Raw genomic sequence first — 72,089 nt, 5'->3', positions numbered from 1 at the left:
CCTTGCTGTGAATATTCCTGAATAATATTTTACTTGGAAGTAATTAATCACGTATATTATGAAACCTTACATCACTATGGTTGGTCATGGCATAATCACTTAATCATTACCAAATAAATAACACTTTGACGGCTGCAGAAATAAGATAGGAATAAGATAGAGAAAAGATTTTATTTTTTTTAAAATAATAATTATTTTTTAAAATTTTCATGAGCGTTATATTACAATAAGCTAGCAAAATAAATAAACAAGATGATAAATAATACATACGTAGAAGGTGGCACCACAACTTCATCCACTGAGTTGTTTCCCTGATTCACATATATAAACCGCACCCTTTTTTGAGATATCGCTCTCAGTGAGTTCTTTGTATGGGATTCCCTCATGAGATTTATTGGTTTTGATTGTTTTGTTGCAATATTATAGCTTTATATATAAAAAAAATGCTGAATATAAAAATATTAAAAATATTTATTTTAAAGATAGTTTTATTGTAAAATTCTTCGAAATTTTATTGATAATGCACAAAGGATTAAAAATGATTGCGAGACACTTTTTCAGAAAAAAATTTACAAAAATACTCTCATTTAATAATTTTTCCATTATAAATTAGAGAAAAAGTATAGCCTTGTGGGGACAGTGTGGTATGCGCATAACATCTAATTACTCCAATGCATGCACTCCTCTATAATGATGAGATTAGATGCGGTGAGCTTAAATTGGGATATTTTGAAGAGTGTATATTATTATTATGTTATTTTAATTTGGCTCACCTAATGATTGAATCAAATATATTTGTGGTTGGTCTAATAATAACTATAGTATGCATTTGTCGAACAAATTAAGTCTGAGACACATACTACATGACCCCATAATGTTTAATTCTGCAATTATTGTAAAGAAAAATTAGAGTGGTACTAATGTAATTCCTAACTGGAAAAGCACTACTTGGGAATACGGCGGGAATAAAATCCATACATAACATCATGGTAGGCCCCACGGAGCCCTGAATTGCGCTTCCAACCACGGCCCTGTGGGCCACCTTGATATTTGTTTTATATCCACTACAGATGCGAACAAGAGGAGATTCAAAATCAAGTGGATCTGACTGGACCACACATTGGGAATTGAACGCCAGCCATTAAAAACTTCTTGGGGCCACAGAAGTTTGGATCAAGCTGATATTTGTACTTTCCCTTCATCCAATTCCATAGGACCTTATTAACAGGTTGGATTACAAATTAAATATCAAGATGGATGTCACTATCAGCTGATCCAGTCGAGTTTTGGATATGCCTCATTTTAAGGCACGTACACTAAAATGATCATGGATGGACAGCGTAGATAAAACCCATACATCAGGGTGGCCCCACAGAGCCCCTGGCTTTCCGGGGCCAGATCCGGTTGGCTTCCGCCTGGCTGCAATCCGCCTGCCAATAACTGAAAACGGATCGTCGTACTGAGTTACTCAGTACGCTCCTATCGTACTGATTAAACTCTGTTGGGCCCACCGTGAATTCATGTGGTTTATCCACGCCGTCCATCCGTTTTTCCATATCATTTTAGGGTTGAGATCAGAATTTTTTCTAAGGCCCCCGGTGATGTTAATTTGTCATCCAAACTGTTCATAAGATTACACAGACATTGATGAAGGGAAAACACAAATATCAGCTTGATCTAATACTTATGTTTCCCCTATGAACTTTTCAACGGTAGACTTCAATTCACACTGTTTCCGGTGGTGTGGTCCACTTGAAATTTGGATATGCTTAATATTTGGTTTAAAGCACTAAATTTATATGATAACACGGATGGACGGAGTTGATATAATTAATGAATGACGGTGGGCCCCACAGAGTTTACTCAGTACGCTTAGCGTAATGAGATACTCGCTACGCAATCCGCTTCCGCAGTAACTGCAATGTAACTTCCTCGCGAGAGTCTTATCTCCGCGTACAAACCGTCCCACGAATGCTACATCTGGTTACATCTCCAAACAGTAGACATGCACGCATCTGAGCCGTGCGTCATGTAGAAAAAGAATTTTAGATCATGTAACCCCAAAAAATGGCCATTCAAACACTAGTTAGACCACACATGAATGAAACAGTGAACGGTCTAAATAATTATCCTTTTTTTTAATGTGTAACCTCATTATGATGGTTTCCAGCTTGAATTTTCGAATAGATGACATAAATTGTGGGACCCACCTGAAGCACGGTTCGGATTTCATGAATACCTGCAAGGTTGCAAGGTTGGCATGTCTAAACTTATAGAGTTCATACGAAGGGTTACGCAGGGTAGCACCCAACTGTTTCTAATGAAACCTGACGGTTGCAAATGGAAAATGTGTGCGTAACTACGCTCGAGCGTGCCTACTGCTTACAACCTTGCCGACTATTTCCATGTGTATAATATCCACACCGTCCATCGGGTGCTATCTTGGTTAATCGCATCAGATGAACATAATTGGACGACATAAATAATAATCAGTGACCCGATACTCAACTAATGGTGGATGTCCAATCCCAACTCTTTCTCACAGTGTGGCCCACCTGAGATTTTAACTGTCCTGATTTTCTGGGGCCATTGTTAAAATGAAGAAACACACAAAATTAACGTAGTGGATCTCATGCATGGTGTCCCACATGTGCTTCAAGGTTAACACGTGGCATGCCCCTAGCTCACACGTGTGGAGTTACGCAAGCGCCCACGTTATAAATAGACGGCAGCAAGCAGCTCTTACTTCATTAAAACAAAACACTTCAAGAAAAGAAAAGAAAAGAAAAGAAGAGAAGAGAAGAAGAACCAATTAGCGTCTGATATTCATGGAATCCCGATTAGCTTCAGAAGGACGGATGGAAGAAGAATGGAAGCTTTCCATCCCCATTGGAATCAAATTCCGGCCAAACGACGTAGAGATGATTGACTATCTCTTTCGAAAAGTATACCGAATGCCGATCTATCCGGGGATTGTTGCCGAAGCTAATGTCTACGACTACGATCCAGCAGATCTTAGAGGTATTATTCAACAGTTTTTAATTTATATTTTTGTGTGGTTTCTAATCGATGGTTGACATAAGACAACGTGTATATATTTTTTTATGTGTCTAGATATCAGCTTTGACCATGGCGATGGTGTATTCTATTTCTTCACCCCTACATACAGAAGATGCCGAGGTGGAAATAGACCTAATCGAAAAGCTGCAGGCAGAGGATATTGGAAAGCGAATGGAAGCGAACAACCAATAAAAGATTCTTGCAACAAGGTGGTAGGAGGCAAGAGAATGCTGGTTTTCTTTTATGATAAACCTTGTGACAAAGATATCAAGAAGTCAAAAACCAAGTGGATAATGTATGAATACAAGCTCCCAACAGATATCAACCCTTTTATACACTACAATGAAGGCATAGAGATGGTATATATTTCTAAAGCTTATAACTCTCTTTCTCAATCGAAATATTTTATTTAATTTTTAATATTAAGAGATGCCTAGTAGCACTATTTTTTTAATTTTTTATTTTTACATACACTCACCCCTTCCCCATACACACACACGCACTCACACCCCGACACACTCTCATGCACTCGGACCACAAGGGGTGCTTGAACCACTGAGGCACGGCAACAGGTGTAGCCTAGTAGCACTTAAAGAGTTCAATTGATTGATCTAGATTGTCCATTAAGTAACAAACATTTCATGGGCTACAATGAAAATATCACGCCAATCGGATGATCTTCACCATTTGATCAGTGACCTCTAATATGGATGGTCAAAAATATTTGTACAAAAATAGGTCTAACCAACAAGTCAATCCATCTAATTGAATGATACTGACTCTTTAATTGTTGGTCACTTTTATCATAATCACTCATTTTACAAGCCATAGGTGAATACATTGGCATCTCTAACCCAAGTGGTTCTTCTTTAAAATCATAAGCAATTCAAAGTGTTTCATTGTATACATCTTTAGAATCATATGCAGTTCATAGGGATCCATGCATCAAATTGACCATTGGACCTATTTATCTCTGTTGCATCTTAGCTATTTATTTTTCCATTCCATTGATTAGATGGTTAGGATCGTTTGGTTGGATTATTTCTTGTACCTGGATTTATCTAGAACGAATGAATAGCCAGGAAGTAGTTTCATTATGTATCTCAAGCCTATACACGCGCTTATCATATAAATCCTACAAATCTAGAATTTCTAAAACCTAAAGTTTTTAAACAGTGTAGCCCACTCAATGGTAATCTTGCATCCAACACATGTGTGCCATATCAGCACGTGTATGCACTTACATGTTGGCATAGCAAACTTCCACATTTGATATTTGCACAAAATGCTAATGTTTATAGTCTGATAGATAACTCTCCCCTTCATATAAATGTCCTTATTTTGTGCAGCTAGATACAATGGTTTTATGTAAGATTTATCGCAAGAAAGAATCTACACTCCATCAAAGACAACAAGAAGGAAAACAACAGCACCAACAAGAACAAGAACAACAGCAACAACAACAAGAGCGGGTACAGGCACCTGCACCATCAATGACAGTACTGCCTCCAAACTCCGAGCTTGACAATGATAATTTCTTTTTATATTGTGAAGAACTTCCGCCCCTTCTGCCACTTTGGGCATAAAAATTTCTTTGTAAACTTAGAAGATGATGATGAGTTTATAAATGAATGAATTTATTTATTTTATTTTATTTTATTTTTTAAGCTAGCAATAGTGTTGATTAAGTGGGTAATGAGAAATGCTAAGGTAATCATGTAATTGTAAATTTAGGAAGCTATTTGTGTCACAAGTGTCAATGTGGGTGAGAGATCCATGCCATCCATTAGGTGGCACTACACCAAAATCACCATTTAGGAACGGTTACTCCTTTGGTGTAAGCCAAGAGTCGGTTACATCAATCTCCTGCTGTCCATTGATGTTGGATGGGAATCTCAAAAATGCATTTGAAAATGGAATTTGAGATGTGTTGGGATTCCCTCTCATCACAATGAACAGTGGGAAATTGGTGTACATTGATCACTAGCCTACACCGTTTTGTCATCAGATCTCAATATATAATGCTGGCAGTTTTGGTGGATTTTAAACACTATGCCTTGTGCAACATTGGGTCATGAGCCCTTTGGTTGTGTGCCCTTTTATTAATGGGTTTACAATATTCTTCAACTCTAGTTGTGTTCCCTTTTATTAATGGGTTTGAAATTTTGTAATCGATTAGGGATTCTTTCTGCTTTGTGATTTTTGGTTTGCTTCTATTGTTGAATGCTCATTACCAACGTCCAGCCAGTCGACAGATCAGATGGGTCATCTGATACATCTCTTGCCATGCATGACACTTGATACGCAGGCACTCATAAATTGTATTTAAGGCTCACATTAATTCAAATTAAACTGAATAGATTGTGGGATTGACCATCACTAAGTCACAGTTCCAAATATTTCTAACCTCTGATTTGCAGGTGCGTTTTTGTTGAAAAAGGATGGTTTGGATATTTTCTATTTTAATTGTCCAATAAATGTCAGTCAATCAGACAATGAGCTAATAAAATAAGTGTAATATTTGGTTGATGACCCTAGAATTTGGACAGTTCAATTTGATTTGATTTTTTATTTTTTTTATGCATTCCATGTATGTTTGGAGAAACGTAGGATTGTCTGTCAGTTGCAGTGCCTTCAACCCCTTTCTGGAATTTCTGAAATTCTTCCTAGCACTGTACATTCCATTTCAGTAGTCAAAATTATTCCCTGAATACCTTAATACATCTCCATTGTTTGAGATGGTAGCAAGAACATACAAATGACAATGGAAAAAAAAACCTAAATATCTAAGGGAGTTGTTTGAAGCTTCTATTGTCTGCTCCACTTATGTTGATACCATTGATGATAGCTTTTCATTGGCGTGGACTGCAGTCCAAGCAGTGTAAGTTACTGATAACTTTTCTGTTTTCCCCAGTTCTTCAGTCAATCTACTCACTCTTTTTCTATTTCTTGCTTCTGCTGGATTTCACATCTGTCCATTTCAATTCCCAACAACAAAATACAACTCTAATAACATTGATACGCTGCAGGGACTGAGACCAATCTATCAGAATCTCTAAAGCTCAAAGATGACACAGTTCAATTTTGTCTCAGTAAGAATGAGGAGATTTCCCGAATTATCGAAGATCAGAACATGCCTTCAGATAGACTCGAAGAAGCAACCATGGGGCATGCATTTCCTCATGAAAAATGAACAGAAATTGCATTCCGATTGAGTGATGTAATATCATTGTTGCAGAAAAACCGGTTAGGTGTATATATTTTCAGGTGGATCCTTTATCTATTTCTTTTGTCAGCAGATGAACTGCTACCTGTAATTGATAAACTTCACCCATTAGATTTAAGGAACTTGGATGGGATTTCTAGCTTCCCACAAGTTTGAAGTATATTGTGTCATGGATTGCAAGTTTCCCCTTTCCAAAATGATTAGTCTGCTTACTAGATAATTATTATTTCAGTTGTAGAGTATCTTGAAGTCCTCTTGTTTCAATGCATACAGTTTCTTTTTCTTTTTTTTCTCCTCCTTTCTTTCTTTCTTTTTCTTTCTGTATGTCCTTTTTTTTTTAAAGTTCATTATTTTCGGTTTAATTTGTGCAGGCTGCATTTAGATCACTTGTTGGTGTGGGTTATCAAACACTACAGAGTTTGCTTTTGGTCTTGCAATAAACTTGGTTTGCAATATACCCATTCAGTGAAAGTCTTGTTAATGAGGACAGTATCTAATTTGAGAAACTGTATCAAGAATAGACCTTGCTTGGATGTGTAATCTATTGTACTAGTCGAGCTTGTCTAGGCCTTAGCTTAGCCCAATGACAATACTGCACATGCATGAAAATTCTGACCACTAATTAAACCACTCATACCTTAAACATTGCATGATTTTATTATTGTTCAGGGCCATCAAGAGTTTGGTGAGTTCTTTGATCTTCCTCTGTCCGAGGCTTACATGTGGATGGTTATCCCACGTTTCTTTCATTCGTTTCAAGAAATGGGAAAAGAAAAGAAAAGAAGAGAGAGAGAGAGAGAGAGAGAGAGAGAGAGAGTTTATAATGTTATTTTGTGGGGTTTATATGGGGTTTTGTGGGCCTGATCTATGGCATCCCTAATGAAACGTTAAATAGAAGTGATTGATGAGGGAGAGAGAAGTTAACAAAAACAAATGCAGCAACTGAACATTTGGTGATAAGCAAATGAAAAAGAAGGAGAAGATTTGAATGCAAACATTACTGCAATAGCTACATCATTTCAGATTATGTTTTGGATTTTAAAGTTACCACCAACAAATAGCACAAACAGACTCTTCCATGTCCATCCTGCAAATCACTTTGGATTATTGCAAAGGCTGGTTCAATTGCAACCTTTGTGAAGCATAAACCAGCAAGTTATTGCAGTTTCAACAATCTTCAGGCTGTAAGAAATGAGTTTCCTTTATATTTGAATTTTGATGTCTCATTCCATACGTAGATTATTGTTAATCAACCATATGCATATGATCTTCACAAAATCCAAGAACTACCCACACTTCTACCAGCATTTCTTTCACTGATCTGATCAATTTGGGAAATGATCTCTTGTTGCTTTGGTTTCACAAACAGGAAATCTAGGGAATATGCTCATTATTATAGTCCCGGCTATCTATAAAGAGAAAGGAAATCCGTTTGGAGCTCAAGATCTCTGCAATAAATATGGACTCGCATACACTTCACTATCTATGGCTGTAAGATGAACTTCTGAAATAGCTTCCTTTGCATTCTTAAGTTTCTGCACTTTCTTCGCATAAAGTAGTGAATTATGCTACTTGCAAAAGCCCCACACATGCCAACGTGGGACACGTGTGAGTCCAGGTGACTCATTAAGCAGGTCTAATGAACAGCTCGGATAATGCATCCATGGTATTAACAGATGGGCGATAGTAAATATTGATCATTTGCTCATGAGGGCGTATCTAATGACTCGAAAGGATATCATAAAAAAGTAATTTTGATTCTTGTTTCTTGCTTATTGAAATGCTTTAGATAGGAACCATCTTTCTATGGTCTTGTTTCTTGTTTCCTGCTTATTGCAATGCTTTAGATTTTGACGTCCGCTGTGTGCTTATTTTAGATCATTCCTAAAAATTTTAATGTTAATGCAACTTTGTACAATCTATTAAAATTTTATAAGTTTTGGAATTGATTTGGCAGGAGATGGCAACAAATTATACATTTGCTGAAGATCAAGATCACATAATTCCTCTACATGGAGTTCATGTGTGGAATTAGGACCATTTGATGCTTTTCATTCAACTGTCAGTTAACTGTCTGCAAATCTGGACAGTTAGGTAATCAAGTCAATGTAAATTTTCACTGTCACAATTTGATTGGTTCTCTATCGTTTTTATTTATGTTTTTTAAATATTATTTACATGTAATTACTAGGACCGTTTGCTTCAATAAATGGTTAAAATCTCATTGCATACATCAACATAATTCTCATTTGCTGCAGCCTGCAGGAACATATGTTCAAGAACTTAAAACTGTTCCTAAATAAAGAAAAATACCGTTCCTAGTTTTCAAAATTAAGAATGGTTTAGAAATGGTCTGAAATTGAAAATTTACAACGGTTTCCAACCGTCCCTAAATTGAAAATTTGCAGCAGTTCTAAACTGTTCCTAATTTTTTGCAACGCCCTATTTAAGAACGGATGAAAACCATTCCTAAACAGTGGGTCTAGTTGTGAACATAACCTAGATAAAATGATGCAGGACATGAAAATTAAATATAATATGCAAGATTTCAGACTTTAGATCATATTAATTTAGAAACAATCACAACAATTCCACATCCCACATGACGTCAAGCATTAAATAAGGAGAATCTATGAGGATCCAAGCCTACACATGTTAGGACTGGATCAATTAAAAATTATATACCAAACAATGCTCAAAAGAGAGTAGAATTATCCACACATGTAAAGGATTATTTTCCAATCTAAGGGATTCACATGTTTCAAATCGGGAAAGCCTAAAGTTTGTAAAAGTGGAATGTAACTTGAGATTTAGGATTATCTAGAGTTAGGGTTAGGGAAATAAGACGATAGAGGAGTGAAATAGGAGAGAGAGACAAACCCGAGATGATCCACACGTGCGGACAGCGGCCAAGTCCAAATGCACATGCATGGGATCTTTCCCACACGTGTGTGTGGCCCACGAACCCAAAAAGAGAAAGCTTGGGTCTGGTCGACCAGGGGTGGGCCACCCACACACCAAATCTCAGGCTAATCGGACGTCCAGTTTGTGCACGGTGCTCCGTCGAAGTTTCAGCCCTCTTACATGGCCTGATTCTTCAAATCTACTGTAGAGGAATGATTGGCTGAAAAGGGGGTGGATTTAATGCTTGGATAGTTGTGGAAGATGATGAGTATTAAGGATAGGAGGTGGGAGTGATTTGGTATGGGTGTGGCTTCGCACCATGGTAGTTAGTTCTTCAAAGAAGGGAGGTTTTCGCACCCAATTAGGTTTCCACAACTCAGGGAATTAGAGAAGCAGGAAAGCGTAGAATTTTATTTATAATCTTCAATGAGAAAAAACCTACAAGGGGTTTCCTATTTATAAGAAAACTCTATATCCCAAAAGTCGTACCATGTGCGCATACTATTACTTAGAAACGAAGTAATAAAAATAATAATTAATCAAAGCAATATAAACTGTTCATGATGTTCCTCAGAATGATAATAAGCAAAACTCAAAGTCCTACATCATCTAGAGTAGTGGGCCACAATCATGGGATCCAATGGTGGGATCCACATGATGATCGGGTCCACTCCAAAGAACCATAGCACAACCATCCAAGTAAGAGGCCCTCAATGGATGTCCTCATCGATCCAGATCAATGGTGGGGCCTTCCTCTTCCTTGCGTACGTGAGTAGAGGGGTGTGCGTGTGCGCGAGATATCCCCATCAACTCTCCCTGGCAGCGAAGATTTCGCTACTGGCGAAACAAAACTCCTAAATCGCTTCAAGATGTCAGGATCAACTTATTGAAGCTCCTCCTCAGTGAGCCACGTACTATCTGAAGCTATGCGTGACTTCCACTTAACCAGGTACTTTTGAAACCCACCGTCCGACGTTGATACTATCTAATGGTCCAAAATATCCTCTATCTCCTCTCTAGGTGTGAGAATGGTAGGTATGGGAGGTAGAGGCTGGGAAGAAGGGTCAGGAAGAGGCCATGGATTAAGGAAAATGTCTAAGAAATCAGGATGGTTAGGTGAAAGCCTGGACAATGTATCAGAGGTCCCCTGAAATGCAACTAGATTCTTCACATTGAATGTGGAACTAATTCTCATGGAAGGTAGAAGATCTACTACATACGCATTGAGATCATTTCATTTTATAATTTTGAATGGTCCAGTGTTACACACGTGTAATTTATGAACAACTCCCTGAGGGTACTGCTCTGGCCTGATACAGACCATCACAGAGTCCCTTACATTGAATTCCTTGAAACGTTTATGTTGGTCTACCGAAAGTTTGTAATGTTCATTACTAGTAGTGATCTTTCGCCTAATTTCTTGATGCAATGAATGAATGTGATGTGTAAAAGACTTTGCAAACTCTGATGGCCTATGGGACAGTGATATGGGGACGAGATAAATAAACTTCCTAGGTTTATAACTAGTAACAACTTCAAAAGGACTTAAACCTGTGGATATATTGACAGAACTATTAAATGTAAACTTAGCTATAGGTAGTGTGGTGTTTCACGTCCTGATGTGCTCCTCTACTAAACATCTGAGGAAACTCCCTAGGCTCCTATTGACCACCTCGGTCTGACCATTGATTTGAGGGTGGTAGGCAGAAGAAAATTGGAGCCCAGTATTCATCATGTGTTATAATGTCTTTTAAAAATAACTCATAAATCGTACGTCATGGTCAGACGCTATGGTTTTTGGTAACCCATAAAGTTTGACGACCTCACTAAAGAACAGCTTGACAACATGAGATGCATCGAAGGTCTTAGAACAAGGAATGAAGTAGGCGATTTTAAAAATATTGTCTACGACAACAAATATGGAATCGTGTTTCCGAATAGTCTTATGGAGCCCAAGCACAAAGTCCATACTGTTGTCCTACTGAGGGATGAATGGAACTGGCAAAAGTGTGTATAGTCCATGCATATTTTACTTTTTCTACTTTGCCAGTTGACAAGTATAACATTGTCCTATAATTTTGACTACGTCTCGCTTAAGGCTTGGCAATAGAACATATCCTCCACTAGGGCAATGGTCTTGTCTCGACCAAAATGACCCGCGACCTCTCCTAAATGTAACTCCCAGACAAGAAAATCGCGAAGGGAGGTGTGCGGTATGCATAAGCAATCACTCTTAAACAAATATCCCTATAAAATTAAGTACGCATAAGCGATCACTTCTAAACAAATATCCCTCTAAAATCAAGTACTCACTACTAGCTCCTGACGGACTTTCTAACAACGACGCATCACAACTCTAAATCTGAGCACTTAGAATAATCCTCTCTGACATGCTCAATGCCTGTGACTTCGACATTCATGGAATTGAGTAATGCGACTCAACGACTCAATGCGTTGGCAAGCTTATTCTCTACACTAGCCTTATGCTTAAGTACAAAAGTGTACTCTTGAAGGAATTCGACCCACTTAGCGTGCCTAGGGTTTAATTTCTTCTGAGAGTTCAGATATCTCAAGGCCTCGTGATCTGAGAACAAGACGAATTCTTGCGGCAATAGATAATTCTCCCAGTGGCTCAGTGATTGCGCTACCGCATATAATTCTTTGTCATAGGTGGAGTATTTTTGCCAGTTTCTCACTAAAAAAGGCGACAGGGTGCCCTTCCTGATTAAGTACTCCTCCTACGCCGACTCCTGACACATCTCATGCGACTTCAAAAGCTTTTGAAAAATTTAAAAGTCGCATGATTGAAGCTTCTATTATCCTGACCTTTACCTCCTTAAAAGCTTTTGAGATTGCCTTCGTCCATTGAAACTCTTTTTTTTTATGCAATCTGTGATGGGAGCCATAATGGAACTAAAACCTCGAATGAACCATCTATAAAAGGTAGCCAAGCCATGAAAGCTGCGCACCTCGTGAATATTGCGGGGTTGAGGCCAATTAACAATGACTTTGACCTTCTCGGGATCCGCCAATACACCCTCAGCTGACACAACAAACTCTAAGAAGATAATACTACTAGACATAAACACACACTTCTTTAAGTTGGTGTATAATTTCTCGGCTCTAAGGATCCCACAAACTTGCCTTAAATGGTTGAGGTGTTGTTCCTTAGTCATGCTATAAATTAAGATATAGTCAAAGTAGATAACCAGGAACTTTCCCATGAAGGGCCTCAACACTTGGGTCATCACACGCATGAAAGTACTTGGGGCGTTAGTCAGCCTAAAAGGCATGACTAGCCACTCATAAAACCCATCCTTCGTTTTGAAGGTTGTCTTCCACTCATCACTAGGGCGTACATAGATTTGGTGATAATCACTTTTGAAGTCGATTTTTGAGAAGCTAGTAGCGTTGGCCATCATATCCAACATGTCATTAAGACGCGGTATGAGAAACCAATACTTGACTGTGATTTTGTTGACCTACTATCAACACATATCCTCCATGTGCCATCCTTCTTAGGTGTAAGAAGGGCGAGTACGGCACACGGGCTCATGCTCTCTCGAATGAAACCCTTTTCTGAAAGCTCATCAATCTATCTTTTCAACTCTGCATGCTTCATTGGGTTCATTCTATAATGAGGGAGGTTTGTTAGAGTCGCCCCAGGGACTAAATCAATAGCATGTTGTATATCCCACATAGGAAGAAGCTCCGGTAGATCCATAGGAAAGACATGACGGAACTCATCCACTACCGAAATGGTTTCAATGGGTAACTCTACACTAGCCTCTGGTGCACTCTCCCTAGCCACAAGGGCGTACACCACCGAGTCCGACTTAGTCTCTCGCTCAAAGTCTTTGGCATTTAGAATATGGAGAGACTTAGACTCGGACTTTGACTCCTTCAATTCTTTCAAGCTGCTCACACCACTCTTTGTGGTTAACTCATTTCCAGTCGTATTCTTGGGTGGAAGTGGATTTAGTTTGACTTTCTTGCCCTCAAACCAGAATATACATACATTTGAATGACCCAATATGGTAACATCTCTGTCATAGAGCCAGGGTCTACCCAAAATAATATGGCCAACATCCATGTGAACAATATCACGCCAAAGTATGTCTTTATATGATCCAAACTGAATAGGAACAAGACAACGATGCGAGATTAGAATGAAAGTTTCATCAACTCAAGATACTCTATAGGGTTGAGGATGAACTTCGAGCTTCAAGACCAAATGACTCACAGTGCCAGTTGATGCCACATTAGCACAACTACCACTATCCACGCTAATCTTGCAACTCTTATCACTATACTTTGTATCGGTATAGAAGATCGTGTTGCAGCGTCAATCGTCGGTATTCTTTTCTTGGGCAAAGGCGCAACGCACAATTGCCAGGGTCACAGACTCTTGCGCTCCCTCTTCCTCATCATTAGGGGCTCTGCTGGCTTATACTCTTCCTCATTACCGTCACTTTCTGGAGGCACTACTTCTACTTACCCATCAATAAGGAGTACCTTGGTACCCTCTTTTGTGCTGCACTAGTGGGCAAAGTGACCAAACTCCCGACATCTAAAACACCTAGTTGCATCACTTCTACACGAGCTAGACCCGACAATTTCTTTACCTTTATTATCCTTGGGATTAGCCTCAGAAGGGTTGGCCTTAGCGCCAAAATCATGAAACTTAAACCACCTTCCCACAGATGCTTTGAGGTATTGATCAACCTCCAACACTACTTGATATAACTGTTTAAGAGTGTTTATGTCCTTGGCGAGCAACTCTCTCCTAATGTCGGAACGAGGGCCCGTCTTAAATCAAGCAAGAGTGAGTATGAGATCTTCATCAACTTCACACTTGATCAAGTACTCTTCGAACTTTTCAATGTATTCTGCCACACTCATGTAACCTTGTCGAAGAGATTGTCATTCCTCAACTAACCTCAAGTGATAAGAGAAAGGGGGGTACTTCTCCTTAAGAGTTTCTTTCATTTCTCCCTAATGAACTATTGGAGGCTCCCTCGACCTTTCTTTCTTTCGCTCAATAGTAGCCCAAAACCTCTTTGCTTGGCTCACAAGTTTTATCTTGGTGAATCGGATCCGATAAGCATCTGACATGTCATACCATTTAAAATAGTGGTCAATATCTACCAGCTAATCTAAAAAAGCTTTAGGGTCCAAGTGGCCATCAAACGTAGGGGCATCTACTCTAACTCCTTTGAAGAGTTACGCATCTGGGTCATAATGATCCCGATGTCCCTCATGGGGTGGGTGGACGGGTGTGCGCCTATGACCGTTTCTTTGGCCACCTTCATTCCTTAGTCTATCTTCTTGACCACCTACTTATGATTGGGCATCTACCTCAATGGTGGTTTCTAGTTGGGTAACGCGCACATTAAACTGATCTAAGTGTTGGTCAATACATTGTTCTAAGCGCTTACCCAAAGACTCAAACTGCCGAGTTAGATCGTTCAAGGATTCTTGCAATTGTTCTATGTTTAATGTAGGGTGCAAACCAAAACCACGACCAGTACGCCTCGGCATACAACCACTCACTCAAAGATCCTCTAATGCAACTATATGCGCCTAAATGGGACTAAATGATCCTATAAAACTCTATATGAGGGAAACTATACAACATTACTAAGTTTCCAACAACATAACTGGCTAAATAGCTTGTTAACAGAAAATTCAGCCATGAAATTTGGGAATTTTCTAACAACAGAAAATTCAACAGTCCATGTTGTGAACGATGAGTCCTAAGTAGCCCTATATGATGAGACTTGATGCAAAATAGATGTGAATAGACTAAATCCTAAACATGTCATGCATTCCCATATGAAAACCCTAAGCTTTGATACTAAATTTGATGTAAGACATGAAAATTAAATATGATATGCAAGATTTCAAGCTTTAGATCATACTAATTTAGAAACAATCACAACAATTCCACATCCTACATAAAGTCAAGCATTCAACAAAGAGGAATTTATGAGGGTCTAAGCCTACACATGTTAGGGCTGGATCAATTAAAAATTATAGACCAAGCAATGCTCAAAGGAGAGTAGATTTATCCACACATGCAAAAGATTATTTCTCAATCCAAGGGGTTCACATGTTTTAAATTAGGAAAACCTATGGTTTGTAAAAGTGGAATAAAACTTGAGATTTAGTATTATCTAGGGTTAGTGTTAGGGAAATAATGCGAGAGATGAGTGAAATAGGGGAGATAGACAAACCCGAGATGATCCACATGTGTGGACAGCGGCCGAGTCCAGACGCACGTGTGTGGGGCCCATGAACCCAAAAAGGGAAAGTTTGGGTCTGGTCGGTCAAGGGTGGGCCACCCACATATCAAATCTTATGCTGATCGGACGTCTGGTCTATGCATAGTACTTCACCGAATTTTCAGCCCTCCTGCAGAGCCTGATTCTGCAAATTTCCTGTAGAGGAATGATTGGATGTAAAAGGGAGTGGATTTGATGATTGGATGACTGTGGGAGATAATGAGTATTGGGGGTAGGAGGTGAGGGCAATTTGGAATGGGTGTGGCTTCGCACCATGGTAGTTAGTCATTCGAAGAAGGGAGGGTTTTGTACCCAATTAAATTTTCATAGCTCAGAGAATTAGAGAAGAAGAAAAACGCAGAATTTTATTTATAATCGTCAATGAGAAAAAACCTACAATGGGTTGCCTATTTATAAGAAAACTCTATACCCCATTGCGGCATGTATGCACACTATTACTTAGAGACGAAGTAACAAAAATAACAATTAATCAAAATAATCTAAACTATTCAAGGTGTTCCTAATAATGATAATAAGCAAAACTCAAAGTCTTAAATCATCTAGGGTAGTGGGCCACGATCATGAGATCCAATGGTGGAATCCACATGATGATTGGGTCTACTCTAAGGAACCATAGCATAGCCCTCTAATTAAGAGGCCTTCCATGGATATTGTCATCGATCTTTTTCTTTTCTTTTCCAGTGGAAACACATGTTTTTTCTGGGGCTAGCTAGCTATATTCTCTCTGCTGCTGGTTCTAGATTTCTTTGATTTAGTTCTTTCTTGTCGATGATTCCATATTAGCTGAGATGGATAGTATTTATTATCATTTATGTCATGTTGATGTCATGATTATCCCATATATATATATATATATATATATATATATATATATATATATATATATATATATATATATATATATATGTATATATATGTGTGTGTGTGTGTGTGTGGTGTATTCAGGCGGGTTAGTTCTTTTATATATATATATATATATATATATATATATATATATATATATATATATATATTATATATATATATATATATATATATATATGGATTACACTATATATATAAAAATGTTCTTTCGTTAGTCCCTCTATAAACATGCTTCTAATAGAAAGTGAGTGGTCCACCAATTGGGTAGTTCATCACCATTGTTTTAAGAAAATTCTTGGCATGAGATTTTTTTATTATTTTTTTCTAGAGATTTTCAGATTTTAACATTTTTCTTCTAATATTATAGAAAAAAACCTCATGAAAATAAAATATTAAAAATATTTATTGTAAATTTAAAAATAATAATTTTAAAATTTTAAAATAAGATAAAAATGAATTATTGTTAAAATAGCGATGAGTTTGTAATAAAAAGTGAAGAAACCAAAATTGTTGAGATTTTGAAAATGTCATGATGTTACGGTGATAATACCAACTGTGGGCGTTTCCATCCCCACCGTCTTGTCATGGGGCCTACTTGAGTAGTTGTGCTTGGGCTCATGTCCTAAAATTAGGAGGTGAAATAAATTGGCTGAGTAGATATATATCTCAAACATCACGGTTGGCACCATAGTGGCTACTACGATATGTGTTTTATCAAATTGTCCATCTGTATTGCCAACTTATTTTAGGGGCATGACCATTGTGCGAGGTGCGGGGCCTACTTAATTTTTTTCTATTTAGTTTGGAGCAATTTAGTTTGGAGTGTGGTGTTAATTTAAATATGGTAACGCATTTGACTTGGATTCGGCATTAGCCAAATGAAGCTTTATAATTTATACCTGGTTAGAAATCATAAAATCGCTTAAAGGTCAATGAAGATTTCTTAACTTAAGTGACTCTCACAATTGGTCTGTGACCATAAATTTTAAGGACCTCGGTGATAGTTGATAGAAATGGAAGTTTAGGCACCATTTTCTACCCGCACTTACGTGCGGCTTGTTTTTAGGGGATTAAGTGAAACTTTAGCAATGTCACATGGCCTTACTTCACAGGATTTTATTATCCCAGGTAGACAAATAAAAAAATAAATAAAATTAGTGTAGATAGGAGAGAATGGTAGCATAAATAAATAAAAGAGTGAGTGTGTTGTTGGTGTTCTTGAAATGCGCGGAGTTAAATGCTAATTAATTTGAGATGTGATGAGTAAAATGGGAGATCAGACACCCTTCCTACCAAAAGGGATAGCCTAATATCTCCAATTCCAGACACCCTTCCTACCAAAAGGGATAGCCTAATATCTCCAATTCCAACTCTATGCTTGAATTCTAACGCTTTTTTTTACAGTTGTCTCTTGACTCGGGCAGAATGTCAGTGCCGTCCAGAATCTCTGAATACTCTGGAACCTCCGATAAGTGCTACACGTGCACTCTGTACACCCAGGAGCCCTCTCTCACATGTTTTTCTCCCTTACGACCTCTTTCTATTGTTTGTTTTTCGCTCCCTGAAATGGTTGTTGTGATGTGGTTTATATAAACGAGATAGATAATCATTGAAGGACCGCCCGTCATTTTATAAGTTGCTCTCGTATATGTTGTCAGGATAAAATGTTAGAGTGCAGGGCTTATGAGAGCATTGCGTCAAAAAATGCATGTTAGTTTTTATCATTTTTTGGCCTGAAGCGATACGTGAATAATTTCATAAATGGTCGCCTATCAATTTTTATCATTTTTGGGCCCCAGTTGCTATGTGAATAATTCCAGGGTTGTTGGAGTTGAAGATTGCTGTGATTGAGATCTGCCCCATGCGACTCATTTTTGTGTCAATCGGATATGGTAGTTATCTTCGAAAGGCATTGGGGAACCTTTTGATTTGATTGGTTTGAATTTTGTCATGGTTGGAGTTTGAGAAATGTGGCCTAATTGAGGCCGTAAGTAGTCAAGGTTTTTGGGTATTCTGATTGATCGACTGTTATTTTCTTTCATCAAGCTTTAAGCACACCAATCTAGTCCATTAATCCTTTTTGGGTTAGGCCCAAGACCCTTTCGATCCTTTTGATTTGATTGGTTTGAATTTTGCCATAGTTGGAGTATGAGAAATGTGGCCTAATTGAGGTTGCATGTAGTCTAAGGTTTTTGGGTATTCTGAATGATCGACTATTATTTTCTTTCATCGAGCTGTAAGCACACCAATCTAGTCCATTAATCCTTTTTGGGTTAGGCCCAAGACCCTTTCTATTTTATCCATCTAGATTTTTAAGGCCTTTTGGTTCGATTGAAGATGGTTTTATCAGAGTGGTGCATGCTTCGAGTGTATGAGAAGTCTTGGCACACTACAATAAATTAGACTTTTTGTGACGACTTTTTTAACAGTGAGTTTAATTTCATCGCAAAAAGTCAAAAATTTACGACAACATTGTAAGTCGTCGCAAAAAATCAACTATTTATGACAACATTTTAAATTGTCGCCAATAATCTACTTTTTTGCAATGAAATTCAATTGTCGTCGCAAAACTTATCGTGAAAATTTGGCGCTTGAATTTTTTCACAGAAAATTATATGGCGGGATAGGCTTTTTGCGACGAGCTTAACCAGTCATCACTAATAGCCACTTTTTATGACAAATCATGTGTTATCGCCAAAAAAAAAAAAAAAAGGATTTTTGACAATGACACAAAAGTTATCACAGACAGTGACTTTAGCAACAATTGATTAAACTCTTTGTCAAAATACAACATTAGACTTTTTACGACGATTTTTTTTTCATAGCCAAAAAGTAGACTATTTTTCACCACAAAGACTTGGATGCAAAGCTGATCAATGCATCTTGCCTTATGTGTTAGCATTTTCTTTATTATGTAACCTTAATCTTCTTCCCTTTCTTATTACTTTACCAAGACTCTTGTTTTGGCTACCTCCAACACCTGCACTCCATGTCTGGCTTCAAAGGTTGGGCTGGTCAGGTTCAGGTTGAGCTCGACTCAAGGTGCACCTAGGGAAAGGCCCAAGGCCTGAACCTAATACGAGCCCTACGGGGGCCTAGCGTAATAGGTGCAAGGGGTGACCTGACACAAGCCTTACATGGGCCTAACATAGTAGGCTCAATCCCGAACGGCTAAAGGCCCAACTCAGCCCGATCCAATTTTTGGATAAAATTCCTACTATTCTTACCTGAATGTTCCTGACTATCCATTGATTAAGAGGGGCACACGCGCAAAAAGAAATGGACACTTGAAGGAATGAAAACAGAGGTCCAAGATGCATAGGTTGTTTTCTAATTGTAGGATATGAGTTCGGATCCTCTGTTTGCCATAGCCGAGATATCCTACTTGATATAAGGGGTCGTTTGGCACCATGGATTTGGGGGGATTTCAAATTCCCCGGTTGTTTGGCAACTTGAAGTAACGGGGGGTTTCAAATCCCCTCAAAGGGGGGGTTTGAAATCCACAATGAGCTTAGATTACACCTAAAATCCTTTCAATAGTTGCAAGTGTAATATGTGTGTCAGCGGACTAATATTCTATTGGGCACATGACCCACTAATGATATCATAAAACAATTAGATTATCAATTGCATCGCTATTAATTACTTTAATATGATGATCAATACCGTCCAAACATTGTCCATGTAAATCAATGGTTAAAAATCATTAATTAATCACTCAGACATGATCTTGTGCTTGTGGCCCATCTGAGACTTGGAATTTCATCATTTTCAGGCAAAGCATATATTTCATTAGGCTTATTACAACCATTGTGTCAAACATTACATATGTCGCTAATTACGGATATTAAAGTTGATTTAGTAATTAAATTCAAACCCATATAAATATATCATGCATAGCTACTTTTGGATTAAAGTTTGATTCCCAATCCAGGGTGCCAAACATAATAGGAGGATTTCGAATCCAGGGGGGTTCCGAATCTAAGGGTTTCAAATCCACACTCCCAAACAGGCCCTAAGTGATTAGGCCATGTCATCATTGACTGCATTTAATGCAGCAGTGCTGACAACATCACTAATGATGTGTACTAATCACATTACAACAAATAAGAAATCCCTAGCAAGCAAAAGATCCAGGGATTCTTGTAAGACATAACACATGTACATGTGCAGTCAAGCAGACCAAGCTAATAGGTCCAAGTCCTTAGAAAGGTGAGTCGGGCTCATCCAGCCACTTAGCCCAATGCCATCATTTATATTCCTCAGCTCCGATTCTCAATGTAATTTAATGTTACTGAGCCTTTATTATCTTTTCAGAATGTTTGATTAAGAGAATTATGGCATAAAATTAAAATTTAAAAAAAAAAGAGTCAGATCCGTGCACACAAAAAACAAGTAGGTAATGAAAGATATGATCATTACATTTTTTACATACTTAGTGGCTGGTAAACAATAGAATAATGTAATCATAGTAGTTAATTGTAAGTGAGCTTACAGTACACACCTAGATCCATGGCTCAACTGGCAGATTGAGTGGAGATACCTGGTTTGAACACTTAAGGTCTTGGTATCGATCCCTAGTGGCGGTGGCTAACATGGAATGTGTGTGTACTAACAAGCTAACCCAAAATAAAAAATAAAAAAAAGTTCAAAACTTTAATTTTAAAAAAAGAAAAGAAAAAAAAGTGAGCTTATGGTACAATCACGGGATGCTGATTAGCCACTCACAGTGAGATCCGTGATGAAGTGACATCACTAAGTTCTGTGGACCTATTCACACCGTCCATCCATTTGGAGAGATCATTTAGGGCATGAGGTAGATCCAAAACTCAAGCGGACCCAACACATAAAATAGTAAGGATTGAACGCCTACCACTAAAAACATCTTGGGGCCACAGAAGTTGTCGAACAAGTTGATATTTCTGTGTTCCATTCGTCCATCTCTGCTTTAACATATGAACAGGTTGGATCTCAAATAAACATCATAGCGGGCCCTAGGAAGGTTTCAACAATGAGCATTATTATCCCGCTGTTTTGTGTTGGGGTCTATATTTTTTTTAAAAGCTTGTCAGTACACCCCACTGTTAGCTCACACATCATTGTGAGCCACCCCTGGGGAGTTGATACTAAGACCTTAGTGTTGAAACGAGGTATCTTTTACTCCATCTACCACTTGAGCCATAGATCAGAGTGTGTTGGGTCTACTTGAATTTTGGATTTGCGTCATTCTTTGTCTCACGCTCTAATATTATATCTCCAAATGAATGGATAGTGTGGATACAATGCACGCATTATGGTGAGGCACACATAACTTTGTGACATCACTTCATAGCCAATCTCCCTATTGAATAGCTAATCCGCGTGCACAATCACAGCTCTAAGTAATTATTACTCATTTTCAATCACCCTTCCTACCATCCTAGAAGGGAGTGGATTAGGTGAGACACGGGACTCACCCAAGACTGTGTGTCCCTTATAGTGGAGCTGATGTATTTATTCTACATCCACATCGTGCATCCATTTTTTAGATCATATTAGGACATTAATAAAAAAAAAATGAAGCACATCCATTATCATGTGCGCCACAACATAGGAAACAGTGGTGATTGACCATTAATGGGCTACAAATGTTTTAGATTAAGCTGACAAATTTTTTTCCCTTCATCGAGGCTTATGTGACCTTATCATTTGATTGGATGGAAAATAAATAGTAGGAAAACATTACATTTGTGTTCAAATGGACCACACCACATGAAACATTTGAATTGAACGTGTACTGTTGAAAAATTCTTGGGGGCCATAGAAGTTTGGATTAATATTATAATTGTGTTTTCGCTTCATCCATATCCTTATGATCTTACGAACAGATTGGATGACAAATAAACATCACTGCAGGGCCTAGAAAAGTTTCAACGGTGGAAATCATTATCCCCACTGTTTCCAGTGGTGTGATCCTCTTGATCTTTGGATATGCTTCAATTTTGGATTCAACTACTTAAATTAGATGTAAAAACGGATGGACGGCGTGGATAAACCACATACATTCGAGGTGGGCCCTACGAAAATTTTGAAGGTGTATAAGTGGTTTAATCACCACTGTTTCATATGGTATGGTCCACCTGATAATTGGATTTTTTTAAGGATAATACCCTAAAATGATATGGAAAAATCATGAACGGCAGATATGGAATAGATACATCTAGGTGGGCCCTACGGTAAGGGCCGCATCGGCTTGCGGTCTCACCTAATCCGCTCCGCTCCTAGAATGTAGGGAGCTATTTGATACTCCAATAAAGTATGACCCTTGATACTCAGGCACTTAGAAATTTTATACGTGTAATATATTATTTCAAATTAAACTATAACATCCCAAAATCAGATTAGTTAAGCAATTGGAACCACTCATCCGTGGAAACTTGTCCGTTGAAATGAGATCATGGATATTTCATTTTAACCATCCAGTAACGGTCCACCTAACCGTAGTGAGACAGACAAATGTACTTTCTTGTTCACTTTACATCTAAACTGGGACCCACAATTTTGAACAGTTAAGTTTCTCTTGTGTCCTACGTGTGCGATCTCTTAAGTGCCTGCGTATCATCCACTACATAGCGCCAGAGCATTGAAGTTTTTAAAAACCCATTCAAATCCCTCTTTCCCGCCATCTCTCTCATTTTCTGCCTCTTTCCTTTATTCCGACAAACACCACCATCACACTTCACACCAGCAGAAGAAGAAAAAAGAGGAAATATACCGAAATTACCCTTTCAAGTACATGCTCTAACCCTAATTCCTATGGCGTTTTCTTCGTTAACGCTCTCCCGCTGCAATTCCAAGGACCATCTATATCCAACTGCCGGGATATCCGAAGCCCCAGAAGATTCGGACGGTTGGCATTTCATCCAGGATCGCTGCCTGCAATCCCCAATTACCAGCGCCAGAAAGAATCGGAAGAGGTTGGTCCGAGGCGCAGGATTGGGAAGACTCAAGAAGGGGGAATTGGCATTGGAGGATCATGTGAGGACTTGGATGGAGAAGAAGGTGGTGTCGGGAGTCCCGGAAGGAGAATGCCGGCTTCCATTTCTTTCTAACGACCCAAGAATGGTAATGCTCGTTTTTCTTGATCAATCGGTTCGATCGGCCCAGAAAACTGTACATGTGGGAATCCACCATTTAGAGAGCGAACGGTTCATATCGCGGCCCACACCTTCCATTGGCGACATTCCTAAGATCTCTGAAACGTGTTATCCTAGCCATCTAACTTGGCGGCCCTGTTGAATGTGGGCTGTTATGTTTGTACAATCTCAACCCATGAACCAGATGGATGGGATAATCTGATAAGAGTGCTGTGGGCCCATTATGGGGCCTGCTTGATGAAATTCTTAGCTTTCTGATTGGTGGGACCCGTTTATACCATTGCTGGGTCAATGAAATTGCTTCTTTCGGTCAAGAATCACGTGAAGCTTCTTAAGAGTCTGTAAATTGGGTGTTTCTTTGTGCCGTTTTCTTCGCCAAATCTTTTCTGATTATGAAAGTGTATATATTTGTGCGATGAATGATTTGTCATGTCAGCATTGTAGTTTGGATGTGTAGATTTGTACCTTGGTTGGTTGAATTATTTGTCAGCATTGTATTTTAATTCATTTGGAATAATTCTAGTGTTTTCATAAGAGTAAGGCTGGCAAACTCTACATGTGGGACCTACCTTTTGGTGATCCAAACAGGTTAGATGGTGGGCTACATTGTGAATGGTAGTTGCCCCAATATCTCCCCAATCTTATGATACTGTCTGACCAGGGCCTGTACAATGTGGGCCACTGGATTCGACTACTCGTTTAATCAGACCCATCCTGGTCCACCCAATGACGGGGGCCCACAGAACGCATTACACTGATTGAACACCATATAATTCTCTCCTAAGATTCTTACATAATAGGCATTTCTTTACGTGATTTTGTTCTCTCATTATTTTCTTGCTTTTCCAGGAGATTGGTGTTTCTCATTCTGGGTGTGTATGCCTTCTTACATAGTAGGCACCATTTCTTAATATTAAGAACTCTAAAATATTTATTTAATTGTTAGAATATCTAAACTAGCTTATGGAAAGTGATCCTATGCCTCTGGAGGCATGGAAATTGTGTGCCTCCATATTCTGTAAACAATGTGTTACACATGCATGATGATGCAAAACTGTGCATCCTGTATCCGCCATTGATTGGCCACTCACTTATTGGACTATTCCAACCACCTAAGAAATGCACTTTCTCCCACTGAATGTGTGAGGTTGCTGATTTTGGTCTTTTAGTGTCAATTTGTGCGCCACCAATTGAAGGGTTAGGACTTAGGATCATTCACAGCATCATGTTTGGTCTATGGTCCATTCATTAAGGGGCCTACTGAATAACACCTTTGATCTTGTCCATGCATGCCACATGTGCAGCAGCACATGGAGATGCCTACCATGCCTTCAAACACACTGGATAAGATCACCTAGCTTATGTATTGATTTTGTAGAAACTTAGATATCTAGAATTGAAATGGTTTACAAGAACTATAAATAATAGAGCTCAATGAGTTAAAAGATAGTCTTAGTGGAACCATGGAAGTAGTAGTTGGTTGTAGGAACAGACAGTTGGATCAGAATTGGCACAAAAGAGGGGTCAAGTCACTGAAAACTTGGGTCAGTTGTTGCTAATGTTTATATGGAGAATCGCAAATGAGGTTCTCGACTAACAAAGATCTAATCCACTACACCAAAAGCGTTTTTCTTGAAACTCGTTTGACTTGTACAAGAATAGATGCCTGGGTTACGATGGGTTGATCGGTTGACAACCCACCCAAAGAAATGGGTTGGGGTCCAATTTTGATTTTAAAACATTGTTTAGGACCATTAGGATGATTGGAAGTAGGAGCTGGAATCAGATTCTAGATAAGTGGCATCCTGACTAAAAGGCGCCTGCGACTGACTAGCCATTAATCTGCTCCTTGGCTAAAGTATGACCTCCTAAGTTCTTCTCATGAAGAACATGATGAAAGGATCAATTGTACATTTTCCGGCTGTTGCCCTTATTCATGTTGGAACTTTTGTAGTTGTAAGTATTATTTTTACTGCAGTTCACTTTTCTAAAGTAATTGCTATGTGAATATCTTCATAGCAGACATGTTTACGGGCCAAAATTTTGGTCTTCATTCTTGTTTCAATGCTTGACTGCTTGTATAATACTTGTTCCTTGATATGTAGGTGTCTATGCTTTTTGAATGATTTCTACTGGAATTGTCTTCCATCTATTTCAGGTTGAATGTCGCTTGTGCAGTAAATTTATCTACTCCGGGGAAGGAGTCTTTTGCTATTCTCGTTGTTGTCGAGCAGCCTATCACATAAAATGCGCTAAGGAAAGACTTGGATTTTCTAGCTGTCGAAGTTTTAAGTGCCCTCAACATGTAACACGCTTCCAATCTTGGTTCTTGTTCCTGCGTACCTTTTTGTGTTTCTCAGAATACTGTCTCTTATAAGTATCAATTGGAGACCTATCACTCTATAGAAAGACAATACTGCAATTAGTTGTAACTTGTAATCAAGGGGCAAAATGCATCTTAAGGAAAGCCAGGGAGACATGCATCTTAGGATTCATGAATTTTAAAGGCAATATGGATGCTAAGACTGATGCTAAAATTGTTTCAAATTAAATTGATGCTAACACTAATTTTCTGTACATACTCCAATTTGGTCAAATCAAATTGTTTCAGTCACTTCAACGTGAACCATCCTTCCATTTGCTTTGAATTGATCCAAGTGAATCTGATTCACTAGTAATTCAGTGAATTATGAATTGCAAAACAATCTCAAATGAAATCAGACAATGGATGTGGCAACTATGGGCAAAACTGTAGAATGAAGTGAAGGTGTATTTCTGTCAATACACTTAGCATGGAAGGCATGGTTCTCTCACCACAAATGGATGCATTCGGCAAATTAATCATGAACCAGCCACCGCAAATGCTTACTTGCTCTGCAGCTTGAGCAGGGTAAACTAACTAAATGCAACATATTTATGGTCTTGAATCTCTTGATCGCTTGTCCTTCTTGTTTGTATGGAGGTATATCTGATTTTATATTGATTTTCCTGAGTTTATTTGGAGAGTTGAGCCATGAGTTATGTAATACCAGGCATGGGCTAGGCAAAATCAATATTTTGAAATGGCCCAGCCCGGGGTAGCACCAGTTCAAAATCCAGGCCCTGCCCATCACCAGGACTATCTTTAATAATCTTTTGATCAGAAGGCGATTTAATTACAGAAAATATGCTTTGGAATGTTTCCACAAATAACAATAGGGAAATGATTCTTTGAGATTCCAATCATGAGATACCTTCATAGATGTCTGTAGTTGTTGGATTCAGCACAGCCCCAACACAATCTTGGCTGTCATCTTTTTAGATGGGTGTGCCTTTTCCTAAATGCGCCAATCAGGGGGCAACTGGAGTTTTATGTGATTGTTGTGTACCACTCAAATTGAAAGGAAATTTTTATAGGATAGCTATAAGACCAGCCATGCTTTATTGGACAGATTGTTGGGCAGTTAAGGAACAATACGTTCATCAGATGTGTAGCGGAAATGGCCAAATGGGGATGTTGAGATGGATGAGTGGCAAGACAAGTATAGAATAAAAAATAAATGCATTCAAGGGAACTTAGTAGCAGTGCCAATAGGTAATAAGGTGAGTGAAAGTAGACTTTGATGGTTTGGTCATGTGCAATAGAGACCAAGAACCGTGCTGATTAGGAGTGAGTTGGTACAAGTTGAAGGCTCCGAGGTAGGAAGAAAAGACTTGATGACCTATGATCTAACTGGAGGTTTGGCCCTTGATAAAGTGGAAAAGTGGAATAGGATTCATGTAGCCAACCCCAATTTGTTGGGATAAGGCTTAGATGATGATGATGATGATGATGTGGCATCTAGAAAGGTATCCTGTACTATCATTGCTAGTACTTCTATTTGTTACATAATGTTGTATATAAAGGTTGCTTGGTCATTTGTTGTATACAAGGGTAGTCTAGTTATTGCTAATGTATTTTATATTTGTATAAATCCCATATTGTTATTGCTTCTTTCAATGAACTTATAAACGATTTATTTTTATTTTTAATTATTTTTATTATTATTTTTTTGTCTCAACAATTCCTTGCTAGTTTCATTTTTCTTGTATTTATAGTATTTGTTCCTTCCCTCTAGTTGTAGAACTTATGTTACATTTCCTACATAGTTATGAAACTTGTGGTCCTTGCAATGAAATGTGCTTTATCTCCCAGTGAAATGTTCTTATCAGAGTATATGTTTGGTTGGACTGGGTCTCGAGGGCTCATTTTTGCAACATGATTCTGCAAATAGGCTTGCTTCATTTGCAATAAAAGGGGACATTGGCGTTGCATCAGATGTACGATAGCAGCACATTCTAAATGTGCACCTTGGCCAGATAATATTATCTATCCCATCAATCAACCACGACAAGCTGTTTGTTGGAAGCATCCCACCGATTGGCGGTTGGAAAAGAAGGTCAATTTCTGCTTTATTCGTAACTGTTTCTAGCTACTATCTTTCTCATTGGAGGTTCTGGAGTCTCTTGATGTGCCGTTTGCTACTGCATGATACACAACCATCTTTTGAAGTCAAGACACCTTATCCTCCCTGTTTTGTTGAAATATCTTATTCCTATTACATAAGTTAATATATTAACTTCATCTTAATCAGCAAATTTGTACATTGTCTTGTTTCCACTTAAGGCTGAGAAGATGGGTTAGTGCTAAAACATAAGTAAGATATTTGGGACCTTCATACACATCGAACCTCTGAATTTATGGTCGAAAAGCAGGAAGGTGGCAATAAGCATCCTGTTTAATGCAGGTTCCATTTTCTTTGCCACCCCAAATGCAAATCACATCTTGTTGGCACAGCTGTCCCACCAATCTTGATTTGGTGGCACATCCAAACACTCCTAACATAATGGTCAGAGATACATAAGCATGCTTGAGTAATGGTTACACGACATTAGGACTAACAGCTACCTGATATTATCCTTCTGATGTTGTGATCTTAATTGGAGATTGTATTTCTTGTCAAAATATGCTGCATCACAACTGAGAAATTAATGTGCATATTTTCTTGTTGAAACTGTAATGATTACTTCTACATGATTGCTACCCTGTCCAAAAACTGCTTCATATATTGATCCGAGAGATGTAAACATGCTTGAGGAATGGTTGCCAATCCTTTCCGACTAACAAAGATATGATATTATTCATTTGACATTGTGATCTTAATTAGAGATTTATCTATTTTAGGTCAAAATATTCAGCAATACCTGAGAAATTTAATGTGTATTTTCATAAAAAAATAAGAAAAAGAAAGAAAAGAAAATGCGGCAAACCTGAGAAATTTAATGTGCATATTTTCATGCTACAACTTTGGGGATTAGTTTTACATGAGATTGCTACATGTTGAATGTATTTATCTTGCTTACACTATCGAAATTAAGTCCTATTATTTTGCGGAATTGTGTGCCTAATAGGAGCTTTATACAGCCCTTTTCAAGCTTTTGCAGGTAGAGTACGGGTGGCAATAGGTTGGGTTTGGGTCAGACCGGGGTTAACCTGAGGCCAACCAATTTACTAATCTGTCCAAGAATTCCAACCTGATACTAACCCACAACCAATTACCCTGTGGCCGAACCGACACATTTAATATTCATCAAGCCCAATCCTGACCCGACCTGATCCATTTAATTGTAACCAGGTCAGCTTGACTGACCCAATCCAAGCTGTCATGATCACAGGTTTAAGAATGTAATAAGGGGCCAAAGGTATGCCCATCCTTGCTCAATTAGTGGATACATACATCATGTTTATCTATACTTATCATCTATTAATTTGTTCATCTGACCACCCAACCCATTGGTGAGCTATATGGGTGGGTTGGGTAGGGCTTGGCCCGTCCCTGACCCATTTACTTACACGGGCCACATTTTCTAATGCAATCCTGACCGACTACGAATTAGGTTGGCCCAAGCATGCCTCAGCAGCAGGTCACACCAATTGACCTTTGTGCCAACCCTACCCATTTCCACCGCTAGTGTAGAGAGAAAGTCCAAGCATATCAGTACTAACATTATTTGATTTAATCCTAAAATCCAATTATTATTTCATTAGTACTGGTGAAAGATAAATTTTTAGGTGAAATATCCAATAATGCTGGACCAAGCTAAATGGTGTGTTCAACTCGGCAAGCAACGGAGGTGCATCGACCTTCCTCTTATCCACATGGTCTATCAGGGGGAATTTGTCTTGAATAGTTCTGGCCCGTAAATCTTCACTGTTGAGATATCTTACTCATGCAATTGGACTCCTTAATCCTTACCATTGACAGTGAAAAGTTGGCGAAACCAACCCATTTCTGGCCACCAGTTGGACCTTTAAGATCATCTGATGGAGGAGACGCTTGGTGCATGAGACATCCATAATGAGGCCAAGCAGATCATTTGGTTGGATCAATCATCATATAATATGTTAGTCATCAGAAGTTTGATGTAGTTACCAGGGATAATGAAGCAAAAATGGCATATTACGGCAGCTGTTATTGTCTGATTCATGATAATTGCTTCTGTTGATTTCTTTTTTCTTCATACTAGTAAGGCTTACAAAGTAAGACAACCAGGGATTGAACCCTGGATTACTCACACACACTGCAGTCTCTATTAGCTCTACTAACAAGCTAGAGATGATTGCTATTGTTGATTTAATGATTAAAAACCCTGTTGGGGTTGAAGACATTTAATACTTCATTAAATGATATAATAGGCATATCCAGTATTCAAACTCAAAGATGTGTAAGGTACTTCTGAAGGTTAGTCTGTTCCTGAAGCATAACATCTTGCCTTCTGGCTGTTCTGGTGTTCAATCATCAACCAAGAAGATGTAAACATTGGAATAAGGAGCACTGTCATAATGATCTAGCTTCTTTTGGTGCAGCGCATGCATTCACTTTGCTTATTCTCTTTTCCTTGCCCTGTTCTTTATTCTAGAAAAAATCTCATTTGCAGTTTTCATGCTAACAGTGCTCAGGTATCATCATCCAAAATATCCCGGAAGAGAAGATTGCTGCAAAACAATTTTCAATTTACATGAACTTTGCATGTTTCTATTTTGTTTGTTTTAGGGTTCAGTTACTTCATTCTTATTTTTTTAATCAATTAGGCTGGTTGGTGGTACTGACATCTCTTATTGGATGAGCAGCATGCAGTTGCCACGAGTGACATCGAGGTCAGAACCTTCAAGATTTTCTTGCCATGCATTTCACACAAATGTATTAAGTCAATGATACATACATGCATATGAATGTATACATGTATCATTGATTTAATACCATTCCATCCTTATAAGCACTTGCAAATGGGCATTCTTTATGACTCTTTAATGTTAAATACATCATTTTTTTGTGTGTTTTATTTATTTATTTATCATTATCATCATCATCATCATCATTATTATTATTATTATTGTTATTATTTTCAAAATTCTTCAACGGTTTATCCCTATTGCTACTATTTGACAATGCAAGTTGTGATGACAACTAAAATTTTAGTATGAATAAAACATTTCGTGCTCAAAGTGACATATTAGCAGTCATGAATGGAGAACTATCATCCTTGTGCCAACGAATTTAAATGAAGTCCAATCATTGACTTGACCTTCCACTTGTTCCGTATCACTATTGGCAGGCTGTGATGCAAAAATTACAGCAACTGGACGATCCTAACCATCCAATCAATAGCATGCAGAATTGACAGTCATGATTGAGCAAAGAAAAAATAGATCCGATCATAATCTTCAACGCCTATGTGATCGGCCCCACCGTGGTTTGCTTATGATGTAGAGCAGCACTTTGGTCAGATGATGTTAACCATAGAAAAGAGGGGGTTGTCAATCATCCAAGCTGTGTGATTTTTGCATCATGGTCTACCAATAGTAGCATGTAATGAGTGGATGTCCAATCATTAATCGGGACTGTCTCACGTGCCATTTAAAAGCTTTGGGCACGATCACAATGCTTGGGCATTTTATATTTTTCCTATATATGCATATATGTTCATACACGTGTATCATTGATTTACGTCAGAGGAAAGAAGTTGGGAAGAAAAGAAACTGAAAGAGACAATTGAATGTTCAGCCAATCTCTCTTCATATATTTAGTGAATGGCAAATTTACATAAACTACCCGTAGGGGTGTTTGTTTTTTCAAATCCATCTGTAAATGCTGGTAAATAGATAATGATTATTTACATTTGCAATTACAGCAGCTTTGCCCATGTGACGTTGACAGGCACCTTTTTTAACGTAACTTGAGGTAGAAAATATAAAAATTGTGGGTCCCACCATGATGTATGTGACTTATCCACGCCGTCCATCCCTTTCGCCAGCTCATTCTAGGGCATGAGCCCAAAAATGAGTCAGATCCAAAGCTCCGTGGGAATTGAATGCTTACCGCTGAAAACTTCTTGAAAGCCCCAGAAGTTTTGGATCAAGCCGATATTTGTTTTCCCTTTATCCATGTCTCTGTGACCTTATGAACAGCTTAGATGACAAACGAACATTAATGTGGGCCCTAGGAAGGAAAGGGATTTCAATGGTGGATGTCTTTTGGACCACTGTTTCATGGGGTGTGGTCCATTTGAGCTCTGGATCTGCTTCATTTTCTGGCTCATGCTCTAAAATGTTCTGGTTAAACAGATGGACGGTGTAGATAAGTCCATACATCATAGTGGGGCCCATAAATTTTGGGCAGCCCTTTGTGGACCAATTTTCAAGGAGGAAGTACTTGTGGATTTCCATCTTTCGCCAAATATAGGTTAGAAGTAATGATGTCTTATTTGCATGTATTTTCCAAGGAATTTGAGAATCAAACACCCCCTTAGAGAAAAGAGTAAAAAAGGAACAAAAATAAAAGAGAACTAATAGAAGGGAAATAAGAGGCCCACGGTCCAAGGCCCATGGCCTAGAGGGATATGGTCCAATTATGTCAACAAATACCATTCTCATGCTTATAGGGGTTTGCAGACTGGCAATTTTATGACCCTCTAATGTTAAATACTTCTCTTATTATTTTAGCAAAACACTTCAAGGATTTTATCCCTGCTACTACTATTTGACAATGCAAGTTACGAACACAGTTAAAATTTGAATAGAAGTTAAACATTTCATACTGAATGTTGCAAATTAATAAGTTGAATTTTCATTTTCTAATACTGCAGGAAGTATTCTGCCGCTTGCCTCTCCCTTACATTGATGAGGAATTTAAGATTGACTTCATCTGGAAGGACATTATGGAGAATGAAATGGAGCCAACTCCATACATAGATATCAGGCGTAGTATCCTACACATTTGATCTTTATAAAAGTTTTGAAGACAACTGTGATTACTCAATAGGACCATATATTGAAGTTCCAGGCTTGCAAGCTGGGTGAAACTGTCAACAGAGTGCTGCATTATGGTTTTGGTCTATGATTTCTGCTACTTTCATTACACGGCACAGTGCTTAACTGAAAAAAAAGATGTGTACCTTGTCAAGAAGCAACTTGATGATGCTGATACCAATGTTGGTTGCACAAAATGCAGTACCATGTCAATGTGTGCAGAGGATTGCATATGCAGGTACCATTATGCAAGTATTGCTTGATTTATTACTGCGTGCTATGCCATCTTTACCATCATATTTTGACTCCTAAAGTTTCTTCAATTTCTGGGTTGATTTGTTCAGTTCCATAGACAACTCACTGATTTTATAAAAGATAAACCAATCAAATTCTCTTATGTCTTTTAAAATCAGATTTCAATAATGTGCTATGTTCGGCCAGATTTTCATTGCCTCAACTTGTGGAGAATAATCAATGGCCTGCTTGCAGCAATGTTCTAAAACCTGGATCGGACCTCAACCAGTTTTCTTGGGCTGGTTGGTTCAATCGCAGGTGCAAATTGTCAGAACCATTCCAAAATCTACGTCAGTAAAATTAACTAAATAAAACAGAGTCAACAAATGAAATACATCTTTCATAGTGGTTAGGGTGCCTGTTTTTGAAGTAGAGGTCATGGTTCAAACTCTACTAGGTGCAGTTGCCTTTTTTATTTTATTTTAAATATTACTATATTAGTTTATCTAGGTTTCTAGCGAGCTATATCGTCTTAATGGACAGTTTTAGTCCAAATCGGTCTGGAATCTAATCGTCCTCTCATCTCGGGTTTTAAAACATTGGTGTGTAGTGTACAATCTCCAATAAAATGAGAAGGGATAGAAGTAGGGTTCTCAACTGGTCAGAATTGGGTTGGGTGCTGGTGTACCATGTACCCTCATCCAAACCTGACTGAGGGAATCAGATTTGATCTTGTTGGTAGGGGTGGCAATGTGCTAGGCAGCCTGACCTTGTACAGGAGGGCCCCTAAACTTGGCCTGAGGGCTGATCCAGGGTTGAAATCTAAGCCTAGTGTTCAGGCCGGGCACGGCCCGGGCCAATGAAGTATGGCCCAGTCAATCACCAAATGCGCCACCATTATACAAAAGGAATGGACGGTTTAGAGACACTTGTGAGTGGTTCCAACATATGTGTATTTTAAAGATTGTTGTTGGATTCAGGTCATGTTTCAATGATCCAAACCATTTGTATGATGAGACTCATTGTAGATGGAGGACACCTAGAAAAATAGATCTTAGATTCGACTGTTTCAAGCCTTTGATAATTTATCTTTTCTCCATGCAAGGCCAACCTTGGCCCAGCTATGCCCTGAAGTGTTTCTGCTAGGGCTAGGGCTAGGGCTTAGGGGACTAGGGCCGAGCTAGGGCCAACCTCAGCCCAACCCATTTACACCCCTACCTAATGAGGACCCCACCATCGATCTGGCTCGATGACGACATCCAGAGAGGGCCTCCTAACTAGAAGTCAAGTTTTGGTTCAGAAAAGTGGCCCGATTGTCAAGAAAAGCCCACCATGGGATCTCATGATCGTGGCCCACTCATCAGATTGGTTTTATATTTTAGGTTTTGCTTATTGTTATTATTTAGAACATCGTGAACGCTTTAGATTTCCTCGTTTGATTTTTATTTTAGTTTACTTAATCGCCAAGTAATAGGTGTCGCACATGGTGCGAGTTTTTGGGTATAGGGTTCTCCCTATAAATAGGCACCCCTTGTAGTTCTTTTCATTCATTGAAGTTAATAAAAAATTCCTGCTTTATTTTTCTGCTCTCTTCGTGAGTTGTGGAAGAATTCAAAAGTGGGTGCGAAGCCCTCTCTTTTCGAAGGGCTAACTACTGTGGTGCGAAGTTACATCGATCCCAATTCACCCCCATCTTCCATCATCTTTTTTTCCATCTTCCCCCACCATCCGTACTTCGAATTTGTCCTTTTGTTGCATCAGATTTCTTCATTACAGCAGGTTTCCAGATTTCGGCCCGCAGGCGAGCTGAAACTTCGGCGGAGCACCACGCACAAACCGTACATCGGATCGAGCTGAGATTTGGGAGTTTTGGAGTCCATCCCTGGCCGACCAGGGCCAAGGTGGCCTTTTTCTGAATAGTGGGCCCCACACACGTGCGGCCGGGATCACACGCACGTCCGTCTGGGCCATTGTTGTTGTCCACACGCGGGATCATCTTTTGGCTCAGGTTTTTATCCTCTTTTATCCTCTCATAGCCATTTTTCATGAATCCTAACCCTAGATTACATGATCCCTAATTGATTTGCCTCTTTTTATCACCTTAGGGTTCCTTGAATTGAAATTAGGGAATCCCTTGGATTAGGGACTAATTTTTATGCATGAGTAGTTGATTTTATTTCCCTTTGACATCGTTTGGTTTATAATTTTTATTGGTCCAGTCCTAGCCTGTGTCGGCTTGGACCCGCATAGATTCCCCTTTAATTGAATGTTTGGATTTTCATGTGGGATGTGGAATTTGTGTGATTGTTTCTAAATTGGTGTGATCTAAGCCTGAAATCTAGCATATCATATTTAATTTTCCATGTCCTGCATCAAATTTGGTATCAGAGCCTAGGGTTCTTGTAGGGAAATTCACCACATATTTAGGGTTTAGTTTGTTTGAGTCCTTCATGCATTCAGTCCATCATATATAGCTGAATTTTAGTAACAGTGTGTAGTCTCCTTCATATAGAGTCTCGTAGGGTCATTTAGTTTTTAGACGCATATAGTTGTCATAGAAGGTCTTTAGGTTGAGCAAGTCAGTGTATGCCCACACGTACGGGTCGCGGTTTCGGTTTGCACCCTACACTAAACATGGAACAATTGCAAGAGTCACTAAACAAGATATCTCAAACGTTGGAGTCTATGATTAAGCGCTTGGAAATGGACCAATGCTGTGAACAGCTTGATGTACGCATTACCCGACTAAAGACCATCGCTAGGACAAACCCCACCATTGGGGTAGATGTCCAATCTCAAGCAGGTGGCCTGGAGGATACACCAATGAATGGAGTTGGTCAAGGAATCAATTATGGGTGTGCACCCAGACACCCAACCCATGAGAGATATAAAGACCACTATTTTGAGGGGTACAACATGTGTGGCCTTGTGGCTGGAGAGAGTGTACCAGCGGCTAGTGTAGAGTTACCCACTGAGGCCATTCCGGTAATCGATGAGTTACGTGATATCTTTCCTGATGATCTACCGGATGAGTCCCCTAGGAAGGATATAGAGCACACCAGAATATGGGACATCGTAATACCTACAACCGAGTTCACGTTGAATAAGTTTGTCGATAGGTCCACAGGTCTAAGTCCTTGTGAAGTCGTTACTGATTATAAACCTAGGAAACTTATTGATCTTGTCCTTATGTCACTGTCCCATAGGCCGTCAGAGTCTGCAGAGTCTTTTACGCATCACATTCATTCATGGCATCAAGAAATCAGGCAGAAGATCATGACTAATAATGAACATTACACATTTTATACAGACCAGTATAAATGTTTCAAAGGATTCAATATTGGGGACTCTGTGATGGTCTGCATCAGGCCCGAGCGGCATCCTTCGAGGGCCGTTCGTAAGTTACACGCGTGTAGTGCTGGACCCGTCAAAATTATAAAATGAAACGGTCTCAATGTGTATGAGATAGATCTTCCACCTTTCATGGGAATTAGTTTCACATCCGATGTGGAGGATTTAGTTACTTTTTAGAGGACCACTGATACTTTGTCCAGCCCTTCGCCCACCCATCCTGATTCCTCATATTTATCCCTTGAACCATGACCCCTTTTCAACCCATTTTCCCGGCCTCTACCTCCCATATCTATCCTTCCCAACCCATTTTTTCAGCCTCTACGTCCCATACCTACCCGTCCCAACCCATGTTCCCAGCCTCTACCTCCCATACCTACCCATCCCGACCCATCTTCTCAGCCTCTACCTCCCATACCTATCCTTCCCGACTCATTTTCTCAGCCTCTATCTCTCATACCTAACCTTCACACACCCAACAAAGAAATAGAGGATATCCAGGACCATCAGATAGTTTCAACGTCGGACGGCGGGTTTCAGAAGTACGTGGTTAAATGGAAGTCACGCCCAGCTTTAGGCAGCATGTGGCTCACTGAGAAGGAGCTTCAGAGACTTGATCCTGACACCCTGAAGCGGTTCAGGAGTTTTATTTCTCCAGTGGTGAAATCTTTGCAGCCGGGGAGAATTGATGGGGACATCACGTGCACACGCGCACTCACGCCGCCCCCCCTACGCACGTACGTACGCAGAAGGAGGACCCCACCATCGATCTGGCTCGATGACGACATCCAGAGAGGGCCTCCTAACTAGAAGTCAAGTTTTGGTTCAGAAAAGTGGCCCGATTGTCAAGAAAAGCCCACCATGGGATCTCATGATCGTGGCCCACTCATCAGATTGGTTTTATATTTTAGGTTTTGCTTATTGTTATTATTTAGAACATCGTGAACGCTTTAGATTTCCTCGTTTGATTTTTATTTTAGTTTACTTAATCGCCAAGTAATAGGTGTCGCACATGGTGCGAGTTTTTGGGTATAGGGTTCTCCCTATAAATAGGCACCCCTTGTAGTTCTTTTCATTCAATTGAAGTTAATAAAAAAATTTCTGCTTTATTTTTCTGCTCTCTTCGTGAGTTGTGGAAGAATTCAAAAGTGGGTGCGAAGCCCTCCCTTTTCGAAGGGCTAACTACCGTGGTGCGAAGCCACATCGATCCCCATTCATCCCCATCTTCCATCACCTTTTTTTCCATCTTCCCTCACCATCCGTACTTCGAATTTGTCCTTTTGTTGCATCAGATTTCTTCATTACAGCAAGTTTCCAGATTTCGGCCCGCAGGCGAGCTGAAACTTCGGCGGAGCACCACGCACAAACCGTACATCGGATCGAGCTGAGATTTGGGAGTTTTGGAGTCCATCCCTGGCCGACCAGGGCTAAGGTGGCCTTTTTCTGAATAGTGGGCCCCACACACATGCGGCCGGGATCACACGCACGTCCGTCTGGGCCATTGTTGCTGTCCACACGCGGGATCATCTTTTGGCTCAGGTTTTTATCCTCTTTTATCCTCTCATAGCCATTTTTCATGAATCCTAACCCTAGATTACATGATCCCTAATTGATTTGCCTCTTTTTATCACCTTAGGGTTCCTTGAATTGAAATTAGGGAATCCCTTGGATTAGGGACTGATTTTTATGCATGAGTAGTTGATTTTATTTCCCTTTGACATCGTTTGGTTTATAATTTTTATTGGTCCAGTCCTAGCCTGTGTCGGCTTGGACCCGCATAGATTCCCCTTTAATTGAATGTTTGGATTTTCATGTGGGATGTGGAATTTGTGTGATTGTTTCTAAATTGGTGTGATCTAAGCCTGAAATCTAGCATATCATATTTAATTTTCCATGTCCTGCATCACTAGGGCTTGGGCTTAGGGGACTAGGGCCGAGCTAGGGCCAACCTCAGCCCAACCCATTTACACCCCTACCTAATTGGGCACTGGATCTAATAAAATGAGATTCGGGTATCCCATCAGGTCCTATTGGGCCTGGTTTCAAGCTCAAATTAGGATTTGGACTGGGGTTTGGATTTGGAATTGACTCATATTGGGGTCTGGATATGGATTTGAGGGCGTACCAAAAACATGTCTATTGTATGGTTTTAAATAAATAAACATGATTAAAGAAATGATATAACTAAAAAAAATCATATATTAGGGTACCTGAGTCGGGCCCTGACCATACATTATTTCTGATAGGTTCCGAATCCATGGAGCCAAAACTGACCTGATTATTTATCTGGACCAAAATCTATATCTAGATCCGATTAAATTGGGTCAGATACTTCAGGTATCCACAGATTTGGGCACCCATTGAAGTTTTCCAAAAGCTGGAGTGAAAGAAAATGTTTTGAGGTAAATGTGGGTTAAGGAGAATTGAGAAGAGGCGAGAACATTTTAGATCAAGAGAATGAAGGTGTTTTACGGGACCTCCCATAGATCATGGGAGAATTGAGTGAGGGAAGAGGATGGAATTGGATTGGATTTTTTTTTTTTTTCCTTTATTTTTTTAACTTGCCTTACTAATTTTCTCATCATGGTTTTATTGTCATACATGAATTGCCCAATAGAATGTTCAAAGAGTAATAGGATAATTATTTAAATTGGATTTATAATGTACTAGGCACACCCATTTTCTTATCATGGTTTTACTATCATAAATGACTTGTCAAATAGAATGTTAAGGAAACTTTGACATCAATATCAATTTTCTGCTCTATCATTAGTGACTTATCAAATGGATTGTTAGGGAAAGCTTGACATCAATATCAATTTTCTGCTCAAATACGAAGAAATTCATTTTATTGTCATGTTTGATGATTGGTTATTTGGTAGTACAACATTTACGGTGAAATCAAAAGTATTGAACTTCCTTTACACAGATTCACAAACACTAGAGAAGCTATGGGCATCTTTCATTCATAGTAATTAATTTTGGATGTTGGTGGAAGATACTTGTAAGTGTTGCCTCTCTTGTGATTATATCACAGAATTTTCTCTAAATATCTTTCTTCCTATGTTATGATTCAAATTTATAATCATGTGCATTTGTTTATGTTTTCAATTCATTTATTCATGTAGATGTGCAATTTTTAAGTCCAGTATGAGAAAATACTTAATGCTAACCCACTTCTTTCAGTTAGGCCTTTGGCAATGGTGGTTTACATTGTTTTACATCATTTAGTTCATGGGATATACATTACTTAATTATTAGGTCCTTTAGGCATCTCAATTGGATCCTTTGAAGTGCTATGAGATCATCATTTCATCATCATAGCCCTGTCCCAGCTATTTGGTGTTGGCTTTCCAGATCCTATTTTGTTAATCATATTCGAAATCAGAACTCTCATGATTGTTTGGCTTCAATCCTACTCCTATAGGCTTCAATCTATGAGCTGCTCAAAGGCTTGCTATTGTTCAGAGATGTGCACAAACAGACCATTCCGCAAAAAGAAAAAGGTTAAAGTTGTCAAGGTAGGATTTTGCCATTCCATGCCAACCAATTTTGTTGGATCCAATGAATATTTGTTTAGAGTCATTTTATTTTATCTTAAATCATGATTCTACCCATATTGTGTCATACTTTATAATTGATTAGTATTGCAGATATATGTAATTCAACCATTCATGGTGGGAGTCTCATTTTCTAGTCTATTGGATGAGTTGCATGTAGTTTTGACTTCCATAGCTTCAGCCTATCGTTAGAAAACAATTAACAATAGTGAGGTTGGTTTCCTCTTACTAGGTTCTTTGGTTCAATGGCGAAAATGTTATACTTGCATGCGACAGTCTTAAACTTCTTGGCATTTCAACATGAATGCAGCATGGTTTTGTTTTCTATTTGCTGGACGACTGTTAGAAAACTAAAAATATAAAAAGAATAATCACTTTTTGCAACTTTGAAATCTAGAATTATAGTGAAAGCAACAATCCAACTTCTCTATCGCACAGTTCCCTGAAATATCCACCAAGAAACTTTCAATCTATTCAAACATTTTGAATCTCGATGGGCCCAACGATTTGAGACATTGGCCCCTCTTTTATTTGAAGATACTATCGGGTCAAACTTAGTATGCCAGGGCAAGATTAATTTTTGCTTATTACTTTGAGAGACATATTGAGGTAGAGATCCAAATATATCTGGTAAATTGGGTGAAAAAGAAAACATGAATTCCTTTTGTGGTCACTGGTACCACTTATGGGAGGAAAAAAGTTTCTACAAGAGTTGATTGTATTAAATGAGAATTTGTCTAAGCCAACAGTCTAATAGAAGTAGTTGGTAGGTTAGTTCATAAAATTATTTTCCTTCTAGTAGAAAGTTGATTCGGATGATTTTTTAAAGTTTCTTGATGCAGGACATGAAATTCAAGTATAATGTGGAAGATTTTCAGGCTTTAGATCACACTAGTTCAGTTACACAAAATTTCACATCCCACACAAAAGTTTAAATACTCAATCAAGGGAAATCTTATGCGAATCCAGGCCTACACATGCTAGGGCTGGATCAATCAAATTATAGACCAAACAAGAATCAAAGGGGGGTAAATTCATCCACACTTGCACAGAAATAATTTCCCAATCCAAGGGGTTCACAGATTTCAATTCAGGGAACCCAAAGGTTGAAGAAATGACATAAAATTGGGGATTTGAGTAATTTAGGGTTAGGTTTAGGGATTTTGTGTGAAAGACGAGTGAAAGAGAGGAGAGAGACGAATCAGAGAAGTACTGCACGTGTGGACAACAATAATGGCTCAAACGCACGTGCGTGTGATCCCGACCGTATGTGTGTGGGGTCCACTATTCAGAAAAAGGCCACCTTTGCCCTGGTTGGCTAGGGTGGGCTCTAAAATCCCCAAATTTCAACTCGATCCGATGCACGGTTTGTGTGTAGTGCTCTGCCGAAGTTTCAGCCCTCCCGCTAGGCCAGATTCTGAAAATCTCCTGTAGAGAGAAAAACAGCTGCAATAGAGGACGGATTTGAAGTATATATGATTGTAGGAGGAGAAATATGGATGAAAGAAGGTAGGGGCGAATAAGAATAGGTGTGGCTTCGCACCACGATAGTCAGCCCTTCGAGGAACGGAGGGTTTTGCACCCAATTGAATCTCCACAACTCAGAAATTTAGACGAGCAGAAAAACACAGCAATTTTATTAATCTTCATTGAGAAAAAAAGATTACAATGGGTGCTTATTTATAATAAACCCTATACCCTAAAACTCGTGCCATGTGCGCAACCTATTACTTGGAGACGAAGTAATAAAAAATAACAACTAATCAAAGCAATCTAAACTGTACTAGATCAATTAGAATAGTAGGCCACGATCATGAGAACCCATGGTGGGATTCACATGATTATTGGGTCCACTCCAACGAACCAAAACATAATCCTCTAACTAGAAGGCCCTCCTTGGACGTCGTCATCGATCCCCTCCTCCTTGCGTATGTGCGTAGAGGGCCGTGCCTGTGCGCGTGATGTCCCCATCATTTCCTTTGCAAGGATGAAATAAAAGATTTATTTTTTGGATAGAGGAAAGCCAAGAGGTTTTCACTTTTAATGAGATTGATCTGTTTGTCCTGAACTGATGGCTCTAAAAGTGGAAGGGGAAGGCCCAAAAGGACATGGATGGATGTAGTAAGAAAAGACCTGATGACATGTGGTCTAAAGTTATGGCCCTTGATAGAGCGGAATGGCGGAATAAGATTCATGTAGCCGACCCTATTAATTGGGATAAGTCTTAAATGATAATGATGATCTCTTGTCCTGATGGTTCCTTTTGACATCTTTCCGGGAGTTTTAGGAATTAGTTTCTAGTGTTGTGATGTGTAAATTTTACTATATACTACATGCCACGCTTTTGTTATAGTTCACCACCATTTCAAATCGGTCACACTCAATACCATCTTCATTGTGTACATGTATGACACACTAAAGGTGGAAATTTTTTTTTTTTGTTCTTTCTTCTTCTTTTTATTTATTTATTTATTTTTTTTTTATTATTATTATTATTTTGGGTATTTTGACACACTAAAGGTGGAAAAACATTTTTCTTTTTTTTTCTTTCTTCTTCTTTTTATTATTTATTAATTATTATTATTATTATTATTATTTTGGGTATTTTGACACACTAAAGGTGGAAAAACATTTTTCTTTTTTTCTTTCTTCTTCTTTTATTCTGACACACATTAAAGAGGAAGCTTAATTTCCTAGATTCTTGGGAACTAGGCAGATTGGCGCCTGTTGTAGAAGAGGCAAAGCATCTGTGCCTTGGCAGATTGGCACTAGGTGCTCTATGCCTGGTGCAAAGACTTTCTTAAGGAACTATCTGCAGGATAGACATAGAGTGACTTTTAGGCGCTATGCATCTGGAATCAAACTAGATGGGTGTTAGGGCTCCATTTAATGCGTCTAGACCATTTTAGAGAGCGTCAAAGTCATTTTCAACAGTTATGTAACATTAACACTGGGAGCCCTTCTGTGATATGAGGCTGTAACACCCATTCTAAAAAATGGCTCGTAATGACCCTATGATGGCCATTATAGGCATGTATAGGTCTGATATGGGGCAGGTACATTTTCTTCTTTTGATTTTATTTTATTATTTTTTTTAAAACCATTATAGGGTTGTAACGTATTGATCATGATGCTGGTCATTATTGAAATTGCATGTCTTGTCCAAGGCATGCAGAAGCTTGGCGAAGCTTAGAATTATGGCTAGACCATTTTAGAGAGGATCACTTAAAATTGTTGCCTAATTAAATCAATTTACCAATTTAAACTAAGAAGACAAATGACACTTAGGCTTCCAAGCCAAGTGGGTCTCCAATCACATAGACTATAATAGATGCAACGATATAAGCAACTAGTCTATAAGATAGTGATCTTGTGTGTGAGATGTGTTAACTATTCAATACCTAGCATACATCTAATTACACATTCATATAATTCAACGAATTAAGCTCACAAGCATAAATAACAATGTGCACAAATAATAATCCTAAACACAAGCATATATAGTGGCTCAGCTACTTGCCTACTCCACTCCCAGCGGATGCACTCTCCTCAAGTATACCGGAATTTCACTATCGGAAGTTTTAAATTAGGTTTATCTCTAACCTTTACGATGGTTTCTCTTAGGTCATTTCTAACCTTTACAATGGTTTCTCTTAGGCTAACCACTAAACTACACATACACTCCCATGTCAGAGGAACACATTTCCACCGGTGTCACTGGCTCTCGCGGAGACTTAGTTGGTTTTTTATCGGTTAACCAACAACCACTAGCGATCCTAATCCAAGGCCCTACGTACACTCCTGTTGGAGGCTCCCTATGGAGATTAATACGTACACACTTGTGTCTGATGAATGCGATCTTAATCGAAGGCCTTACACTCTTGCCGGAGGCTCCCTATGGAGATTAACATGTAAGCACCTGTGTTTGGTGAATGGTTTCCTAATCCAAGGTCCTACGTACACCGGAGGCTTCCTATAGAGACTAACATGTATATACCCGTGTTCGGTGAATTCGACCCTACATAAGACCTTAGGTCCTACACAAGAACTTATTCGAGTTTGGGTCACAAACACTACACTCAATCCTACACAAGGAAAGAGTGTGACATGGACTTTACAATTGACAACTTGTCAAATTGAGTTCCTTTGTAGCATCTTCTTGAGATGCTTCTCCAGTGCTCTCCCGTGCTTGAAGTAGCTTCTTAATTGTTCCCATTTTTGTTGATGCTGACTGTTTAGCTCCACAAACAAACCCCTTGTATGCGATGTACCTATGAGGTGACCAAGGCAATGGGAAGATGGTTGAATCTCCTAAAACTAAAGATTATAGTTGGTTCCTAGTAAGGATTCAACTAGATGGGTGTTCTAGAGGATTTAAACAATGATTTGCCTATAGGTTTGTGTCTAATCTCCAGAACAAGGTGGGCATCAAGTTCATTTTCCTAATGGAGGTTGAAATCCTCATTAGAATGGTAAAACTCAAGAAGATGATTTGAATCTTATAGATTTAGAGGCTTAGGATGAGGGATATGAGTGGGGAATCACCTAAGCTCTAATTGTACTAAAAATCCGTTATTTTGCCCAATGCCCGAATGCCCTATATATAGATTTCGGCTTACAACATCTTTAAAATGGGCAAAATAACGGCATCTCAATCGATCGACCGAGGGCCGTTGATCGATCAAATTTTGTTGGAATAGGCCAGTGAACTTGCGGGACAGTTTTGGCCATGCCTAATCGATTGATGTCGAGCTTCGATCGATCGAGCTTCACTCGAACTCACCTAAGAGTCTGCTAGTTTGGGTAGTTTGGTTTCTAGCAGCTTGGGACCTCTGTAGCCTATCTAAGCATGATCCAAATGAGTTTTTGAGGCTAAAGGATGATTAATTGAAGGTTTACCTATTCAAGTCAAGATCATCTAAAGATTAGATTGTTTTGGGTTTAAGGTTAAGGTCGCCAAGGCATTGTTGAGATGTGGAGCCACATCTGGACAGGGCCGCTCGACCAGTCAAGTGGGCTGCTCGACCGGTCAAGTGGCCTACTAGACCGGTCGAGGGTTCGCTCGACTCAAAGTCCAGCGAGCTGCAGTTTTTTAGGTCAGAGGTGCTCGATCGGTTGAGGCCCATGCTCTACCAGTCTAGGAGCCTGCTCGACCAGTCGAGGTTACGCAGATTCGTTTGTAGATTTGATGTGGACTGCGTAAATTTGAGGCGGTTTTCGTAGAGGTGCGAAAGGGAAGTTGTCTAAACTATAAATAGGGGTCCTTAGGGCTATTCTAGGGTCATGGGAGGTATTCTAAGGTGTATGCAAATGGTTTTTTCTATACATCCAAGAGAAGAGGTTAGTATATTGCTTATAATCTCGTTTTCTTCATAGTGTAAGTTTGCGCCCGTGGTTTTTTACCCTTGTTGGGGTTTTTCCACGTATATTCTGTCTTGTGGTTTGTTTGGAATGCTTTGATTCTTCTTCTAGATTATATTTCTTTCTATTTATCGTTTGTGGGTGAGATCGGATATTGGATCTCGGTTCACTGCGTTGTTGGCGTGCTGTGCAATAACTGGTATCAAAGCTATTGATTTAGTTCAAGTGGGAGCGATGACGAAAGAAGGAAAGACTAGAATTGAGAAGTTTGATGGTTCAAACTTTGCCTTTTGAAAGATGCAAATGGAGGATTATTTGTATCAGAAGGACTTCTATATTCCTCTAAGAGGAAAAGAGAAGAAACCAGAGAAGATGACAAATGATGAATAGTCTTTATTAGATCGGAAGGCTTTAGGAATGATCCGACTCTCTTTGTCTAAGAGCGTCGCCTTCAATATATCCAAGGTGAAGACCATAAAAGAATTAATGGAAGCCCTAGATACGATGTATGAGAAACCCTCAGCGTCCAACGGGGTTTATCTTATGAAATAGCTACTCAACATGAAGATGTCAGATGGTGGGAGCGTGGCTGAACATCTAAACGAGTTCAATACAATCACGAGCCAATTGGAATCCGTTGGCATTGTTTTTGAAGATGAGGTTAGGGCGTTATTGATCTTGTCCAGTTTGCCAGACAGTTGGGATGGTTTGGTGATTGCTGTGAGCAATTCTTCAAGATCGACAAAGCTGAAATTCGATGATGTGGCCGGTCTAATTCTCAGCGAAGAATCTAGAAGAAAGGCATCAGGAGTTTCAGGGGATTCAGGGAATACTCTAAAAGTTGAAGGAAGACGAAGATTACTGAATAAATGAAGCAATAAACACGGACGTTATAAGTCGAGGAAGAAGTCCAAGGGACCAAAAGACAAAGACGGGTGTTGGCATTGCGGGAAGAAGGGGCACATGAAACGCGATTGCAGGGCGCTTAAGAAACAAGAAGGAAACTCTCAAGGCGGGAAGGATTCAGTAAATCTATCTGAGGAGAGTGACACAGAGGCGTTAATCTTGTCTCTTGATGCAAGGAGTGAGTCTTGGGTCATAGATTCGGGTGCTTCGTTTCATGCCACTTCGTGTAAGGAAATTCTGCGTGATTATGTGTTAGGTGACTTCGGGAGAGTCTACCTGGGTGATGATGAGCCGTGCAGTATTGTTAGAAAGAGATATGTTCATATAAGTTAGAAAAACGGAACGACTTTGAAATTAAACGATGTCAGACATGTACTGAGTTTGAAACGGAACTTGATCTCAGTGGGATAGTTGGCTGATATCGGATATGTGATGACATTTACTAGTGATTCCTGTAAGATCACAAAAGGTGCCTTGGTGATATCTCGAGGTAAGAAGGAAGATACTTTGTACGTGACTTTAAGATCGTATAGTTCGCTCGTAGTCGCATCAACTGGAGTGAATGGGCAGTTATGACATCAGAGGTTGGGACATATGAGTGAGAAGGGGATGAAAGTGCTATTGTCAAAAGGGAAGCTACTAGGGCTGAAATCTATTGATTTGGAATTCTGCAAGGACTGCGTGTATGGGAAGCAGAAGAGGGTGAGCTTCAATAAAACAGGACGTGCTTCAAAGATGCATCTGTTGGAGCTTGTACACATTGACGTGTGGGGATTGGCACAGGTATCATCTCTTGGGGGCTTATATTATTTTATTTTTTTTGATTGATGATGCTAGTAGAAAATTGTGGGTTTATTTCTTAAAGCACAAATCTGATGTATTTGATGTATTTAAGAAGTGGAAAGTAATGGTAGAAAATGAGACAGGTAAAACAGTAAAATGTCTCAGATCAGATAATGGGGGAGAATACTGTGATAAGAGGTTTGAGGAGTATTGTGCAGCAAATGGAATCAAACATTAGAAAACGATTCTAGGGACACTGCAGTAGAACGGTGTGGCTGACCGCATTAACATGACTATCCTTGAGCGCGTCAGGAGCATGAGGTTACATGCAGGGTTGCTAAAGATGTTTTGAGCAGATGTTGTGAATACTGCCGCATATCTCATCAATAGAAGTTCCTTAGCACCATTGAATGGTGGGTTACCAGAAGAAACATGGACTGAGAAAGAAGTGAACCTTGCACATCTCAGAGTGTTCGGTTGCACTTTATATGTTCACATTGATGCAGAGCACAAAAATAAGCTGGATGCGAAGTCCAGGAAGTGCACGTTTATAGGCTACGGGCTACATGATTTTGGCTACCATTTTTGGGATACAGAGAACAAGAAAATTATCAGAAGCAAAGACGTAGTCTTCAATGAAAAAGTGATGCATAAGGACAGTGTGCAACAAAATAAGGCCGATGAGAAAGAATTTGTAGAGTTGGAAGAGTTACCGAACACGGGTGTTACAGTGCCACAGGATGAACATGCATAGGAGCATAGTGAGGCAGAGACGCAGACACCGGTTGTGAGGAGGTCTACTCGGGAGAGGAGACCCACGGTCCGATACTCACCCTCCTTACATTATCTACTGCTGATAGATAATGGTGAACCAGAGTGTTTTGAAGAGGCTTTATAGTCAGATACACGGGTAAGTGGGAGCAGGCCATGGATGATGAGATGGACTCTCTTGAGTTTAATCGTACATAGGAGTTAGTCACTCTACCTAAGGGTAAGAAAGCTCTTCATAACAAGTGAGTTTACAGACTGAAGGAGGAGTACGATGGTTCGAAACGGTACAAGGCTAGATTGGTTGTGAAAGGGTTCCAACAAAAGACAGGTATCGACTTCACTGAAATATTTTCACCAGTGGTGAAAATGTCTACGATTCGCATGGTCCTGAGTATAGTGGCTACAGAGGACTTACATCTAGAGTAGCTAGATGTTAAGACAACCTTTCTTTATGGAGACTTTGAAGAAGAGATATATATACATCAGCCGACAGGATACGTGGCACCAAGAAAGGAGAGCAAGGTGTGTAGACTGAAGAAGAGTCTATATGGCCTGAAGCAGGCCCCGAGGCAATGATACAAGAAGTTCGACAGTTTCATGTCGGGAAACAGTTTTAGGAGATGTCATGCAGACCACTGTTGCTATTTGAAGAAGTTTGATACGTCGTATATCATGCTTCTTCTGTACGTTGATGATATGCTTGTGGCCGGATCAAGCATGAAGGACATCTCAGATCTCAAAAGACAACTATTTAGAGAATTTGCCATGAAGGATTTAGGAACTGCAAAATAAATCCTAGGCATGAGGATAAAGCATGATAGGAAAAATAAGAAACTAGTTTTGTCATAGGCAGAGTACATAGCCAAGGTACTTAATTGATTCAGTATGGGAGGTGTTAAGCCAGTTAGTACTCAATTGGCCAACTACTTCAAGCTTTCTAAGGAGCAATGTGCGAAGATGCAGGAGGAACGAGACTACATCGCTAAAGTCCCATAAACGTCAGCTATCGGGAGTCTCATGTATGCTATGGTGAGCACGAGGCCAGACATTGCTCAAGCAGTAAGAGTTGTTAGCAGGTTCATGAACAACCCTAGGAAGGAACATTGGGAAGCTGTGAAGTGGATCGTCAAATACCTGGTAGGTACTGTGGATGTAGGGTTGTGTCATAGAGGATCAAAAATCAAGCTACAAGGATTCAGATTTGGCAGGAAATATCAACATCAGAAGAAGCACTACAGGTTATGTCTTTACTCTGGATAGTGCTGCAGTCAGTTGCGTCTTTCAGTTACAGAAGATAGTATCTATTAGTTCAACCGAAGTAGAATATCTTGTAGCTACAGAAGCGTGCAAGGAAATGGTGTAGGTGCAAGGTTTCATGGAAGAGTTGGGAAAGAAGCAAGCAGATTGCAAGTTGTACAGTGACAGTCAAAGTGCAATACACTTGGCTAAGAATTTAGTATTTCATTCAAGGACCAAGCATATTGACATCAGATATCATTTCATACGTTCGTTACTGGACGATGGATCAGTTACTCTAGAGAAGATCCATACAAGTGAGAATCCTGCGGATATGCTGACCAAGGCGGTCACACGGGAGAAGCTGAAGCTCTGTTCAGTTTTGATTGGTCTTCAAGTTTGAAGACAGGAAGGTGGTGCACTCCGAATGTAGAAGGCGAAGGTTTATGGTGATGTGTCTCCAAGTGGGGGATTGTTGAGATGTGGAGCCACATTTGGACAGGGCCGCTTGACCAGTCGAGGGTTCGCTCGACTCAAAGTCTAGCGAGCTGTAGTTTTTTGGGTCCGAGGTGCTCGACCGGTCGAGGCCCATGCTCGACCAGTCGAGGGTCCACTTGACTAGTCGAGGAGCCTGCTCAACCAGTCGAGGTTATGCAGATTCGTTTGCGGATTTGATGCGGACTGCGTAAATTTAAGGCGGTTTTCGCAGAGGTGCGAAAGGGAAGTTGCCTAAACTATAAATAGGGGTACCTAGGGCTATTCTACGGTCATGGGAGGTATTCTAAGGTGTATGCAAAGGGTTTTTTCTATACATCCAAGGGGAAGAGGTTAGTATATTGCTTGTAATCTAGTTGTCTTCATAGTGGAAGTTTGCGCCCGTGGTTTTTTACCCTTGTTGGGGGTTTTTCCACGTATATTCTGTCTTGTGGTTTGTTTGGAATGCTTTGATTCTTCTTCTTATATTTCTTTCTGTTTATCGTTTGTGGGTGAGACCGGAGATTGGATCTTGGTTCACAACGTTGTTGGCGTGCTGCGCAACAGGCACCTCATGATTTACTTGTTCTTCACTCCTTGATGCTTCTTGTCCTCATGTGTATTCGGTCTTTCGCTTCCAAGGGTTCAACTGATTCACTGACACAGGACTCATGTGATTGACAAATAGGTGCACTAACAATTAAAACCACCATTACTTTTATGGAATACCTCCTCTTAGTTGTTTATGCTTTCTAACGTTTCACTATAGATGCTTCCCTACTCTTGCTCCCAAACCTATTATCACTTCCCTTCACTTTATGTTTTTTAGCTAAGAGGAAAATTATTTACAATTGATTATTGACCTTTGGTGCATGCAAACATAAATAGTGGATTTCAACTACTTGTTTATTCATACTACATTGATCACATTGGCCTTTTTCATTCATGCGGTTGGAATTCTTTATTGTTTATTTATTTTTGCATTGGGATGAGGCTTAGATGATGATGATGATTTTTTTTTTTTTTTTGGTAGACTCAATTTTGTGGATGGGGAGCAGAGGCAGGTGAATCCATTAATAAAGGGGATTTTGTCATGGAATATATTGGGGAAGGTATCCTTGATTTCTCTTGATTTCATTGAATGTTTTATGAGGTTCAATGTCTTTTGATCTTTTTCCAAGTTGATCACAAATTTATGTACCTTTAAAAAAAAAAAAAAAAAAAAAAAAACTTCATTTACAAAATGATGTGGTGTTATTGAAAGGAAAAAGAGAGGAGAGAATTTGGGAGAGAAATTAGTACTAGAGAGCTTAAATTCTCTCTAACCTTCCTTTATTAGGAGAACCTAATTACAAAAGGTAGTGTCCTAAGGGAGCATTGAATATGAATATACAAAATTAAAATAAAATACTACACTCTCTAACATTTTTGAACTCTTCGGATTTCTTCCTGATTAGGTTTCTTACCCATATGCACTAGGATTCTTTAGTTGTATTTTGCTTGCAAGGGCTTTCAATACCCTTTTAGTTTCAGTAGGTTTTTTAGTTTAGAACTTTTTTTTTTTTGGGTCTTTAAATACATTGCACCTTTGTAGGAATCTTTGGGGTTTTTCTACCTTACTCATGAGGAAAATTGGGAGGCTAGTTTTCTTGCTAGGGAGGGGATTTCTTGCCCATCCTTGATGGTTGGAGTCCTTGGGGATAAATAACTTTTGCTATAATTTTGTATTACAAAGGGCTTTTTATGTTACATTAAAAATGTTGTCCATAAACATATATTAGTTGATCATCATCTAAGCCTTATCCCAATTAAATGGGGTTGCTACATGTATCCTGTTTCGCCATTCCTCTTTTTTTTTTTTTTTTTTTTTTGAGTTTAAAATAAGAGACTTTTGTAATGATTGGTGCTATGGAAGCATGTTCTCTTGAATTGCCTTCTCTTACTATCATTATAATTTCGTTAATAAAGATTTTGGTTGTTTGTATACAAAATCACTGATTCCACTTGGCTCGATTTAGAACTCATTGAGTTGGATGACACATAATCCCTTAGCCTAATTTAAGATGAGAGTCCACTACATGAATCGGGCCAAAGCCTAGGCATCTAACCCAAAATTTCTAGCCCCACGTGCATTCACTAAGGTGTCGTTTGGTAGCATGGATTTGGTGGCAATTGGTGTGGATTGCAAAAAGTTTTTGCATTTGGCAGTGTGTACGGTGGTGGTAAATGGATTCTAATTACCACAAATTCAATCCTTTTGAAATCACTGTGTGGAGGTGAAATCAATGTTGATTACCATGTATTCCACCAATGGTCATAAATTCGACCATTAGAGGTGATGATTGGGTGGGCTTGGGTGGCCCCCATTGTGATGTTTATGTGAAATCAACCTTGGTCACTAGGTCTATAAGCCCATGTTAGGCCCATGGCTTAAAAATCGTCCCATTGCTTGATTAACGTGGGCCATAGTAAGGGAAACAGTTGGCAAAGAGACGCCCACCCTTCGTTTTTTAGGGTCCATCGTGATGATTATATGAACTCCACTCCAACTGTTAGATGCCAAGCTAAAATTTAGGCCTTGGGACCAAATATCAAGCTCATTCATGATTCAAGTGGGCCACACTAAGGGAAATAGTTTGGAGGGTGAGCGGTGCCCCGTATACTATTTCCAATCATGTGGTCCACCCAAATCATAAATGGGGTTAAATTTTGGGTCTTGGGCCTAACATAGTGTGACGCACCTGGTGATCAGGGTGGATGTCACATAAACATCATGATGGGACACGTGTGAGAATTTTTTAGTTCTACATGTGGTTAATGCTGCTAAACTTTTGCATGAAAATCATCAGAAATCCACTTCAAGAAATTGTGTGCTCCACCGTGATGTTTAATTGAAATTCACCTTGATCATTAGGTGCGTCACCTAATTTTAGTCGTAGGGCCCAAAAATCAGCCCGATCCGTGATTCAAGCGGGCCATACAAAGGGAAACAATTGGGAGAGGGACACTCACCCTTGATTTTTACAAGGCCTACTAAGATGTTTATGAGAAATCCACTTTTGACGATTAGATGCGGCATCCCAAATTAGGTCTAGGGCTAAAAATTTAGGCTTTAATGTGATTTAGGTGGCCCGCACCGAAGGGAGCTGTTGGAGGAGAGATGTCCACCCTTGATTTTGTTAGGGCCCACCATTATGATTATAAGAAATTCACTCCAACCATTAGATGCCAAGCTAAAATTTATGCTTGGGGACAAAAGATAAGGCCCAAAAGTAATTTAGGTGGGCCATACAAAGGGAAACAATTTTGAGGGTGGTGTTGCCTTGTACACTATTTCCAATTGTGTGGTACACCGGAATCACGGATGTGGCTGAATTTTGGGCTTTGGGCCTAACATGGGGTTGGCACACCTAGTGGTAAGGGTGGATATCACATGAACATCATGGTGGGTTTGTGTGAGAATTCGTTGAATCCATCTAATGCCTGCTTTGAAAATGACTTGGTTTTAGTCCATCTGCCAAACACAAATTTTTTATTCCACTGGATTCCATCTACATGGTGCCAAACACAACTAAGGAGTAAGGATTCCAATTCATATGGATTTCATGGTAATTTTGATTTGAATTCTAATTCATACTAAATACAAGCTGCCAAATGACCCCTAAGAGTATTTATGATGTATGTTTTCTGGACTATGTTGCATGCATTCGAAAATAGAAATAAAAATGAAACTCTTACTTTTCTTGGGAAGGCTTTTTGTATGGCTCTGAAAGTGGTAATTTTTTTTTTTCTTGTAAATATATTGTATGAATTAGGACTCATGATTGTTGCAACCAATTTGTGGGAAATTGTTAACTGTAGCTATCAGGAGGTTGCTTGAAATTGGTATATACAAGCACCCATGTGCAACGAGTAGAATAACTGTTGTTTCCTGCAAATTTCCAATAGGAGTTGAGTCAAGGTATTCCATATTGGTAACGGTGGTTGTAACGGTCACCACCATTATTGAAACGGGCATCGGCCATAACGGCCGATACGGGGGCGTAACGACCATTACGACCTCGGTAACGGTTGAAAATTTTCTTTTGCCCAAAAAAAATTTGGAAAAATATCTAGAAAATTCATAATAATGTAAATATTCCAATTATGTATTCATTTTTTTTTTTTTTTTTTTGTTTTAAATGTGTTTATGGTAGTGTAACGGTCCACTCTTTGGTGAGTGTTGTATCAGATTGTCTACTGAATTTGTGAACATGATTATATGTCTCTAATGTTTACTTATCACAATCAAGCACTAGAACTAGAAATCAGAAAAAAAAAGGCATAAATACTATTTTTTTTTCAATTTTTTGGAAAAATAGCCCTCGGAGCTTCTATTTCCTCAAATCATTTCAATCTACGGTTTTAATCTTAAAAACTATAGTAAGAGTGGTCGAAATCTATTCTAAAATGATCTAGGAGAGTTTTTGGAATGAGAAAAGTGAAAAAATGAATTAAATAGAAAAAAGTGGTCATATTTTGACTGTTATGGGGGCAATGGTCATTATGCTCCATAACGGCTGATACGGCCCCAAAAAACTAACTGCCCCGTTTCACCGCTGTATCGCGTAATGGTCATGGTCGTTACCTATACGTATTGGCCTTTATGGGCGTATCGTAACAGATATGGAACACCTTGAGTTGAGTCATTCCTTTTTCTATTGTGAGAGATCCAACCCAAACTGGTTGAGTGATTCCTAGTTCATTGGCACCAATTCACCCAAGTTTGGGTTCATTTTCAACATTCTTCAACAGCAACAAACAGCCCAAACACCTCTGATTAGTTCTGAGAAGTTTTAAGAAGGCATAAGTGTCCGACTTCTTGGACCTTGTTCGCACCTTGTTTGTTGGAGAAACTTTTCAGCTGGTGAAGCTCTGTTGGTTGCCACGTTTTTAGTACTTCTGGTTAGAGAGTTATTTTTCTAATTTTTCTGTTCTTTCCACCAAGTCCACTTCCATCCTAGAAAAATTCAGGTCATTTTGATTATCAGGAAAAGAATTTATTAAAATTCCTAGGGTGCTAACTGTCTGAAAATAAGATTTTCTGGACAGTTTGTGAGTGTCCTAAAATCATTCGCATTTGAGCCTTTGCTTTTGTTTTATTTTTTTCTTCCATCTAAAACCAGGTTTTTTAAGGTTTCTTTTGGCTTTTAAATCGCCTCAATCGGAGTTGTAGCCAAGGAGCATTTTGGAGTGAGGGTATGTAAGCTGTCCCATTGCAGTCTTTTACCACCATATTTGGCTACATCACTGGACTGGTCCAAATCTGAGTCAAGTAGCTTTAAATCAAAACTGAAAGGATCCCCATTTCTCTAGAATAGGGTTATGGCGACAATTTTGTTCTTGAAATTGAGATGATTCATAATGAGCAATGATTCTATTTTTCTTGCTACTGTGAAGCTCAGATTATTTTATTGTCTAAAATCACAGAGAAAAATTCATATTAAATCTGAAGCAAGTACATCATCCTTACATTGTTTCCATCTATAGTCCAAGTCCAACCAGTTGGACTATAAGTTATGGTCCACCCAGCCAATAACTTCCAATCTTTCACATGTGTGTGACATCCAACCCATGTAATATGTTGGCCTTATCATGAGGATCACCTTGTAAAAAAATCTACTTATCGAATGCACCACACTTCTTTTTTGCTATTTATTAATGGCTAGAAATTTTTTTATATGGTGTGGCCCACCTGAAAAGTAGATAGATATGATTTTTGCATTAGATGATCCTCATGGTGGGACCAACCTATTGAAAGGGTTGGATGTCACTTGCAATTAGTAGGTTGCATTTTCTGGTTTCTCTTTCAATTGAATCCAAAGAAATGACCCGTTTTCAAATTATAGATGCCACCACATGGTATGGACTCATATCAAACAGTACAAGTTGGGTTTATTGAATGATTGTAACTACTTTTTTTTTTCCCCTTTTCTTTCAGTTATTGATGACACCTTGTGTAAGCAAAGACTTTGGGACATGAAATGCACAGGCCACCAGAACTTTTACATGTGCTCAATTCGGAAGGACTTCACAATTGATGCAACTTTCAAGGGAAATGCTTGTCGGTTCTTGAATCATAGCTGCAATCCTAACTGTAACTTGGAAAAATGGTTTGTGCATGTATTTCCTCCAATATTTCTCTTGTTTGTTCATGAGTTACAATAATCATAATAAGGTAGAATCTTGCAGCGTCTTTCTTGAAAGAGATATTGGTCCCTAAGTTTCAGGCATGATTCTCATTATTCTTTAGGGCCTGTTTGGATTCATAAAAAGTATGAGGAAGGAAATAGTGTTTCTTAGGAAACCTTATTTTCAAGAAACTGTGGGTAATGAAATATTGTTTTCCTTGTTTGTTTTTCAACAAGATTTTTGTAGAAATTTAGAATTTTTTTCAAGTTTGTTATTTGGCAAAACAAAAAAATTTCTTGAAAAAAATTTTGAGTAGTGATGTAGGACAATTAACCACTTGCTCTAAAAGCTCGAACTGTTAGAGTATGGTGAATTAATCCCTTTATCTCATTGCCCAGGCCCCACGTCTCATGGGTTAGGCCCTCGGTCGAACCCCCCTCGTGGGCCCCAAATCACATGGGTACCGCCTCACACGAGCCACCCGAGTCACATGAGTGGGGCCCGCATCTCACGAGCCACCTGCCTCATACAGGCCGCCCACCCCGAGTGTGCCCCTGCATCTCACAGGCCACCCCACTCGAGCCCGGTGTGAAAATGCCCTCGCATTAATCACCCCTGGTGAGGAGTCTCGAACATGAGACCTCCCGCTCTGATGCCAATTTGATGTAGGACAATTAACCACTTGCTCTAAAAGCTCGAACTGTTAGAGTATGACGAATTAATCCCTTTATCTCATTGCCCAGGCCCCATGTCTCATGGGTTAGGCCCTCGGTCGAACCCCCCTGGTGAGCCCCAAATCACATGGGTACTGCCTCACACGAGCGGGGCCCACATCTCACGAGCCACCTGCCTCACACAGGCCGCCCACCCCGAGTGTGCCCCTGCATCTCACAGGCCACCCACTCGAGCCCGGTGTGAAAATGCCCCTGCATTAAGTAGTCACTAGCATGTTCTAGATTAGCACATGTGGCACATGTGGCATACACGGCATATGTGGGCACTTTAAGCTAAATTGTGGCACATGTGGTGCGTGTGAGGTTCTTGAAGTTGTACAGTGGCACATGTTACACAAGACATACATGGGTACATTTGACATGTGGGCACCAAAGCTAGATGACGGCACTTGTGCAAATTGGCATGATTGACACATGCCATATGTGGAGAATTGAAGATGGACAATGGCATGTGCCATATTTGGAGGATTGAAGATGGACAATGGCATGTGTGACACATTGGCACATGGGGTGCCTTGCACATGCGGGGCACAAGTAGGATGAATGGTGGTACATGTAGCACAATAGCACATGTAAGGCACAAGAGAAGATGGATGGTGACACATGTGGTACATTAGCACATTCAGGGCTCTTTACATGTGGGGCACAAGATAAGATGGATGGTGGCACATGTGACATAGTGACACGTGTGAGGTATGACCGAAGATGGACAATTTCTCATTTGACACATGTGAGGCAATTGAATCTGGATAGAGGCACATTTGGGCTTTAACCCTTTAGAAACCCATTTTCCTTCCACTGTGGGAAAATGCATTTCTTAGAAGTGGATGTGGGAAAATAAATAAATTTATTTTCCAACAAATATAGAAAGTGGAAAAGATGTTTCCCACAATTTCCCACAAAGAAAGGCTTAACAAATAACAAAAAGTGAGTTTCATGGGAAACACTATTTCCTTTCCCATGCTTTCCATGAATCCAAACAGGCCCTTAGTAATTATACTTATTTTCTTTTTCTTGATCAAATATACTTGGTTGTTATTATTATTTTTCTATTGAAGGCAAGTTCATGGGGAGACACGTGTTGGTGTGTTTGCATCTCAGTCAATAGAAGCAGGGGAACCGTTAACATATGACTACAGGTGCATGAGAATTTCCCCTTCTTTTTTAACTATTATTCAAATTGTTTCCTTAATATTATCTAATTATTTATTGAATTGGATAAATGCACATTTTGATAATTGTTTAATGTCAAGGGTAGTTACTCGTAATTTTTTGTTAGAAGAAGTGTGCATCTGTTCAGTTTCAGTGTTATGATCCTCCTCTGCTTTGGCTTCATAATTTGTAGAAGATAATTACAATGATATGTCAGCTTTTTCACTTAGATTCGTGCATTTCGGGTCCAAGGTGGAGTGTTGCTGTGGCTCTCCAAACTGCCAAGGCTATCTCGGTAGGAAGGCAAAGTCTGATAAGATGAACTTGTGCTGGGGAAGCGAACACAAGAGATCAGCAGAGCTTGTGACACCAAGGAAATGATTCTTTTCATGCATATACATCGAGGCAGCCAACCAGATGAAAATGCCCTGCGCTCTTTGTTACTTTAGTTACTTGTGTATCTTGTTGCAGCAATAGTCATAACCATTGAGCTTTTATTTTATTTAAAAATTCTCATTTGTATTTTTCCAGCACTTCTTATTTTTCTTTCATGTCTGTAACATTTTCAAAATGTCTAAGGAACACTTGAGAATTTACTGAAATTCCCCTCTTTATTGTAAAACATGTTCTATTTGACAGAAATTTATATTACCCAAAAAAGAAATGATGTGAATTTCTATAGGAATGAAAAGAGTGGCTTTCTTTGGTATTTCAAGTCGTGAAAATTAGCAATTATTTTGCAGAATCTCTTCATAAAATTTGGATTGACCTTTTTGTGACACCTCATGATACTGTATGAATTCATAATCAGTACATGCTGCCCTCTTATCCCTCTGCATAGGATAACACTTAGCGTCCTCCTCCCATCTACACCTTACATGTGGATTCTTGCAAAATGATCCTAATCATATCAATGTTATCCTGCAAATGGACAGTTAAAAACAGATTAGGGCAGTGATGGTCCGTATTTAACAGGCAACAGTCCATTATCTAACAGGACTGTTCAACTGAGTATTTTTGGGCTGTAGATGATTCGTGGAGGATGGTTCAGACACAAATGTGTTCACATGCATTGTGGAGATGAAATGAATCAGAGAAATTGCATTTGATAAAAAATGACATCTTCACCTCTTTATCTTGCTTTAGCGATTATGATTTTCTCATAGGAATGTCAGGTACGATTGTAAGTGCATGGGACACCCCTGTGCATATAATCTTCAACCTTCTTTCTTGCCTGAGGATTGTGGCCCAAATCCAAACAAGCTTTTCCCATGTGGTGATGGCCCATCTAACAGATAGATATATCCTCTTTAAACTAAATTAATATACAAGAGGAACAATACTTGGTTGCTCACCCATTAGGTCGCAGATTATGCAACTATTAATGCCATTAGTTACCCAAATAACACTTCCTATTAATACTGCCATCCCATTTAAGTGTTTAGATTATTTTTGTGAAATTCCCCCACCGACTCGTTCTGAATTCACAACCATAAATTTCAGAAATGCTCTCACTCATTACAGAGATATCTATAGAGCTTTCTCTCATTTTTCATGGGAATGTCAATGGAGCAAATCTTTCTTTCTCAACTACATATTTCTTTAAAGGTTATCTGTTTTCCCTGTATGTTAAGATTGTCTGAATTTCACTATTGATTGTATAGGAAATCAATGAGATATCCATTTCATTAAGGTCATGCTTGTTCTTTTGCTGTTTGTGAAAGAAGGCATCCGTTTGACCATTTCCAAACTTATCCGCAGAACTTGCAAATGTGGATGTCACTCAAAGAAGGTTTTAAATTGATTTTCAAGACACCAAAGGCAGGTGGGCGACTGTTTGACCACCAACCAACATAACTACATTTCCACATGAATCCATGAATAATTGCCGTGCAAACCAAATGACAGTTTTTCTTGTAGAATCAAACATTTTCATTTCTGCCATTCTAGGTCTGTTTTCCGTATCCACATTTTGGCTTCAATGAATATAAACATGCCCAAAATATACACAGGAGCAATTATGGTCATTTTGCAAAACGAGATAAAGGGATGCAGGAAAAAAACAAGGTGCCCCTTTCTTTTTCACAACCATTTTTAGTTAAAGGTGCTAGGCGCACCTAGGAGTAACTGCCCCTAAAACGCCTAGGTGTGCCTTGGCATATGGCTGAATATTTTAGGAGCAACATTTTCAATTTATTTTATATGATATATGTTATATAGATACATATTGATTTAATATTTTAGCTCTAAAATTAATTTTAAACCAATAAATAAAACTAATATTGTTGGGAAGGAAAAGAGTTTCAAGAGGAGGGAGTGGGAACCAAGGTGAGAACCATTAATGGAGAGACTAAGTGAGTTCCCAGTTACTGCAGGCTTGCACCAAGGGTCGGCATTGAGCCCAAACCTTTTCGATTGGTTATGGACGAGTTAATGAGGCATTTGCAGGAAGAAGAGATCCCATGGTTTATGTTATTTGCAGAGACAAGATGAGGGAGGGTGTAAATACAAAGCAAGATTTATGGAGTCCTTTAGAATCTAAAGAATTTAAAATTAGTCAGACTAAAAGAGAGTATATAGAGTGCAATTTTAGTACCAATAGGAGTGAAAATAATAATGAATTAGTGAAGGTTGCTGACCAAGAAGATTCTCAAAATGATCACTTTTGATACCTTAGCTCAATAATCCATAAGTGGAGAGATTGAGAAGGATGTTGCCCATAGAATTCAAGCTAGATGGAAGAAATGGAGATGTGACCCAACCATGCTTTTTGCGACAGTGTTAGGCAGTTAAGAAACAACATGTTCATAGGATGTGTAGCTGAAGTAAGGATGTTGAGATGGATGAGTGATAAGACGAAGAAGGATAGAATTAGTGCATTAGTGCACATTCAACCCCTCCCTTTTGTTTGTTTGGTGCTCTGTGGGTGTACCGAATACAATGCCCCTACTTTTGTTTGTGCACCATCAACATCGTTCTCTCTCGGACTTTTAACGGGAATTGGTGCCATTAACAATTTGCGGTCAGAATGTTCTAAAGCCACCAAAAGAGCAATGGTTGAAATCTCAGCCACAGGAAGTGTGTATCCAAAAGAAGAGCAATGGTTATAATCCCAGCCACTAAATCATTCGTTAGTCATTTGAAGTGCCAATGATTCACTTCCCAAAAGTCATTGAAAGTGTCTGCTTACCTCATGCTGCTCATCGCTGATCAAATTTCATCAATAGAGAAGTTGACTTTTATTTTTTAATGAGCGTTCTTTTTACCTTTCAAATTCAAGTTATTCTTTCAACTACCTTGAGTTTGTGGAGGAAGGGGTATTAGAGTATAGGATATATATGTGCTGTAAATGATGTGCACGTGTAAATGTACAACATACTATAGATAGGTGTAATGATGGATTTGAGTGGAAACATGTCAATCTCTTAAAAATCTCTATAAATCTTCCACCTCTTCTTTGTAGTCATTCTCAATGAAATGACGCACAACAATTGTGTAAAGTGCAGTTCTTAAGACCTTAATAGTCATCTATCTCTTGTATGGCACTAATGGAAATTCAAATTGCTTTTAAGAAGTCCAATGCATTGTTTAAAACATTAATAGAAGAAAGAAATCGAGAAGAAAATCTCATGGATTTACAAAAAAAAAAAATCTAAGAAAATTTGGAGGTATTTTTCATAAATCAAAACTTTATATAAAGAAAAATAGAGAAGCTGTACTCGAAAAGGGGTTTATAAGACATCTTTCTACCCATAATGGGTGTCAAAATACACCCCCACCCCCCCACCCCCCCCCCAACAAACTGTTTTTTGAGGTACCCACAACCCAGGCACTATGCTAGGCTAGGCACACGACCTGGGATATTGCCTCACCTGGGGCCCAAAACGCCTAGGCTTCTGCCCCACATGCCTTTTCTAAATTGCCTACAATGCAAACAGCAAGCGAAGATCATGAAATACATTTTTATCTGTGCTAAATCCAAGACAATGATGGTTATTTCTCAAATTTCTACTAGTTATTCATTTAGGATTTTGCTTCAGTTTTAATTACACGATTCATCAAGAGATTGTCATCTCCACATAGATGAAGGGAATTTTTTTTTGTAGTGTGCTTTTGCTATCTTTTTTTATTGGTGACACAGAAAGATAACAGGAAATCACACTCAGAGAGTGTGCATATGCAGTCAATATGCTAAAACACAGAAGATGGAAGAGAAGGTGCATATTGCTCAAGAAGCAGAACTGTGACATTTGAAAGACCATTTGCCAAATAAGCTTTGCATTTAAAATTTAAGAATATACCATATGAACAACCGTAGTCTTCTATAATCACAACGATACTAGAAAGAATATCCAGTAATTTTACACTGCAGCTCCTGTGAGTAATGATGCACCCCATTCAAGTGTTTCACAAGCTCATAAATCCAAAAAGACACTGGCAAATAATCTCATCCAAATGGGTTTGTATATAAATCCATTGGCTCATAATCTCCTGTGCTTCCTAATGAAGTTGATCGTATTGAGGGAAACTAGACTTGCAAACGCATATGCTCCAGCCAAGAACACCGTCGCCAATGCCAAAAGTAGGACCTTCCACTGTCTTGCTGACGCCAGAACAGCCAATGCTGCAGAAGCAACAGACAATATGGAAAGCATGTTCTTCCAAGCTTGAAATGCTTTCACGGCATTTCTACATCCCTTGCAATGCACTATGTGGCGGAAGTAGCGGTTGGTGGGATTCAGAACATGCATGGTGCCAAATCCCCCCTTGGCAGGCATGGAAGCGGAAATCCCTGCGATCAGTCCTGCCGGGGTGTGCTCAACCACAGCAGGGTCTTTAGGTAGTGAGATAGTGTTTTGCCCAATATAGTAAGGCATTCCATGCCCTACCTTATCCATCCACTTCCGATACTCTGCAACCCAAGTGTCAGATGACCGTAGATTTAGGTACAAGCCCTTGGTGGGGACCTTCTCCTTCATTAGAACCTCGTTTTGGGATGCAAGGAATCCTTTATCTTGTTCGAGAACCTTACTTGCGTTCTGGTGGTAGTACCAACTAGGAACCAGCTTGAATAGAAAAGGTCTCGTCGAAGCTCCAAACCTCATGATAACCATGGACTTCCCTTGACCGGTTGGTCGACAAAGGAAGACTGATGAGAAGTATTGTTTCTCCCCGCTTTTGTCAATTTCTCCCTTGTATTGAAGAACACATGGTGCTTCGAATCGTAGGAAGCTCCGCAAGACCGGGTCTTTTGCACGACCCCAGAATCCTGCAAACCCCCTATTTGTATGCTCAGTTACCTTGAATGCTAATGGTTGGGCATCTTCCCTCTTGGCAGACCAATCTGTTCGATCATGTGAGATTGGGACATGGGCGGGGTCCATTAAATTCTCGAGGAGTATTGAGTGATCATATGGAAGCTCATGGATGGAAGATACAGCTTGAAACCCAGGCCTGGCGAAGTGCTCAAACCAGGGTAGCTTGTTGGCATCCGCCTTGTTCTTGTCTGCCATCCACACCCATACAACACCTTGAGAGTCCCTCACCTCGTAGGTTCTGACACAAGCAGAGTGTGGAATTCTTGCTCCCTTGGGAAGCTGTAGCCAAATAACAAAAATGAATTCATTGACGACTCCTGTACTTTCTTTCAAATTCATTTGTATTGAAATCAATTCAAATGTGGTATTGAAATGAAGTAGACCTGAGGTATCTTTACGCATTTACCATCCTCGTCAAATTGCCAACCATGGTATAGGCATTCCAATCTCCCATCAATCAGCTGACCTTCCGAGAGTTTTGCTAGCCTGCAGAAATAATCAGAAAAATCAAGATCTGAAGATGATTCTGTTTGGGAAACATCAAACATATTATCCGTTTTTGCTGCAGGAGATGCCATGTTCTAGTCCTCTGATTATAAGTCTATGACAAACCAAATTCAATTCCTTTTAACATAATCCTTAGTCCAAAAAAACAGTTTTTGCATCAACGAAATGAAGGAACAAAATGTGGTTGAACAAAACTGATTTGGATATTTAATAGGCTCTAAAATGGCAATAATTCCACCTAATGAAATATGACTTTACAAAACTCCAAACTGATTTGAGTATATGGATTTCAAGTTTGTATTCAAGTACCTGCATAGGAGCTGATCCACAGCCCTCTGCCAGCATGGTATTTTCCAGCCTTCAAATCATGTGTACATGGGACAGGAGTGTATGATGATTTGAGCTAGACATCCTGCAGGCTCTGCCATTGGTTGGACATTGATCAAAAGTTGATTTCAATGGACTATCCGAACCATATAATAAATGGACCTTTCTCACTAAACGCGAGGCATTGCAGGCTTTTGTCTTTAGGGGTCCATTTTTTAGGACACAGATCATAAGGTTATAATTGTCCAAATAGAGTGATTTTGTACCATGGCCCATTAGGTATTTGAATCAAATGAAGTGCTGGATCCATTCCCTCGAGGCACTGGATCTGATCCCACATTCCATATAGCAATGTAAAAAAATTGAAAATAAAATAATATTAGTAATAATAATTAAAAAAAAATCCATTTTGAGCAAATCAATTGTTATTGTGTGATAACAAAATCATTTTCACATGTTTACTCCCTTTTAATGTGTTATGGTCATAGAGTAAGGGTTTGTGCATGTGCACATCATCATATGGGGCAAGTTATATAGGGCTAAAGGGGTGAAAACAAATTAGGAGCATGTAAGGGAAAAATAAAAAGAAAGTGGGTAGAGAGAGCAAAGAAAATCAATTTCTTTGGGGTGTGATTTATCAAGTTCGAGTTTCTCTAAAGATTTCTCTTCTGTTCCTTCAAATTATAAAAGCCACAAGTGTGTTTCTTGACGGTAGATCGGATGCTTTCCGACAATGAAAAAGGAGATTGTATGGTTGTTTATGATGGCATTGGAGGTAGAAGTGGAGGTGATTCGGCATGTATGTTGGATTGGTGAGTGTTTAGTTTTGCTAAACCATGTTTTAATTTCTTCCTAAAGATAATTGATTCATTTGCTTGCTGCTTTGCCTGTGGATGTAGCCCGATGTGGCAAACCACATAATTTTTATGTCTTGGCATACGATTCTTGGCAGAGTTGGTGGTTGTCCAATGTGCACACAAGGTGTTTGTGGGTGTGCTTGAATTGGCTACTGGTTGTGCGCAGCAGTATTTGGCTGCTACATCAATGTAATTTCAAGTATATCAGCAATCAAATTTCATTGAATGCAAGATCAAATGAGTGATGGCCCCATTTCTATCTATACATCAAAGATCAGTAGATAAATTCGTTCCCACATCACACATCGGCCAATCCTAGCCATGTAATTTATGCCAATTTAACTTTTGCTCATCGCCTGAAAGAAAATGATGATGATCGGTGAAGAACATCTGATCATGTGGAACTTAGCCTATGACAGGAAATCAATGGTGCATGCATCGAACTTCAGCACATAATCTACACAAAAGCTCTAAAAAAACCCAAAATTGGAAAGATCAAAATCATGATTCTGTTACCTATGCGGGCAGCGATCTTCATAGCAACAGAGCAATCCATTCCCATCTCGATACAGCACTATCTGCTTGTCAAAGACGGTCAGGCCCAAAGGGGAGTCGTCTGGGACCTGTTCTGTCAAATACAGAGGATACCATTCCTCTCTCCAATCATATTCCACAACATCTCCTCCCTTACCTTCTTCATCCTCCTCAGGCACCAATACATTCTCGTCTACTTCTACAGATGCATCGAAGCCGATTCGAGCATTTGCAGAGCAGTTTCTCAGTACTCCCCCCCTTTTGGGTCTTTCTCTCTCTATTAGATTGAGTGGTTTTCTTCTTGTTTGAGTGTTAGAGAGAAAGATTGGAGAAGAGATGGAAATGGGTTTGGCAGAGAATGGGTTTTTCAGAAAGAGATTGGCTAGAGAAGGGTGTTGTAGTAATAATGCCATGTTTGGAGGGTGAACGAGAGAAAGAAGAGTTTATAAGAAATAGCCGTTAGGCAGAAAAGCTTGGAAAGTTTATTAGTCCTACACGCAACAATACACGCAGCACACGTGCCAACCTGGAAAGTATGCAATAAATCAGGACGGTACACAAGAGTGACCCAGCTTTGATGATAAACTTTAGAGAAAAAACATTTCTTGTCCACTCGTTAGAGGGCGAATCATGCGCCTTGAATATGGACCGTTGAAATGTTTTCAAAGCCATCAATTCTCTTCATATGGTGCTGGTCAACCTGATGAGTGGACCAGCCTGATTTTTTCAGTATGGTTATCCCGTGGTGGGCCCAACCTATCCCACTTTTCATATGTCCAACTCAGTTGCGAAGTTGGCTCTGGTGCTGTGTATAGACTTGCACATGGAATGAGTGCATTTGGAGCCGGAAGCGACTACGTACTGAGCAACTCAGTACTGTATAGCGTACTGAGTAAACTCTATGGGGCCCTTCATGATGTCTGTGTCTTATCCACGCCGTCCATACATTTTATGAGATCATTTTTGGGTATAAATCCAAAACGGAAGTATATCCAAATCTCAAATGGACCACACCAACGGGAAACAATTTGAATTGAATGTCTAATTTTGGAAACTTCTTGGGGCCACAGAAGTTTTGGATCAAGCTGATATTTGTGTTTTCCTTTCATCCATGTATGTGTGATCTTTTTGAACAGGTTGGATGACAAATAAACATCATCGTGGGCCCTAGGAAGGTTTCAACGGTGGATGCCATTATTCCATTGTTTTCCATTTGAGCTTTGGATATACTTCAATTTCCGGCTCATGCCCTAAAATGAGCTGGAAAAGCGTATGGACGGGGTGGATAAGGCAATACATCCACAGTGGGCCCCACAGGGTTTCCATATTACGCTTTAGAGTACTGCAAACTCCGTACCAATCCGCTTCCTGAGGAGCCGGCGTTCCTCAGGTTTGTAATCTACTACTAGCCACTCCTGACCACATATCTGGGAGCGGATTAGGTGCGGCCCTGGCCTCACCTAGGACGGTACGTCCCTTACCGAGTGGCCCACATTGATCTATTTATTATATATCCATGCCGTCCATCCGTTTTTTCAGACCATTTTAGCATATGATCCGAAAAAATGAAACAGATCCAAATCTCAAGTGGACCATACTCTAGGAAACAGTTGTGATCGACCATTAAAAGCTTATCATGGCAACGAAAATCTTGGATCAAGTTGATATTAGTTTTTACCCTTCATCCAATTTTTTGTGACCTTATCAACAGGTTGGATGGAAAATAAACATTAAGGAAACATTAGGGTGGCCCTAGGAAATTTTTAATGGTGAGGCATTCAATCACCATTGTTTCCTATAGTATGGTCCACCTGAGATTTGGATCTGCTTCATTTTTGTGTTCATAACCTAAAATGATATGTCAAATAGGATGGACGGCATGGATATAGGATAAATACTTCAAGATAGGCCCAACGGTAAGGGCCGCACCTAATTTGCTGCACTGAGCGTTGCAGCCACAGATCAGTTGAAATTATTGGGAGAGCTCCAAGTACGTGATGTGTTGTGCACCTGCAATCATAAGTCCTCTGGTAATGCAGTTATTATCTAGTGCATTGAGTGTGGGCCACCTCTTTTGATCCCAAAATTATTTCATGTCTGAACGTTTCACACGTGTAATACATAAAAACCAAGCACAAGGTAGATCAAATATCAAGATTGGAAAGTTGAAAATGATTCATTATATCATATTATAGTTTTTATGAATAATTTGAATTGAATTATCTTCTCCCAGTAGGGTGCTATATATAAATATAATTACATCTCATATAAAAGAAAAAAATCCTATTATAAAGGAAACTAAATATTCTTATATTTACAATGACTAATTATAGAATTAATCACATCTTATATAATCAATCACACCTCATATACAACTCATGCAGACATTCCCCCTCAAGTTGGAGCATAGATATCTATCATGCCAAACTCGTCAATTATATCATGGAACACCTTTCCTGAAACTGCTTTCGTGAGTATATCGCTAACTGGTTTTCAGATTGAACAAATGGAAACTGTATAATCTTTTGATCGAGTTTCTCTTTGATGAAATGACGATCAACTTTAACATGTTTGGTGTGGTCATGTCGTACAGGATTCTGTGAAATCTCAATGGCTGCCTTATTATCACAATGGAGATTCATAGGTTTTGCATATTCAATTCCCAAATCTTTTAGTACACTTTTAAGCCACAACAATTCGCATACACCATGGGCCATACCTCGAAATTCGGCTTCTGCACTTGATCTTGCTATAACCTTCTGCTTCTTGCTTCTCCAAGTGACAAGATTACCTTCCACAAAGTTAAAATAGCCAGGCGTGTACCTTCTGTTGGTTTGATCACCTGCCCAATCAGAATTCGTATATCCTTCAATGTTAGAGACACTGTTTTTGGAGAACAACAAACCTTTGCCTGGTGCACTCTTCAAATATCTTAAGATTCGATATACCGCTTTCATATGCTCTTCACTTGGTGCATGTATGAACTGGCTTATGACGCTCACTGCATAAGCTATATCCGGCCTCATGTGAGACAAATAGATTAATCTCCCAACCAACCTCTGATAACCACCCTTGTCTGTTGGAGCTTGATCTGGAAAAACTCTGAGTTTATGATTCATTTTTATGGGCGTTTATGCTGGTTTGCAAGCGAATATTCCAGTTTCAATTAAAAGATCTAGCACATATTTTCGTTGTGAAAGGAAAATCCCGTGTTTCGATCTTGCAACCTCAATCCCCAAGAAATATTTAAGTTGCCTGAGATCCTTCATTTCGAATTTAGCAGCCAAATACTCCTGTAATGCTTTCATTTCACATGGGTCATTTCCCGTCAAGACCATATCATCGACATACACGATTAAAACTGTTACCTTTCTTTCTTTGTGTTTTATAAACAAAGTATGTTCTGAATTACTTTGTTTATAACTGAATGCCTTCATTGTAGAAGAGAACCTCCAAAACTATGCTCTAGGTGACTGTTTCAGCCTGTACAATGACTTCTTTAATTTACAAACTTCACTTCTACACGAGGAACTACGTTTGACTCCGGGTGGCAACTCTATGTAGACATCTTCCTTTAAATCTCCATTGAGGAAAGCATTTTTTACATCAAATTGTTGTAAGGGCCAATCCCGATTTGCCGCTATATATATAAGAATGTGAATTGTATTGATCTTGGCTACCGGTGCAAAAGTCTCTTGATAATCCACCCCATACCTTTACGTATACCCATTTGCAACTAACCTTGCTTTATATCTATCAATACTACTATCCGCTTTGAGTTTCACCATGAACACCCATCTACATCCAATTGTCTTCTTTCCTTTGGGTAACGGAACAAGTTCCTAAGTCGCATTCTTTTGTAGAGCCTCCATCTCTTCATTCATCGCCTTTGTCCATTTCGAATTAGTCAATGCATCCTGCACACTACTAGGAATAGATACAGTGGATAATTAATAAACAATAAATGCATATGATGTAGACAATTTATGGGAGGACATGTGGTTACTAATTGGGTATTTGGTCTTGGCTTTAGGATTAGGTTCATATTATTTCTTTGGAATTCCCTTAGTTGATCTTTGTGAATATTTAGGATCTATATCTTCTGCAGGAACATGTGTTTCATTAGACTCATCAAATATGGGATTCGAGATTACCTGAGGAAGAACATTCTGGGTTGATTCTTCAGTTAATGGTGTGGACATGGGCAACTCTGAGGGCATCGGTGATTCTAACATGTCGGGAGTACCTGAATTATTTTGGGGAAGAACTATCAACTCACTCTCAACTTCAGGAATACTATCACGGCTTTGATGAACACTTTTCTCAAAAATTTTATTTACCTTTTCTAACTCCATAAACTCATGTCCTCCACCAACTTCCGCATTCTCTTCACTAGAGCTCTTCCCCTGAAAAGAAGGGCCAGAGACTTTCCCTGCGTAATAAGGTTCTACTTCACGAAAAGAAGCATCCAAAGTCACATGTAATTTTCGAGTTTGAGGGTCATAACACCTGTATCCTTTCTGAAACTCAGAATAGCCAACAAAGACACACCGTTTTGCACATGGATCAAGTTTGTTTCACAAACTTTTGGGGATATGAACATATATCGTACAACCAAAGACTCGTGGTTCAAGATTTGGGAGACGAGGAACTGAAAGTAAGGATTGCATCTTTTGTTGGGGAGTTTGAAAATCTATGACTCGAGAAGGTGTTCGATTAATGAGGTAAGTAGCGGATTTCATAGCCTCTCCCCAATAGAACTGAGGCATGTTCATGCCAAAGAGAGAGACACGAACCACCTACAATAGTTGTCTATTCTTCCTCTCTGCCAATCCATTTTGCTGCGGAGTATAGGTGCAAGAAGTCTGATGACGAATCCCATGTTGGCTTAGAAGCTCACCGAAGGATGTATTTATATGCTCAGTACCATTGTCAGATTGCAAAACGCGAATCCATTTTTAGTATTGAGTGCCCACCATATTATGAAATTCCTGAAATGCTGTACATACATCAGTCTTTTTGTTAAGCAGAGACACCTAAGTCATTCTAGTGCATTCATCAATAAATGTAACAAAGTATCGAGCTTTTGAAATAGAAGTGATTTTTGCAGGACCCTAAACATTAGAGTGAATAACTACAAAAGGTTCTGAACTTTTATTCAAACTTGGTAAATAAGAAACACGATGACTCTTAGCCAATTCACAAATGTCACAATGAAAATCTAAATCATTCAAAGCTGAAAAAAGATGTGGGTGTAATTTTCTAAGATAACCAAAGGACAGATGTCCTAGTCTCCGGTGACATAGTCATATAGTTGCTCGAGATTTGTCTTCGCTACTAGTTTGATTTGCCTGACTGAATTTCGGTCCTCCATTTTCTATCAACTCCAAGTAGTAGAGTTTGCCCCATCTAACACCATAACCAAGAATCTTCTGAGTTAGAATATCTTAAAAAATACAAAATGAGGGCCAAAAAGTCACAGTGCAAGCAAGAGTGGATGTAATTTGGTTAACAGACAAAAGATTATACTCAAGGGATGGAACAACAAGGACAATATTTAATGTGAGAGTATTGAATAAGATGACAGATCCTTCTCCAGTAACAGGAGAGGTACTACCATTAAATGTGAAGATAACAGATTGAAAAGAAGGGAGAACGGAATGCAACTGACTAGAGTCCCTTGTCATATGATCAGATGCACCTGTATCAATAATCCAAGTACTGTTCTTAGCAATTGCAGAGAATACAGATGTCTTATCGACAATACCTGAATGAACAATGTTTGTTGTAGGCTTCAATTGGTCTTCTTCCATAGATGTCACCATAGCTTTGCCTACAATCTTCTTTCGAGGTTTCTTTGTGAAGTCCGACCACTTAGGATAACCAATGACTTCATAACATCGCTGTTTCGAATGACCTTTTTCACTACAATGAGTACATACCAGGGCACCAGACTTTCTAGTTGATTGATTGTTTCGGTTTTTCGATGAGCCAGACGATGATCCTTGTCGAGTTTGGTTAGCCAGCACAGCCGAACGCTAAGAGATTGGACGAGAGCCTCCCATTGTCTGTCTCTGTTGATATTCTCTCCTAACATATGCATACGAGCTCTCCAAATTGAGTTTTGGGTCTTTTCGTAAGATTTCTTCATGGACCTGATCAAATTTGGAGTCGAGTCCACTTAGAAAAATATGAACTCGAAGCCTAGTCATCACGTAATGCACTGGACTACCTCTTCAACTGTTCCTTCCTGAGAAATAGTCCTGTGATCGATTTCCTGAAAAATAGCAATAAGTTCATTATAGTACGTTGATAATGGTCGACCATTTTGCATGGTAGAAAAGAATCTCTGATTTAATTCAAAGATACAGGTTTCGTCCGATCCATCATAGAATGTTTTCGATACGGCCTCCCATATCTCCTTGGCTGTGGGGAGACGAATAAATCGCTGCATCAGCGACGGACTCATTGAGTTAATAAGCCAACTCTTCACTTTGTAATTTTCGGTAATCCATGTTCCAAGATTGGGATCTCCGGGTGCAGGTTTTTTCGCTTCTCCGGTGAAATATCCTGCTTTGTTATGAGCACCAATACGCATTTCCATGAGTTGAGACCATAATGAGTAATTGGTCTCATTTAGTGTGATGTCGGTAGGAAACACAGAATTGTCTTGGTGGACAATAATTTGTGGTGCTGGTGTTGGAGCTGGTTCAGTTGCTACGCCTGTGGTGATTGTCATCGCACTCACAACAGATTTACGGTGGTGACTTCGGTGTCGTACGCTCCCGATGTCACGGCCTTTGTCGAGAATCGTTGGATGAAGAAGATGATCGGCGTCAAGAGTAAGGAGAGCTTGATCGTCTTGTTGATGGAGAAAGCAATGGATACAACTTCCTTGGAGTGGCCAACGAAGCGACCGGAATACGAGCTCCTTAGAATCGAACCCGCTTTGATACCATGTCAGATTATAGTTTTTATGAATAATTCGAA

The 72,089-nt window shown here is 39.3% G+C and overlaps 4 protein-coding genes across 5 annotated transcripts; 2 read left to right on the top strand and 2 right to left on the bottom strand.

The window, feature by feature from the left end:
* Window positions 1–2,794: 2,794 nt before the first annotated feature.
* On the top strand, window positions 2,795–4,646 carry LOC131217625 (NAC domain-containing protein 68-like). The gene is made up of 3 exons (XM_058212566.1): window positions 2,795–3,021; window positions 3,115–3,419; window positions 4,410–4,646. Exons 1-3 carry the CDS (start codon window positions 2,829–2,831, stop codon window positions 4,644–4,646), a joined length of 735 nt encoding a protein of 244 aa, XP_058068549.1. The 5' UTR covers window positions 2,795–2,828.
* An 18,400-nt stretch (window positions 4,647–23,046) lies between these two features.
* On the top strand, window positions 23,047–58,265 carry LOC131217090 (histone-lysine N-methyltransferase ASHR3-like). 2 transcript variants are annotated; one of them, XM_058211836.1, is made up of 11 exons: window positions 23,047–23,463; window positions 25,654–25,800; window positions 27,749–27,913; window positions 30,646–30,672; window positions 32,661–32,778; window positions 32,962–33,061; window positions 39,836–39,929; window positions 50,533–50,611; window positions 55,480–55,651; window positions 57,463–57,543; window positions 57,787–58,265. In XM_058211836.1, the coding sequence occupies exons 1-11, from the start codon at window positions 23,155–23,157 to the stop codon at window positions 57,935–57,937; spliced, it is 1,443 nt and encodes a 480-aa protein (XP_058067819.1). In that variant the 5' UTR covers window positions 23,047–23,154; the 3' UTR covers window positions 57,938–58,265. The 2 variants fall into 2 exon arrangements, with proteins under 2 accessions (XP_058067819.1, XP_058067820.1); XM_058211837.1 differs by lacking the exon at window positions 25,654–25,800.
* A 3,738-nt stretch (window positions 58,266–62,003) lies between these two features.
* On the bottom strand, window positions 62,004–65,512 carry LOC131217091 (protein TIC 55, chloroplastic-like). The gene is made up of 3 exons (XM_058211838.1): window positions 65,082–65,512; window positions 63,258–63,360; window positions 62,004–63,153 (listed from the first exon to the last, which is right to left on the bottom strand). Exons 1-3 carry the CDS (start codon window positions 65,510–65,512, stop codon window positions 62,038–62,040), a joined length of 1,650 nt encoding a protein of 549 aa, XP_058067821.1. The 3' UTR covers window positions 62,004–62,037.
* A 1,981-nt stretch (window positions 65,513–67,493) lies between these two features.
* On the bottom strand, window positions 67,494–68,218 carry LOC131217624 (secreted RxLR effector protein 161-like). Its single transcript, XM_058212565.1, has 2 exons — window positions 67,819–68,218; window positions 67,494–67,585 (listed from the first exon to the last, which is right to left on the bottom strand). The coding sequence occupies exons 1-2, from the start codon at window positions 68,216–68,218 to the stop codon at window positions 67,494–67,496; spliced, it is 492 nt and encodes a 163-aa protein (XP_058068548.1).
* Between the last annotated feature and the right edge of the window lie 3,871 nt (window positions 68,219–72,089).

The sequence above is a fragment of the Magnolia sinica genome, chromosome 10 (genome assembly GCF_029962835.1).
Source record: "Magnolia sinica isolate HGM2019 chromosome 10, MsV1, whole genome shotgun sequence".
In the NCBI taxonomy this organism is placed as follows: Eukaryota; Viridiplantae; Streptophyta; class Magnoliopsida; order Magnoliales; family Magnoliaceae; genus Magnolia; species Magnolia sinica.
The sequence above is the reverse complement of the archived record's forward strand: the minus strand, read 5'-3'. Positions and strand labels throughout refer to the sequence as shown.

Coding starts and splice junctions, on each gene's coding strand:
- LOC131217625 (XM_058212566.1), top strand. CDS start 2,829: ATGGAATCCCGATTAGCTTCAGAAGGACGGATGGAAGAAGAATGGAAG. Junction 3,022..3,114: donor CGATCCAGCAGATCTTAGAG/GTATTATTCAAC, acceptor TTATGTGTCTAG/ATATCAGCTTTGACCATGGC. Junction 3,420..4,409: donor ACAATGAAGGCATAGAGATG/GTATATATTTCT, acceptor TATTTTGTGCAG/CTAGATACAATGGTTTTATG.
- LOC131217090 (XM_058211836.1), top strand. CDS start 23,155: ATGGCGTTTTCTTCGTTAACGCTCTCCCGCTGCAATTCCAAGGACCAT. Junction 23,464..25,653: donor TTTCTAACGACCCAAGAATG/GTAATGCTCGTT, acceptor CATCTATTTCAG/GTTGAATGTCGCTTGTGCAG. Junction 50,612..55,479: donor CATGGAATATATTGGGGAAG/GTATCCTTGATT, acceptor CTTTTCTTTCAG/TTATTGATGACACCTTGTGT.
- LOC131217091 (XM_058211838.1), bottom strand. CDS start 65,512: ATGGCATTATTACTACAACACCCTTCTCTAGCCAATCTCTTTCTGAAA. Junction 63,361..65,081: donor GAAGATCGCTGCCCGCATAG/GTAACAGAATCA, acceptor TTATTTCTGCAG/GCTAGCAAAACTCTCGGAAG. Junction 63,154..63,257: donor AATGCGTAAAGATACCTCAG/GTCTACTTCATT, acceptor ATTTGGCTACAG/CTTCCCAAGGGAGCAAGAAT.
- LOC131217624 (XM_058212565.1), bottom strand. CDS start 68,218: ATGAATCATAAACTCAGAGTTTTTCCAGATCAAGCTCCAACAGACAAG. Junction 67,586..67,818: donor TGCAGAAGCCGAATTTCGAG/GTATGGCCCATG, acceptor TCTGAAAACCAG/TTAGCGATATACTCACGAAA.